General features: G+C 33.5%; 5 protein-coding genes and 1 pseudogene across 10 annotated transcripts; 4 read left to right on the forward strand and 2 right to left on the reverse strand.

Annotated features, from left to right (window-relative positions):
* Positions 1-11,505: 11,505 nt before the first annotated feature.
* On the reverse strand, positions 11,506-16,829 carry LOC124822853 (zinc finger BED domain-containing protein RICESLEEPER 2-like). Of its 5 annotated transcripts, none has more exons than XR_015785301.1 (3): positions 16,683-16,829; positions 12,931-14,991; positions 11,506-11,958 (listed from the first exon to the last, which is right to left on the reverse strand). XR_015785301.1 is itself a non-coding variant. In XM_088111044.1 (2 exons), exon 2 carries the CDS (start codon positions 14,980-14,982, stop codon positions 12,991-12,993), a length of 1,992 nt encoding a protein of 663 aa, XP_087967170.1. In that variant the 5' UTR covers positions 14,983-14,991; positions 16,683-16,829; the 3' UTR covers positions 12,864-12,990. The 5 variants fall into 5 exon arrangements, 1 of the variants encoding a protein (XP_087967170.1); XR_015785300.1 differs by having other exon boundaries at positions 11,506-11,963; XR_015785302.1 differs by having other exon boundaries at positions 11,507-11,894.
* Positions 16,830-34,129: 17,300 nt separating this feature from the next.
* LOC148202673 (large ribosomal subunit protein uL14mz-like) lies at positions 34,130-36,674 on the forward strand. Of its 2 annotated transcripts, none has more exons than XM_088108548.1 (4): positions 34,130-34,244; positions 34,366-34,454; positions 35,740-35,831; positions 36,053-36,674. In XM_088108548.1, the coding sequence occupies exons 2-4, from the start codon at positions 34,421-34,423 to the stop codon at positions 36,425-36,427; spliced, it is 501 nt and encodes a 166-aa protein (XP_087964674.1). In that variant the 5' UTR covers positions 34,130-34,244; positions 34,366-34,420; the 3' UTR covers positions 36,428-36,674. The 2 variants fall into 2 exon arrangements, with proteins under 2 accessions (XP_087964674.1, XP_087964673.1); XM_088108547.1 differs by having other exon boundaries at positions 34,201-34,283; positions 34,394-34,454.
* A 475-nt stretch (positions 36,675-37,149) lies between these two features.
* LOC148202674 (HVA22-like protein f) lies at positions 37,150-38,512 on the forward strand. Its single transcript, XM_088110596.1, has 5 exons — positions 37,150-37,262; positions 37,530-37,556; positions 37,725-37,847; positions 38,121-38,373; positions 38,471-38,512. Exons 1-5 carry the CDS (start codon positions 37,216-37,218, stop codon positions 38,495-38,497), a joined length of 477 nt encoding a protein of 158 aa, XP_087966722.1. The 5' UTR covers positions 37,150-37,215; the 3' UTR covers positions 38,498-38,512.
* Positions 38,513-50,300: 11,788 nt separating this feature from the next.
* LOC124849128 (GCN5-related N-acetyltransferase 1, chloroplastic pseudogene) lies at positions 50,301-51,026 on the forward strand (annotated as a pseudogene).
* LOC124822857 (ruBisCO large subunit-binding protein subunit beta, chloroplastic-like) lies at positions 50,885-58,867 on the reverse strand. Its single transcript, XM_088110603.1, has 14 exons — positions 58,566-58,867; positions 58,375-58,500; positions 57,443-57,580; positions 57,106-57,201; positions 56,713-56,955; positions 56,181-56,415; positions 55,229-55,398; positions 55,040-55,117; positions 54,875-54,946; positions 54,690-54,794; positions 54,442-54,534; positions 54,028-54,120; positions 51,253-51,454; positions 50,885-51,160 (listed from the first exon to the last, which is right to left on the reverse strand). Exons 1-14 carry the CDS (start codon positions 58,707-58,709, stop codon positions 51,138-51,140), a joined length of 1,818 nt encoding a protein of 605 aa, XP_087966729.1. The 5' UTR covers positions 58,710-58,867; the 3' UTR covers positions 50,885-51,137.
* Positions 58,868-69,018: 10,151 nt separating this feature from the next.
* Positions 69,019-70,121, forward strand: LOC148202675 (uncharacterized). The gene is made up of 2 exons (XM_088109670.1): positions 69,019-69,128; positions 69,479-70,121. Exons 1-2 carry the CDS (start codon positions 69,019-69,021, stop codon positions 70,119-70,121), a joined length of 753 nt encoding a protein of 250 aa, XP_087965796.1.
* The last annotated feature ends 1,968 nt before the right edge of the window (positions 70,122-72,089 follow it).

The following is a 72,089-nucleotide window of genomic DNA, read 5'->3' on the forward strand; positions in this document are numbered from 1 at the left end:
AGATTTAGATAATGATAAAATTATTTGGAAGATATTTTCTGTTGATATTCCCAAATTAAATTCAACAACTGAATTTTATCTTTTAGATTTTCTAACTTTCCAAAATTGCACAAATACCCTGAAATTTCTTCTATTTGCACTTTAGCCCCTTCAGAATTCTCCAAAATTGCACCAAAACCCTTGTTTGACCAACTTTTACCAGCTTTGACTAAGGAAGGGCGTGACCAATGAGAACTTGTCACGTGACAACCCTCTTTCTCACCTAATTAGGATTTCAAATAAAATCTTATTTTGCCCTTAATTTGCAATTTGGAGCAATAAAGTTTCAATTTCAGCTGCACAAATAAATATTAGAACATCCAAGAATAATTTATGCAACTAAAAATCACTTTTTAAGTCTCTTTTTATTTCCAAACCCAAAAATTTCAATCATCACAAATCCTCTTTAAATCAATCATTCAAGCACATGAATTTCATCAAAAATTTAATTTTAAAGCATAAATGTGGTCATAGATATGCACTCATCACACCCTCACACTTATCCTTTTGCACTCCTGGGCAAAATTGATTAATTCCAAGACTTTGTTCTGAGTCATTTTATTCTATATTTGCATTTGGATCAAAAGAATGAACAACACCGGACATAGATCAATCATTTAGGCCAGAACATGCAAATGAAATCACTCTATTTTTCACACATGAGTTAACCTTTTTGAATTCCCAAGAAAATCAAGTATGAAAGACAACACTCAAGTCAACATGTATTTATTTCTCTCCAATTCTCTCAAGTGTTTTTGGCTTGTGTTTACACTCAAAATACCCATGAAAGCCCTTGATATTTAGCAAGATTCTAACATTCACATACTTTAGAAAACATGCAATTATTAATCATGAGGACTTTTTAAGGTTTTATTGAGACCAAGGCAAAGGTAGGGAATTTTCTTGGAATTTCTGAGTTTTTGAAATTGATATAGAAAGAGTAATGATACTTGATTTCAAAAACAAATCTATTTCTTTCTCTTTTAAGGAATATTTTCTTTTTTTTTAAAAAACTCTAACTTTTCACCTTCCTTTTTGCTTTTTTTTTTCTTTTTAAAACTCCAACTTTTCATCTTCCTTTTTGCTTTTTTTTTTATTTTGTGCATACTTATTCCTCACTTTACTTCTAACAGAATCCATTACTCTTTTTTTTTTCTAAGGTGTTTTTTCTTCATTTCTCATTACCCTTAGCCCTACCCATTACAAACATTAATCAATTATGTTATACATGTAATCGATTAAAAAAATTATTTTTATATTTTTTTCTTTTAAATTTGATTTATTCATCGCCAACTAATTTTAATTAATTAAGATGTGATTAAATTGATTTTATAAACATCCTAACTTATCTTTACAATCAATCTAAACACAAATCATCATTTATTATATATGGATATCATAAGACCAACAAATTGATGTTTTGTAACAGTAACATCACATCAGATATTTTCTAGGATAAAAAAGAATTGTTTTTTCTTATATAGCGATAACTACCATAAAAGAATTTTATTTTGTTCATCTAAAGTAAAGATCACATTTTAAAGGATAAAGTGTTTATTGTATCTTAGATGAGCTAAATCCAAAACAAAATGCTACTAAAGAAACAAATCCCACAAAAGTTTTGTAAAATAGAAAGACAACTTTTATAAGAGGTCTTAAAACATGAACCAAATCAGTTACCATAAATTCCTATTTAATCTACATTTGTCATCTATCTATAGTATTAATATTAGTCTCTATTAAATATAACTAGAGTTAAAACTTCTATTATATAATCAAATAAAGTATATCAACAACCATTAAAAAATAATTATTGAACAACCATTAAAAAGCTACATATTTAAAAATAAGACATTAAAAACCCTAATAAGTAAAATTGATGTTAAATAATGAAATAATGATGTTATATTTGTGTGCAGTCAATTTTTAAGAATTGACTCTAAAATAGCATGGACTAAGTTAATATTATTATGAAACAAAGTATGATAAATATCTATTAAATTACAATATCTCAAAAACTTAATTGCAATTAAGGTAAATATAATATAATTAAATTTAAAAGTATAGATTAAAATAAATTAGTATATTAATTAATTTATAATCGGTTGTAAATTTTATGTATATTTTATAATTATGATAGCAATCTAGTTGTACCAAAGTAAATTTTATGTATATTTTATAATTATGACTAATGGTTTCTTTACTACACACATTCTAAAATTAATGTCGATTTAACCAATCTAATTCAAATAAATATAAAAAAATACTTATGTAATTGTAAATTAAATCAACCTTAAATAAAAATAAGATAAACAATATAAACATTAATTAAGTCAATAATAATTTAAATAAATAAAAATAAAATTAATAATGTGAATTGACTTAATACTAAATTTAATAAATATTAAAAATAATTTATATTAGTTTTATTATATCTATACTAATTTTAACAAATATTAAAATAAATTAAGTTAATATAAATGTAGAAAATGTTAATTTAAATAAATATTAAAAATCAACTAATATTAATTAAATCAATACTAAATTAAATAAATATAAATTTTAAAATTAAATAATATTTCATTGAAGAAGTTCATCTTAATTTTAATATATTCAATTTAGTATTGTCTTATCCTAACTTTGAATTAGAATTAACTTATTAAATTGTACCTGTGTCAATAATGTAACTGATCCTAATATATAACAGTTAATTATTCTTATTTTTTCAATGGACCATTTTTTCACAATCTTTTTTAAAAATGATGGGAAAAAACTAAAAGATTATTTTTATAAATTAAAACTAATTTATACACAAACTAAAAGTAGCAATTTCTCTCTAAATTTTTATTTTTTTAACTTATTTATAAACTAATTTTTAATTTATAAGAAAACTCATTTTATTTTTTTCATATTTTTTTATGAATGTTGATTTCATAAATCTTGTCCAAACATAAAATACCAAATAGGTTATATCTTTACTTCAAACTCAACTATGTGTTTATTATATCTTGTCAAAACTATGAATGTTTATTATATTGCTCTATCTATTCAAACTCAACTAAAATTGTAGCGAATTCATACAAATTTATAAATTATAAAAAATATAATATATTACACAAATTTATAATTAATTTCTATTTTTACCCGAAACTTACCACATTTAACTTTTTTTGAAATGCTTATAATTAAACTTTACAGAGTTTAAATAGTATGGTTTAAATTTAGGGTTCCTCATTGATGCTATTCAATCCTATATCTCTAGCAATTTTTCATTTTATCTAAGTGTTTATATAAAATTTGATTCAAAAGGAAGTAACAATCTTTATTTATTCCTACCTTGATAATTATGTATTATCTAACTTAAAGTTCATGAGAAACAAATTATATATATAAACATAATTTGTTAATAGGTAGGTTTAGTTGACCGAAGTCAACCCAATAAATTTTTTTTAACGAAGTTATAGTTATTTTACACTTTTTTTACCCTATAAAATTAGGGTTTGACCTTTTTGAAAAAATGAGATAAGATGAACATGTGAACTCGTGGAGTGACTTATTCCCTCTTATATATTTTGGAAATAAAATAATGATTCTCTCTCTCTTTCTTTGATGTCAATTCCCACCAAGTAAAGAGATTCATTCATGAAAAAAGCTTATTCCTTTTATAGTTTCATATAAACCGAAGATTAGGAATATCATGTATTCTCATTATTAATTTAAATCATATAAAAGCTATTTCATTTCCACAGTACTTTGCTATCACAATCTTAATTTTAATCTAATTAATTAGTCTGATATAGACTAAGAAATGAAAAGATAGTTTATATCACTAAAAAAATAATAAAAAATAATAAATAGTGACCAAAACTTTATTAGTAAATAATTAAAATTGTTCACTAATAAAAATGGTGAATAATTTACTGATCAAACAACATTTGATACTATTTTGTTCATTAATGATTTATAGTGATAGATTATTAACTAAAACTAATGGCCAATTCAATTATTAAATCAGTGACTGACTCGATGATGGAATTTATGACAGAACATGTGACTAAATTAGTTGTTTAACAAATATCTAATAGTATATATGTAATATATATTAACAAATCAAATATATATTTTTTTCAGAATTGAGTTGTATGATGTAATTATGGATTCAAAACAAATAATATTTCAAATATAATAAGCACAATTAATGTTCAGTGAATTTGTGATCAGAACATTAGTATGTCAATTGTTGTGATATAATATAGACCATTTTGAATAAAAATTCAACCCATTCATTGGGAATATGCATATATGGTGTCATGATTTTCTAAGTTTACAAGTTTACCTAAATTTCTAACTCCAAAATAGATTGAACCTCTAAAGATTAAATGCAAGTTCTATTGAACCTATTTTCATCTTCACCATACAATATCATCATGTATATATAGTAAGGATTCAAAAACTAATGAACGCTAGAACAGCACAGAAAAGGTTGATTCCTTCTCCATTTTGTATAATAATATGTTTTCCTATAATTTTTCATCATAATTACATCATTAGAAATATTTTTTCATCTTGTTCCCTTAACTTCAATTAAGGACTTGTTCCACTACATAAAATAATCTTCCATCATCCGAATATCGAGTTCAAAATAATAGTTTTGATGTCTCTTACTAACACACGCATACGTGCATGAAAAGAAATGAGATATAGAATAAACATGTCAAAATTCCACCCATAATGATCTTCAAAATCTTTCCAACATAGAAGGGTTTGGTATGTATCGTACGTAAAGGTTTGTTCATTTGGAAATTTACTGAGCATGGAAAGATAAGAATCAAAACACCGTCCATTCTTCAACCATTAGTGAGAGAACACGTACCAAAATTTAAAGCTAAAAGCGTATAATACCGTGTAAGGAAGAAAGAAAAGTAAGAATATGAAGATCACTACAAGAAAGGTGTATGATGTTAAATGAATACAGTTATAGTTTATTTCTATCTAGATATGACTTAAGAAGACGTGAGGATCTTAGAAACTTTTAACTAGTTTTTGTTTGACTTTAATTTTAGTGTATATTTCTCTTTTTTCTTTATTTGCTGTGTTTTATAACTATGTTTCTTTTCTTCGTAAAAGATGATGTTAAAAAGAAGTAATCGGGATGCTATAAAACACTTATATATTAGTTAGAAGTACACAACATAACAGGTCATCAAACGATCCTTCTATAAGTACAATCAAACACAACATCTTAAAAATAGTTCAATACACCAATATCTACAAACTCCACTTTGAAATCTCTTTCACTTGAAATTACTACCAACAACAATGCATGATTTTTTTTTCCTAATGTTCTTCACTTCAATCCTCTACTTGGTGTGAGAAACAATATTTGATGTGAATTTATTTTATCATTTCATGTTACACATGGTTCTTATCAAACCCTTTGATCCTATCCTTCTTTAGTCATCTTCAAAGTCAACAAAGTCAATGTTGGTTACAAAGTAGTTTTCTCAACAACCAAAGACACACCAATTTTGAATGTGAATGTAATGGATCATTTAGCATCCAAGTACACACTATAGTCACAATCAAAAAATCCTTCTAGAATATATATTATGAATGGAACTACCCAAAATTATTAGTCTTTTTTAATTTAATTTTTGTTTGATTAATATAAATATAATATATATTCAATCTTCTAAGAGGTGTATATATTTTTTTAACAAAGAAAAATATAAACATTATATTAATAGGAGGATATTTTGTATACATATATGTCAATCTCCCATACTCATATTTGAAGTCTCTTATTATTCTCATCTACCACATCCTCTACAATACCTGGTCCACTGATTTTGTATATAATTTGAACATATATACGATTATTACAGGTGACCGTTAAAACATTACAAAAGAAATGAAAGATAAGCTTATTTATATAATAAATGTTATAAAGATTTAAACAACTTTTTTAGTAACCATTCAAGATTATTGAGTTTCATCAATCAATGTACCACATCGTATTAGTCATGCAGTCATAATGATCTATTAAACCTTTAATATGATCTAGACTCAATTTCAGAAATACTCATGCATTGAGTTGGAACTATCATGAATTTTCTCCATATTAAATTTAACATCTACAATGACATTCTCCTTATACAAAGTTATCATTCTTATCCCAAATGTTAACTCTTGGGCAAGTAAACCAATTTGTTACAAGTAGTAAAATGGAAGTCCAAGTATATTTTTTCTAAGAAATTTGTGTTTGTTTGTATAATTATGATTATTCACTAATTACAGCTTTGATAAAAGTCATGATTTGATTCATAGCATGAAACACACATTTTAAACAACAAAGTTATAAGAGTTATAATGTGATTTAGTAAAAGCTTCATCAGGATTGGATTTTATGAACCAAAATAATGCAATAATCAATATATAATATATCTCTATCTCCTTCAAACATTCACATCAAAAGCATACTAGTTCTAACTCTTTGAGAACAAGTTCTAAATCTATATGTTAAATTACTAATTTCTTAGTCAAGTTAACATACAATTCGCATTAAGAATAGATGTTTAGAATGACCAAGTTATTGAGTTTATTCCTAGATCAAAACCACTTGGGTGTTCTATCTATGTCCAAGTTCCAATTCATTTCCCAATTATTAGATACTTTCAAATAGCATGATATACTATCATACACATAAATAATCTAGATAGAACATATGAACAAGCAAGAGATTATATTGCATCAGAAAATCTACATCAAGCATGAATTTACTACATCCAATCCTAATGAAATGGGAGTTTAAGTTATTCATCTAGAACAAACAAGTTGGATGAAATGGATGGATTGAACGGAGTCATGATGCCACAGACTCACCTCTGACCAAAAATTCGAGTTTCTTTGCGTTTTTGCATGCCATAATTGATTTTTTCTTTCATTAACGACATAATAACTACTTTCAAAAATTAACCTCTCGTTGAGCGAGCTTAGACATTTGCTGGGCAAGAAACAAATTTTGTTTCACTTTCAACTGTTATGTCTCATTGAGCGAGACAACATACTCGTTGAGCGAGACAACATACTCGTTGGGCGAGTATCAGGCTTAGACGTTAAGCGAGCAAATTGTGGTTGAGCGAGATGGTCCTAGCAGACAGTCCTCAAATCTTCTTCATATGTTCATTTTCCTACACAATAATCTAAAAAAAACACATTATAACTGAAATAGAAAATTTTACATCTTCCCATGAGAAAAACACATACAAATATAAGATTGAAAATAAGCATGAATAATAAGTATATCACACTTATCAACAAACCACCATGAAAAGGTTAATTTCTTTCCATCCTTTAAGTCACGATATTATTTAATACTAATTCCCCATACTAGGAACCTCTTTCGACTTCCACCACTTAAACCCCATTTTTTACATGAATATGAGAGTTTAGTAGAATAAAATGACTCACTCTCTGGATTCAAACTCAATGCAATATACCTTATTGAATATGACACTTTTTCTTAGGCATGATCATATTAATAAAATTCTCACAATCATAATATATTTATATCACATGATCTCATAGATTTTTGGTATTCAAGCCTAAATTTTATTCATTCTCATGCAAACCATCACTCAAAGAATTCTCATACCATCCATTCTCATTAAGTCATAAAAATTCATCATAAAAGGTCACATATTTCTTGTTTTGAGTTACTTAATAACCATTCAATTTTAGTTTTGTTAATGAGAAATATGACATTTTATGATGACTTTTTATGACTTAATGGGAATGGATGGTATGAGAATTATTAGAGTGAGGGTGTGCATGAGAAAGAATATAATTTATACTTAAATACCAAAAACCTATACGATCATGTGATACAAATATCTTATGATTGTGAGAATTTTATTAATATGATCATTCCTAAGGAGAGATGTATTATTCAATAAGGTGTGGTTGCATTTAGTGTGAACTAAAGAGTGAAATCATCCTGATTCTACTAAACTCTCATACTCATGTAGAGAATGAGGTTTAGGTGGTGAGAGTCAAAGGAGGTTCCTAGTTTATAGAATCAATATTAAATAATATTGTGACATAAAGGACGAAAAGGAATTAACATTGTCATGGTGGTTTCGGATAAGAATGGTGAGCTTTATATAAGAAGAATATTGTTGTTGATGTTAAATTTAATATTGAGAAAATTCATGACAGGTGCATGACTGACACGAATATTCAAGTCAATGCATGAGTATTCTTGAAATTAAGTCTAGATCATGTTAAGGTTTCAATAGATGATTATGATTGTATGGCTGATACGATGTGGTATATTGACTGATCAAACTCAATTATCCTGAATAGTTATCACAAAAATTATTTAAATCTTTATAAAACTTTATGATATAAATAAGCTTACCTTCATTTATTTTGTGGTGTTTTGATGCCCACCTACAATGATCGTATATATGTTCAAATTATATACGTGAGTAGAGGATCGGTAGATGTCTTTGTAGAGGATCTTGTAGATGATGGTGAAGAGAAAATGAGAGACTTCAAATATGAGTATGAGACATTAAGATATATGTATACCAAATATTCTCCTATTAGTATAACATTTACATTTCTTCTTGTTAAAAAAAATGCACTTCTCAGAGGATTGAACATACATTATATTTATATTAATCAAACAAGGATCAAATTAGAAATAAGAAGCCTAATATTTTTGGGTCGTTACAGTAATGGTATCAAAGCAGATAACTTATTTGGTAATGTAAGTAGGAACTTATATGGTTTATTTAAAATTGAAAATATGTTTTCTTGTGAAATGGTAAGTAAGTATGATAATACACAAAGTTACATATGCAACACATATGTCGATCGGGAAGGTAGGTGGAGGTGTTATCAAAAGAAAGCTTATTGCATGAAGGAGGAATAATACCATGAATATATTATACAACAAATTTGAAGATAATTGTAAGTTAAGGTAAGTAGGTTCATGTTTTAGTCACAAGTAGAGGTGGTTATGAGAGCTTACTAATGGTATACAAATTTACAAAATGGGTTTTCAAATAAAGAGTCAAAGTTACATCCCAAGATAGAAGTAAAGTTCTCTTTGGATTTTATGTTTGGAGGGGATTAGAATCAGTGACACCTATGGGTAGTTTCAGCTGAGAAGTATAAAAATATAAAAGAAAACAGATTTAATGGAAGGAACAATTTATGTTAGGTGTGACAAATTGAGAAACAATGGTATATTCTGTAAAAATTTCACCGATTATAATAGAGAACTATATTTCAATAATATTTTGTAAAAACTTCAGATTAATCCAATGGTTAATGAGAGACAACTCAAGAATAGAAAATAATTAACATCTCAAAATCATCCTTTAATTTTTACAAAATCTGTTTTTTCATAATTTATTAATTTACTTATAACAGTATTTTAAAAAAACTTAAATATAGTTAACATAAAAAAAAAATAAAAAAGGGACGTTAATGAATCATCCTTGAAAATAATTTCAATATCTCAAGACACAAGTTACAAAATGCATTAATTTGACCTACTAAAAATGGAACGAACAGGAGAGAGACAAATTGATCTATCATGATTAAACAAGTTAAAGTTCCTAGTTACTCTCACCAATTTTTTTATTATAATTTAATTATTTTATTTAAAATATATACTTTTATAAAACAACACTTAATTATATAAATATTTTCCAAAACTCTAATTGATTAATTAATATTTCTAATTTAATAAATTAAAAAAATTACCTTTATATGTTAATTATATAATCAATAATTAAACTTGATTGAAAAATATTAATAATTTAAGCTATAATTTTATTATATATTATAATTTTAGTAAGTAGATTTTGTAAAGAGAATATTGAAATTTTACAGCACACCAAGTGATCTACTACTAATATATTTTGCCGATAAAAAAAATGAACATTGAAATTTAATAACAAAAATAAGAGAGGTAATTTAAAACACGCCCCCAATGAAGGGTATTTCAGCATTAATATCATGGAATAAAATAAAATTCATTGAAATTATTTGTATTTTTCATCAAAACTAAAAGACAAATTATTTATACTCGAGACGTGAAGGAATTATATTTAGGCAAAGGGACAAAATATTTCTTGCTAAGTAGATAATATGAAGGTCTCATGTTATTGCAACAGAGACTACAGTAATTTTCTACCACGATCAATCTCGTTGAAGTTAAATAGAATCACGATAAAAAAAATTCTTTAAATATTTAATACAACCAAATATTTGGAACTTGGATTTAATATCATAATTAAGCTATAACCATCTTATGTTATAATAGTAATAATTATAGCTATTAACTATAACATATATAATAGCAAACATTTTATTTACTGAAACAATTTTATTTGATTAGAAAGAGATCGTTACTTCTACTTTTGACCAAAACAAAAATTGTCATTAATCAATATATTTAATCTTTACTTAAAACTTAACATACAAAAATCTTAAAATATTGGGATGTGAAAATAATAATTATAAATATATTTTATATGTGTTATATGAACTATATCTTAATAACGTGGTCAATTATAAAATTGTTTTCTTTATATATAGTAAAATTATTAGACAAATAATACTCTATTATGTATTTAGTATATAACTGGGTTTTAATGCGTTTATATGATTTGATACTGATAAATTAATTAAAGGACACCAAATAAAGCTCAATTCAATTATCTAAAATCCAAGAAAATAAAATAAAAAGTGGTTGGTGAAACTAAAATTGTGGAAAACACGTTAAGTAGTTAGTTGGTGAAAATGAGATAATGCAGTTCCCAGAAAAATGGAAACATTGAGAAATGGAGAGATAAAAAAGAAAAACGACATGCCCTTCATTGCAAACAACTTGTTATGTGTTCTCTCTCTTTTGGAAAAGAAACGGGACAAAAAGTTATGGTTGTAATAATTAATTATATTTAGTTTTATTCTTATTCAATAAAATAAATAAATTGAAGGTAAATTCAATTATTCTGTTATTCTACTTTTTTATCTTAATTTATTATTCCTTCTCATAGTTAAATGGTTAGTTAGTGAAACTAAATCTAGTGCCATAATTTTCTTATTTGTGGGTCCTCAATCAATAATATAATCACAATAATAATAATAATAATAATAATAATAATAATAATAATAATAATAATAATAATAATAATAATAATAAGGAATTTGGTGGATTCCATTAAACGGAAGTTTATCTGTTACCAATCCAAAACTGGACTAAAAACCAGTTACAATTTGAAAGTCAGAAGAAATAATAGATTTTAGTTAAGTTTATTTAAATTTAAAAAAACTAATATGCTTTTACATAATTCTCTAACACTTAACGAATAAACTCAAACTCAAATGTTTGAACTTATCAGAAGCTGTATATTTTAAAATTTCAGTGAAAAGTCCATTTTCCCAAAAGTACTTTTAATTTTTTTAATATTAAACTGTTTAACCCAATCAATTCAACTTAAAGATGTGCTTTTGCAATTCAATTTCAGTGCTTATTCTGTCATCACCATCTTCCTCACAACACAAAGGCAAAAAGTAAACAGAGGAAGGGGTGGCGTCGTGCGGCAGCATTGAGGGCAACCCATCTCTTATTGGGCGTGCTGAACAGTGACAGTATCTCCAGTGATGGCATCTTCAAGGCAGCAACGACGAACGGAACTTGTCGGAGGAGACCAGTGGTGGCTCTCGGGCCCACCATGGCTCACATTTTGGGGTGCGTCAGTGGAGGCTACAGATGCGACTTCGATTTGGATGGTGAACGCGAAGGTGGAACGTCCAAAAGGGTTGGTTTGTTCAATCTACCAAAAGATCGAAAATGTGTCCGTGTAAAGTTGGACTTGGAAAATGTTGATGAATTTGTATCTGTTCTGCATATGTGAGAATGATTTTATGATGGTGCTGTTTGAGAATTTGGAAGTGGGTGGATAAGAAAAAAAAAAACCAGATAAAGAAAAGTTTTCTTTTAAAGGTTAAAAAGTAGAGCTGGATTTTATAAAAAAAATAATTAATTTTAAAAATAAAATTTAACACGTGATAGTCACATGTCATTTGTCACATGAAAAAAATAAAAGAATCAGGATCAAAATGTTTTAAAGTTTCGCACAGAAATCATTTCCAATTTTGTTTGCGTAATAATATTGAAACTAAAATGATATTTAACTATATAAACTATCTTAACGTGCACAAGCCATTACTCAAACAAAATTGTACAAGTCTTGACTTCACACATTCTCCTTTTCAAGACATATTCATGTCTCACCCATATTTCTTCTAAGTGAGCTACAAATGAAAGTCGTAAAATCAATGATAATTATAAAGGCCACATGGTCAAATCAAACTCTAGATATAGTTCAGTTACTAGTGTTTCCAAAATCAGAGGTCCCACAACGGAGATTATGATAATGAAAGTGTTTTGTTTTAAAAAAACAAATTCATGCAATGTTCAATTATTCACTTTTAAATACTACGACTGATGAAAAATAATGATTTTTGTTTAGGAGGTCTAACTTAATTGGTTGAAAAGGGTATGTGTGAGTTGTTTTAAACTCCTGAGATGTTAAAAATTTTCTATTCATAGTTGGTCAGACTATAATATAAATACACCATAGATGAAGAATGGTTATTTTATGCAGACAAACGTTTAAAGTTGTATTGCTTTGCATGATAAGAAATTAAGTTTTCAAGATGCCACAGACTACCAGAACAGTTGCTAGTAAGGAATGCAAAAGAATCATAAAATAACTTGCTAAGTTGCATAATGCTATGGCTAAACAGAACCAGCGTATAAAAAGGTCAAGAAAATTGAAATGTAGAGTTAGAAGATATATAACTTACATGGGAATATTTCTATGGGGAGAATTGGCATGTACAATTAGAATGCAGGGAAAAAGCAATCTAATTTTCCAGTTCACTCCTTATCCAATCTTGTGAACACACCAAAGCTTGGACAGTAGCAGGATTAAGTGAGCTCCAATCACGATCAAGGACCCTTCCACTGTGATTAAAGGCCAGTTCAGGCGCAACCTTTGCCATTGGAATTCCTAAAACATTGCGTGCCATCATGGATAAGACAGGATATCTGGGGGTGTGAACTCTCCACCAGTTCAGTATGTTGAAATCAACATTGCGTGGAAAAAGGGGTTCTTCCAAATACTTGTCTAGATCTGATTTTGTACCTTCACCCTGTGAAGTTTCATGGAGAAATTTATCAAACCCCATCAATCGATCCCTTGAATCCTTTGCAGAACCTTGTAAGAGAAGTGGGCCATTGCCAACTTGCCAGGCCAGACCTTGATCGTGAGATGCTAATGGGGAGCCTATCGAATGTTCATTGTATAGAGCTTTCACACCATCAAAGACCTCTTCAATTCGACTTCCAGACATGCTGCCATAAATTTGTGGATAATAATAATCTACCAACTTCATCTTGAATCGAGGGTCTAACATCGCAGCAACTGCCAACCCTAAACTACATTTCTCCCAGTACTCATCAAACTTGCTTCTCAATCTTGACGCCAAAGAACTGATATACTCATCTGAATTCTTGCACCATTCAATCAAATGCAGCTTAACATCACAGAGCTCAGGGAAATATATGTTTGCAGTTGGATACTTATTCTTAGTGAAAACATTTATAACCTCAACAAAAAGCTTCAAGTAGCTGGTAACTGCTGTGATTCTCTCCCACTCTACATCAGATAAACAGACTTTGTAGGCAGTGTCATTTTCTTGCAAGAGAATTAAAACATCCTTGAATTCCAAGGCAACTTCAAGCATTGAGTATGTGGAATTCCATTGTGATGCATTATCTAGACATAAGCCCTTTTGACTCAAGATCCCAACTTCTTTAGCCATCTCATTGAACTTTGCCAGTATAATTTGTGAACTTTTAATGTAACCAATAGTTTCACGAATCTTAATGACTATTTCACTTACAGCTCCCAGAGCATGCTGAACCATAGCATTAATAACATTTGCAGCACATCGTATATCAAATAATTGCCCATTACAATAAAGAAACCTGTTTTGCAGAAGTCTATCACCAATTCTAACGGCAATGTTATCACAGGTAGAGCAACTATCCAGTATCATGGAAAATAGTTTACGGTCTATATCCCAATACATTAGGCAACTCATGATAGCTTCTGAAACCATGTCTTCCGTATGAGAAGGATCAATCCTTATAAAATTTAATATCCTCCTTCTTAACTGCCAGGATTCATCGATGTAATTTGATGTCAAACACAAATACTCTGCATCCCCCACAGCATTCCACACATCAGCACTAAGACTGATTTTCCCAGGCAACTTATCCAACATCTCATTAACTTTTTTTTTCTCTCTCTCATAAATCTCAATACAATCAGCCTCAACCCTATTCAATGACACAAGCTCAAACAATGGCTGCAGATTTTTTACAAAGGCTCTGAAACCAACATGCTCAACCATAGCCAATGGATATCCATGTAGAATAATCATCCGAGCAAGGTCAAATCGACTCCGTCTTTGATCAAAGTTACTAGTCCCAGGGTTGACAGAGTCATCTTTCAACTGTGTCTGCTCAAATTTAATATTGACAAGACTAAGGGTATTGTCATCTTTGTTTGCATCTTGATCTATATTGAAATTTGCAATTGCTAGAGTTCCTTCCTTTCTCTTTTCTCTTGTAGAAATGTACTGTGCTATGCCATGGCTAGACCTTCTCTGACACCGAATCAAATGGTTCCTTAAATGTGATGTTCCACTGGTACTTGAACCACTAAGTTTCTTTTTGCAATGCCTACAAACAGCCACACAGGTGTCGCCTTTTTTAATCCTATCAAAATCATTCCACACCACCGATTTTAACCTACTAGATTTGACAATGACAGCATCAGACATGTCCATTGCATGAACCTGAAAGAAAGCCCCTATCAAATTTAATTCAAACATTTCCATTTACATGGTTAAAATGTACTGTATGCTATGTGATGTGGTGCATGTGTGTTTATAATGATGAAACTGGAAGGAGATTCTAAATCTAAATTGTAAAAAAGTTGTTACTGTATGGAGGTTAGGAATACCTAGTCCAGTTTTCAGAACTAATATTCATATAGAGTTTAAAAAAATATGAATGGATATTATCAGAAGGATTCAGAAAGGGATGGGTTAAGATGAAATACAAGAGGATGGAACAGGGCACAATGTCGCTAAAAGCCTAAAGTTACAAATAAACTCAATATTACAATATTCACGAGTTTCCCAGCATACAATGCTACTAGTTTAAAAGTTTTAAAACCAAAGCTCCAGATACAGTCTAAGTAATCTTCCGTTCAATAAGTGACTAACAAAATAATAGATGCTTAAACTTTTAATCTTGCCTCTAGGCATCATAATGTATCTTAGATCATCAATGGAAGCCTACGTAGTGTAATATTATTTAGTACCAGACACTGTCCAAGTTTAAGAAGCAAGAACTGCATAATGGAAACAATCACATCAAAAAAGCTTATTTCTATTTTAAAAGTTGAAAATAGAAAGACAATGGGTTGTTTGTCACAATTCCACAGAGGTAACAGCTATCCTTTAATCAAATTTGATTATTCTAATGGCATCGAAGTCCACTATGTATACATCAATAACAAAATGCATCCAGGAAATTTCATTCAACTCAATTAATCCAACATCTATCTAATTAATCCTCAACTGCAGAAGTAACTCTCAGTGGAGAATGATCCCTTCTCACAATATGAATTCTTCATTCACTAAGGGTAACATACTTGTATAAAATCCAAAGATAAAAACTAGAAAGTGAAGAAGATCAGACAAAGTTACACGAGGTCCAAAATTTCATTACTCAGCCCAGATTGATAGAAAATAACATGCAGTAGAATTCAATCTCAAAAATTCAAAACAAATGTAGCAAAAAAATATAAAGCTGGTTGTAAGATCATAGTTTGCTTTGCATTTTGTTGAATATAGTGAATACTATCTAACAAATTTCCCATACCATTCATGATCCATACTAGAAAATACTAAAATTTAGTCAGAGAGACTTTTAGTCAGTGTACAGGACACTGTTAAAAATAAAATAAAATTAAGATATACAAAACCTAAGAATTTAAAAAGAACATTTGTTACAAATTTTAAAACTAAGAAACGAGAAATCTTGAGTAAATTTATCTTCAACACTTTGCATCGATTCATCACCGAAATTTCACCATTTTCCAGCAAGCAAACTTCCACCCCTGTCATGAGATCAATTGCGTCTAACACCATGCAACCATACAATTCAACCTATGGCAACAAACTAAACATAATAATAACAAAAAGGGAACACCCAAAAGAACACTTCGACTTTTTAAGTAGTAAGTAACCCATACAAATCGTAGATAAACAAAGGAATGATTTTGAGACAAGTTTGAAACACCCATTAAGAAATTCTGGCTAAATCAACAGAGAATTCCCTGTTACAACCGACAAAACATAAATCAATTCTTTTATTTACGAATAAAAGATCACGAAGATAAAAATAAATGTATATATGTAAAAGAAAAAAACATGAGAATGGAGTCCTAGAAAAAAAAACAAGGAAAGAGACAGCGTACCGCGTTGGATAATGGGTGGGATTCGGTGTAGTGCGTAAGAAGAATGAAGAAGGGTTTGGAAGAAAACCCTAATTGGAAGGTGAAAGAGGGAAGAAGAAGGAAAAGGAAGAAGAGAAAGCAACGTGGTCACACTGAGGCAGAAGCGTCCTATTCATCTGCTATTGTGGAAAGTTAAAAGGAACAAATTCATTTATGTAAATACAATTTTTTTTCATATCTTCTTATGTGTTAAGTTTATCTAAATATGGTTGTTTTTTATTTTTAGAACAATAAAATATGATATATATATATATATATATATATTATATAAATATATGGATAATGGGTACGGAAATTTCAAATGTTACATTTTGCAAAGATATAAACTTATAACTATCATGTTTCTATGAACTTAAAAACATATTGTATTTTGTATGAAAATAATGTTTTGTTTATGAATTAATATTATAAGTCGAAAGATCATCACGCTAAATGTTTTTTATTGCTATGGTCTTATTAATATAGTACACAAACTATGAAATTTAAAGTTATCTCGCGTGACACTGGAAGTGTTGTAAGTGTCAAGTGTTAGAATTTCAATATAATTTTAATATTTATTTTTGTATTTAATTTAGTTTAATTTTTATAAAAAATAATATAATATAATTTTTTTTCAAATTGTATAAAATTTATTTTTTGTATAATTTTATGTGGATGCTTTTATTAAAATTAATGTTTTTAATAAATAATTTTGAAAAAAATAATTAACTCTAAAACCTATATCAAATTGAAACTAAAAATTAACTTTGACTAAAAAAATTTAAAAATATTACAAATTAATATATAATACAATTTATACATTATTAATGGAAAGAATCAAATTAATTATTTTTAATAAAGTGATAAACAAATTAAGACAAAAAAATAAAAAACCAATTTGACATTTGATAAAAAAAGATAATTAAACCTAAAGCATAACTGCTATGTAAAAGTCTTTATTGTTTTTTTTTTATCTTTATAATCTTATAGGTAATTAGTTCTCCAACTCAACTATATCAAAAATTTAAATGGGATGAACTCGATTTACAACTTAGATACAAAAAGTAAGTTAACTTGTATTTATTTATTTCTTAATTTATAATAACATATAAAGAATGTTTTCTAGTTTTCTATAAATAAATTATTTCTATTTTATTTTTAATAATATTTTAAAATTAAAATAAAAAATCCACGTTTGATGAACGAGAAAAGAGTGGAAAGCTAACTATTTTATCTTCTACTTTTACAATTAATATCAAACAGGAATATCTTCCTATATATTGTTATAAATTAAAATAATATATTAAATAAGGTGTCTCGTTATATATAGAGATATAAAGATGAGAAACATCAATATAACAACTAGGAAATATATTCCTATATTAATGGAATTTAATTCACTTTATACACCCTATAACCACTTTATATATTAGGGAATTAGTGTAATATTTTTCTTAATTAAATAATTATTCATCAAATTTTATCTATATAAAATCTTTTAAATGAAATAATTTTTTTAAATTAACAATTAATAAACTATTTTATGTTTTAGAAAATCTTTTAAATAAAATAAACCTTAATAATTAATAAACCTTTTTTATCTTTTAGAAAATCCTTTAAACAAAATAATCTTTTAAATTAATAAATTATTTTATCTATTACCATAATATTTTTAATAAAATAATTAATAAATCACATTGAAAATATATTTTTTAATTGTTATAAATTTTAAGATCTTAACTTTTTTTTATAAAAATAATAAAAGTTACTGTCTTACATTTGTAGTATCATTTTATATTACCTTCAAAAAAATCACATTTTTTAACTCCTGGATACAAATAAATAAGATGACCAACAAGATAAATAACTTAAAAAAAAAATCTTAATTTGTATTTATTTTTTTAAAATTAAAATTGACTGTTTACCAAAAGTACCGTTAGTTATTCATCAATTTGAAGGATTGTCGAGATATTTATAAAAAAAATAGATTTGATTTTATCGAAATATTTTTAGTAGTTTCAAATTTTATTCCCATTAGTTTTAATTTTATATATTGGTTTTATTACTAGCCTATGAATTAAAAAATATGAGGAATTTTGTTTCTTAGAATGAATTCTGCTTGTTTCCTAATTTTAAGAACATTTAAAACAAATATTCAAAACTTTGTTTTCAGAAAATAAAAATTCAAGCTAAATCTTGTTGGAAAAATCGTACCGATTTTGCACAACGAAATAAAAGAGTAATCGGTTTTTACGATTGTTAAAGAGCGTAAAGTATGTTTGGTCAATTAAAATGGTTTCTTTAAATTTCTTAAAAAAAATATTATCGAACAGTTGACGTGCAGAAAATATAAAGAGTGTATGGAGTAAAAAAATCACACAAATGATTTTTATCCTGGTTCGAATCAAAAGACTCTACGTCCAGTCGTTAATCACTATAAATAGTGATTAACCTTTTCACTAAAATATTGTTCACAGATTACAATAAGATGAAATACAAATAAGAACAGAAAGAACCTTCCTTTGACAAACAAACCGAAAGTAAACTGCTCAGCCAACTTGAAGAGAACCGCTCCGACCTTAGATACACTAAGTGCAAGCTTCTCCTATTCACAAGACTTGACAAGAGCACATTATCACTTGAGAACTTCCTCAAACAAACTGTATTCTCAAAAGTGGCATAGATTCCTTTTCACTCACAGAAAGTTTCCCTTAGGCACACAGCTCTAATACTCTCAAAATGAAAAGCTACTTTCTAAGAGCTGTGGAAAATACTATTTATAAGCCCAGGTTTGTGCAGAGTCAGAAACTGAAAAGACATCTCCCAAATGCCAGTGATAATCGATTATTATAAGTGATAATCGATTATCTGCGAGACTTGGAACATTTAGGATATTAACTCTTCAACCGGTTTGTTCCAGTTCTTCACCTTCTTCCACCGGTCAGCTCGAGCCCCCACTGCCTTCTATTGTTCAGCTCGAGCCCTCACCGCCTTCTATCGTTCAGCTAGAGCCCTCACAGTCTGATACCGTTCGGTTACCTTCTTCTTCTCTCTCACAATTTTCCACTACTCGGCTCAATTATAATATACCATCCAACTCTTAGCATTTTATTCTATAGTGTTAGTTGAACACAATATCGTTCGGTCTTGTACATGTGTTGTGTTTATCTGTCTTATTCGGCTTTCAACTGCTATACGCCGTTCGGTCTTCAATTGCGTTCGGCCAGTGTTTGTCCTGTGTTAGGACTTCATTTGTTAGTGATCGTTCAATCTTCAACTGTTATACACCGTTCGGTTTGCATCTGAACTCTTGTTCCCTTTCCTCGCAAACCAACATACAGGAGTGCTTTTAAACTTAAGACAACAAGGGTCTTCATATTCACTAGTGCAAAAAGGGCTTTAGACGTCTATTATTTTGGGCTTTTAACGTCTGATCGCTGTCCGACATCTATATGGGTGACGTTAATGAGACGTCGGACCCTATAAGTCGAACGTCTATATAGACGTCTGATCCATACAATTCAGACGTCTATATAAACGTCTGACACTATAGATCAGACGTCTAAAATGTTGTCGTATTTGATTGGATCTTCTTTCGCTTGAGGCCTCTCGGGTTGCTCCTAGCTCATGGTGATTCGAGTTTACAACTTTATATTTTAGTTGAAGAGAATGTATTGTACGTTTTTTTTCTATTGGATGGTTTTAAAAACGGTTTAATCCTTTTCGACATCCCTATTTATGCAGGATTGTCTCAGATAGGTCCTCGTTTTCTAAAGTGTGTCAAAATGGTCCTTAATTTTGAAAATTGAAATCAATTGAGACCTTCCCGTTAAGTTGGCTGGACGGCGTTAAAGAAATTGATGCGTGGGTTGCTGAGATGATCAAATGGTACTGACGGGGCACAATACTGTTGTTGACCTAGCTTAATGGTGAGTTTTTATATTTAAAAAAGTTAAATTTTTAAATCAAAACGGAACGTTTTGATTTTTAACAGAATAAATGAACGTTTAAATCAAAACGCAACGTTTTGATTTTTAACCTTCTTCTTTGGTTGTTACTGGCCAAGGGTCTTACCTCGGAGGGTTCTATTGGGGTCACATTTTCTTCTAGGCTTGTTCACCACTTCTCTGAAGAGGCTAAGGTTCATCTGGCTTCAAGGGGCAACGGTTCTGCACTTCAATCTTGGCCTGAGAGAAACAGCTCTGAGTATTTGAGGTTGCTTCTTAGAAGTGACGTGACACGGTAGAGGATGAGGCTTGGCTCGCAGTATGAAACTCTTTACCCTTCTGAAGGTGGCCAGACCTTCTCCTTTGGCAATGTGCTTCATTGGTGAGTAAGTCTGGGAAAGTTATCAGGAAAATAAAGTTCGAGTTTTTTGTTCTGTACTTTCTGATTCTTGCGTGACCCTATGAAGGTCTGGAGTACTGTGAGTTAACAAGCTTCGTTTCATTATTATGGATGAACTATTCATTTGTTACATGAATTTGTCCTCATTCTAAGTTTTAGTCTTTACTTGAGAAAACGATAAATCTTTTAGTTTTAGTCATTTCTAACCCTAGAGAACAATTTCTGGAGGTGTAAAATCGTTACAGAAGAGTGTTTATGGACTAAACCTTAAAATAGAAGTTACTTTTGATTTAAACGTTCATTTATTCATTTAAAAATTAATACGTTGCATTTTGATTTAAAAATTTAACTTTTTTAAATATAAAAACTCACCATTAAGTCAGGTCAACAACAGTACTGTGCCACGTCAGTACCATTTGGTCATCTCAGCAACCCACGCACCAATTTCTTTAACGCCGTCCAGCCAACTTAACGGGAAGGTCTCAATTGATTTCAATTTTCAAAATTAAGGACCATTTTGACACACTTTAGAAAACGAGGACCTATCTGAGACAATCCTGCACAAATAGGGATGTCGAAAAGGATTAAACCTTTTAAAAACGTAGTGGAGGGAATTGGAGGAGTGCAAAACGCAAGAAATCGCCACCCAAGAACGTCGCCCAAGGACACGAGCAAAACTGCACCAAAAATCAACGAAAACACATTTTAATCGGTTCAAATGAAAGATAATGCATCAAAGAGTGATGTAATTGGAGTAAAATTAATTTTAAACGAGGCAAAAGTGAGAAAACGAACCTGAAAAACGTAGCCCGTGGAGAGAAAACGCGAGGAAGATGATGAAAAGTGAGTGCACGTAATTGCTGCCTCACGTTCGCGGTGTTTTAATGCAGCCATATAGAAGTCGGTTCCCCCCACATTAGACGTCTAAAGGGCTTTAGAAGTCGGATTGGCGGGATCGGACGTCTAAATGAAATTAAAAAGTGACTTTTTAGATTTCAAAATGAGTATATAGAAGTCGGTTCCCCCCACATCAGACGTCTAAAGGTCTTTAGAAGTCGGATTGGCGGGATCAGACATCTAAATGGAGTTAAAAAGTGACCTTTTAGATTTCAAAAAATGAGTATATAGAAGTCGGTTCCCCCACATCAGACGTCTAAAGGTCTTTAGAAGTCGGATTGGCGGGTCGGACGTCTAAATAGAGTCAAAAAGTGATTTTTTAGATTTCAAAAATGAGTATATATAAGTGTGTTCCTCCCACATCAGACGTCTATATGGCTTTAGATGTCAGATTGGTGGGATTGGACGTCTAAATGGAGTTAAAAAGTGACTTTTTAGATTTCAAAAATTAGTATATAAAGGTCGGTTCCCCCCACATCAGACGTCTAAAGGTCTTTAGAAGTCGGATTGGCGGGATTGGACGTCTAAATGAAGTTAAAAAGTGACTTTTTAGATTTCAAAATGAGTATATAGAAGTCGGTTCCCCCCACATCAAACGTCTAAAGGTCTTTAGAAGTCGGATTGAAGGGATCGGACGTCGAAATGGAGTTAAAAAGTGACTTATTAGATTTTAAAAATAAGTATATATAGAAGTCTGTTCCCCCACATCAAACGTCTATATGTCTTTAGACGTCTGTTCCCTCCAGAACAGACGTCTATATGGTTGTTTTATTTATGAAAAATGTCACCGGTCATTTTTTACGTTGGATAGAGGATCGGACGTCTAAAGGGTGACGTTAAAGGCCTTTTCTGCACTAGTGATTGTTCACTTTGTAACATCATCAAAATCATTTTCTTCAAGACACCAATGTTCCTCATTAGTAACAATCCCCCTTTTTTATGATGATAAAAAATCCCTTGTTTAAAAGCATCTCTGTGTATCTGCATAGTATACAAACTTACAAACATAGAAACAGGTTAGTAGTAACTACATTAGAACTTTGTCTCTTCTCCCCCTTTCTTGATCATAAGCAAAAAGCAAGTAGAAGTACTCACCTTAAATGTTGCTCACCTCAACAAAAAAATGCAATTCAAATATTATAAGGGGAAAAAATAATTTATCTAGAGTAGAGATAAATAACATGATATCAAACAAACTTATATATCTCCCCTTCAAATAGATACCAGTTATCACAAGATTATGACATAAGATGTCAATCAAAAATTTCTCCCCCTAAACATATTCCCCTATTAATCCCTTTTGGCATGCCTCTGTTACCGCTCGACTTCTCTTGTTGATACCTTTCGGTTGCCCCTGTTATCGTTCGGTTACTATCCTAAACCCCTATCTATCCTCCTATATCTTAACAAAATTAGTTTTGATTGCAAGCCAGGATAATCGATTATTCCACGTAATAATCGATTATTTGCGAACCTAAGACTTTATCTAAAAGCTCAGAATAATCGATTATATCCTTATGATAATCGATTAAAGACACTGGAAGTACGAAAAACTTGAAAAGGACAGAAATCTTAATTCTAAGACATATCTATAACTCCTAACTCTCTTCTAAGATCATAGAACCTATCTTTGGGTAATGCTTTTGTGAAAGTATCTGCAAATTAATGCAAAGTGTCAATATATTCTATTGTGCAATCCCCCTTTTGGATTGATCTCTTAAGAAGTGATGCCTTATCTTTATGTGCTTAGTTCAAATCATTTAGCATTGCATAAGCATTTCACAACTCATAGTGTGTTTAACCTTGCACAACAACATGTATTTAAACTAAATAGAAATTGATTCAATTCAGTTTTTATTTGAACAAAAAATGAATTAAACAAGATGCAAACAGATTTCTCATTAACTTATAAATGCTTCCAACAATTAAAATTCAACAGAAAACACATGAACAACATAGTGCTTATGGCTAATATATCACCAAGCCTTTGTTTGGTTGCTAATTGCACCAACAACTAACTGAACCACATAGTTACAAATTTAAAAAAATTCTCCTCAAACTAGTAAAAAATGCATCAATCATAGGTTTAACATATGACCAAACATAAATAAATACAACAGTTTAAACATCACTTAGCTCAATCACGTGGTGCTCGAACCAAGGTTTTGAATACCACTTGATGTATTCATTCCATGGCCTGAAGCATCAATTCCAAAAGCAGAATACCATGGAGTTTTTCTTTTTTTTTTTTTCTGAAAACTTATCATGTAAAAAAAGAATAGAGTTTTGGTCCCCACAATCTCATTTGGGTCCTTTGAAGTTAGAGACAAATTATTTTATAACAGGAATCCAAGTATATTTTCCTTTAGGAACATCAAAATGCTTTATTCTACATTTGTTAGGAGTGTTCCCCTTTTTCATACAGTAAGAACATGTGACAACATTTGGGTTCCTATAATAAGATGTTCTTTTTCACCCACACCCTACGAGTTCTTTTAATTTGGTTCTTACAAAGCACACTCTTATTTTTGAAAGACTTCTTCTTAACTTGATTATTTATACAAGATGCAGATTGTGTAGCCTTCTTAAGAAAATTTTCTAAAATATCAATATTAAGCATATGACTCTTACATGAAAGGCATTCAACAGGATGTTCAACAACAATAGACTCATTCATTTCTAAGTTGCATATTTTATTTCTTAAAATAACTTCTTCATCTAATGTCTTCTCATATTTAATTTTCAAATCCTTAAACTCATTTTTCAAATTTTTATGAGCAACATCTAATTTCTCATATTCATTTAACAATTCAAGAAAGGATTTTTGTAAATCAAATTCACTAGTGTCAAGGCTAGAGCACATTTCTTGGCTTGCACTGTCATCAACATTAGTTGTCAAACACAAGTTTGTTTCTTCAACATAATCACTTGAGCTACTTGAGTCATTATCATTCCAAGAAATGTAGACCTTCTTCTTTTTGACTTTTCTTTTCCTTTTTTCTTCATTTCTCTTATTATTTGAACAATCAAATTTTATATGGCCTCTTTCACCACATCTATAACATTTGAAGCTTGATGAGTAGCCTTGATTTTCCTTCTTTTTCTTCAAGAATTGGCTTTCAAATGATTCACCGTTGGCCATCAAGCATAAATTTTCTCGCTCATTAGAATCACTCGAGCTTGGGGAGTTTGATGTAGGGCTTAAATTTGAGCAAGTCAATTTATCCACATCTATGACTTCATTATAAGTGAGTTTTAAAAATTCCCACATTTCCTGTGCACTTTTATAAACAGAAACTTTGAAGAAATCATCAATGGTTAGTGCAGATAAAATTATATTTCTGCCCTTAATATCATATTGGGCTATCCTATTTTCCTCAACAGTTCAGTTAAAATAAGGTTTTTCCACTTCAACACCATCAACAGTACTTTTAGGAATATAAGGACCATTTTTTTACAGCTTCCCAGATGCCTCTATCAATAGACCCCATGAAAATTTCCATTATGACTTTCTAGAATGCATACTTATCAATGGTAAAAAGTGGTGGTCTATTGATGGAAGCACCTTCGACGTAAACTTGATTTCGATCGGCCATTTTCGAAAAATTTGAAAGAATATCAAAGCAAGCTTTGATACCAATTGTTGGAACAATCGGTACCAATTTTGCGCAGCGAAATAAACAAGTAATCGGTTTTGCGATTGTTAAAGAGCATACAGTGTGTTCGGTCAATTAAAATGGTTCCTTTAATTTTCTTACAAAAATATTATCGAATAGTTGATGTGCAGAAAATATAAAGAGTGTATGAAGTAGAAAAATCACACAAATGATTTTTATTCTAGTTCGAATCAAAAGATTCTACGTCCAGTCGTTAATCACTATAAATAGTGATTAACCTTTTCACTAAACTATTGTTCACAGATTACAATAAGATGAAATACAAATAAGAACAGAAAGAACCTTCTTTCGACATACGAACTGGAAGTAAACTGCTCAGCCAACTTGAAGAGAACCGCTTTGACCTTAAACACACTAAGTGCAAGCTTCTCCTATTTACAAGACTTGACAGAAGCACACTATCACATAAGAACTTCCTCAAACAAACTGTATTCTCAAAAGTGGCATAGATTCATTTTCACTCATAGAGAGCTTCCCTTAGGCACACAACTCTAATACTCTCAAAATGAAAAGTTACTTTCTAAGAGCTGTGGAAAATACTATTTATAAGCCCAGGTTCGTGCAGAGTCAGAAACAGAAAAGACATCTCCCAACTACCAATGATAATCGATTATTGTAAGTGATAATCGATTATCTGCGAGACTTGGAACATTTAGGATATTAACTCTTCAACTAGTCAGTTCCAATTCTTCACCTTCTTCAACCGTTTCGGCTCGAGCCCTCACTGCTTTCTGTTGTTCAGCTCGAGCCCTAACAGCCTTATACCGTTCGGTTACCTTCTTCTACTCTCTCACAGCTTTCCACCGGTCGGCTCAATTCTCATATTCCATCCAACTCTTAGCATTTTATTATACAATGTTAGTTGAACACAATATCGTTCGGTCTTGTACATGTGTTGTGTTTATCTGTCTTATTCGGCTTTCAACTGCTATACGCCGTTCGGTCTTCAATTGCGTTCGGCCAGTGTTTGTCCTGTGTTAGGACTTCATTTGTTAGTGATCGTTCAATCTTCAACTGTTATACACCGTTCGGTTTGCATCTGAACTCTTGTTCCCTTTCCTCGCAAACCAACATACAAGAGGTGTTTTTAAACTTTAGACAACAAGGGTCTTCATATTCTTCACTTTGTAACATCATCAAAATCATTGTCTTCAAAAGACCAATGCTCCTCATTGGTAACGAATCTAAGTACATCAAATGAGAAGATGACATGTGTTAAAAAGAATTCATGCATGGAATGTTTTTAAAATTAGAAATATGAAATAAAAAGTTTTATGTTGTAAGTGTAATTTTGAAAAGTTTGCTAAGAGCTTGAAGCTCTTAACCTCCTCTTTTCAAATTCCAAACATAAAACCTATCAAAATGTATAAAGACTACATCTCACATAGTATCATTAAACCAAACAAGATAGTTTATTTGCTTTTCTAGTTTTAATATGTTTGTTAAGTTTGTACAACTTAAATTCCCTAATAATTTTTTTTAATCGGTAATCATTACAAAGGAAAACCTCACATTAAATCTCACATTTGAAATAAATTAAATTTGATTCGTTTACTTTATGAATTAAATGATTTTCATCCGAGTTGAATTTAGATTAATTCATTAACATTATTTTTTTATTAATTTTATATATTTTTTATAAACTTTTATTATAATTATTTATTATTTTTAACTATAAAAATTGATAAATTAATTATTTAAAATAGTATAATATTATTTCATAATGTTTGAATATAATATTATCCACACAAGGCAAGAATAAGTGTTGTCATACATGATGAACGACTGTTGCAAGAACAATCATTCACATGAATAACGAAAATGTCATGACATTTAGAATTATATGCGATGCATGAGGTAAAAGCTAAATGTGTGGATAATTTTGACAAATGTTGTACTCACTACAATATATAAGGGTTTGCAAAGTATACTGAGCTGCATTGTACTATAAAGATTTGTAGTTAACTATAAAATGGTTCGCCTGAACTGAACTAAAAAATAGTTTAGGCGAACAGAACTGAACTAGTTTTTAGTTCACTTATAGCATAGTGCAGTTCAGTGAACTATTTCTTAGTTTACTTATAATGTAGTTCAGTAAACTAGTCTCACTTCCTTCTAAAACTAAAAAATATTGTTGCAGTCTATAAATGTTTGTCCTACGGATCGAGAAGCTTCTCACACAGCTTTTGAAAAAACAAAAAACTTGTAAGAACTAAATTGGAAAAGTAGAGTTATTGAATACGCAATTCAAAATGAAAATCGATAACTTTGAGATTTAAACATGTATGTCAAGGTTTTACTTTAGTTGTGTCATATGATACAACTCTATTTGCTATCAGATCACTCTTGTTTCCAACTAAAAGTTTGTTAATATTATCACTGGCATAACAATCAATTTCACTAAGCCACTACTTCACATTATTGAAGCTATCTTCATCTTTGTCACGTCATAAACAATCTGTGAAAGGAACCATTTATAGAAGAGTGCAACAAAATCCCCACAAAGATAGGGAACACTCTATTGTTATGAAAACATTCATTTGGAGAGGATAGATGCTTAGAATGCAAACAACATTCTGCAGGGAAACAAAGGTAAAGACGTGTACTAGCAATGACATAATATTTTATAATTAGAAAGCATGGACAAACTGGTTTGGTTTGCTACTGCATTATTCAAAACAAACTTAATTTTACACCTCCAAAACAATACAGGTAAAAAAATTGTAAATATAATTGGTTACTAGCTTCTGAAAATTCATAAAATGACATGTATATACATCACATAAAATATTTCACATATGGCTACAGCCAACATGAATATACAAAATATTTGAAAGGACAATTAACTAGAAACTCAATACAATCTGGTACACACGATTTACCTATTCATATATAAATATTTTGAACATAGGTTTAAGGAAAGCACATAGTAAAGTAGCAGCACAAAGGGGCAAAGGTAGAAAAAGGCAAACTCGAACACAATAATCGAATCATTGTTACCTCGACGGTCAGTACGGTAGCGAAACACACAGGGCCCCTCGATGATTGATGCAACAATAACTATGATTAGGTCCCTCGACGATTGGAGCAATAGAAAATGCGGCAGGGACCCTCGACGACAAGGTCACAGTGGGAAGTGGCTGCGTCACGGCATGGCCAGAGCAGGGCCACCGTGGGTTTTCATTGGAGCTCTCCTTGACGACAAGGTTAAGGTGGCAGCGGTCACGCGTCATAGTAGGGTCAGGGCAGGGTCACCTGGGTTTTCGTTGGAGCCTTCTTTCGATGATAGGGCCACGGTGGGCAATGACTGCATCACGTCAGGGACAAGGTCACCATGGATTTCTCTTGTGTGTTCTTATTCACTAGAAAATACAATTCTAAACAATTAACTGAACTGAAAATTTGAAAAGTTCAGCTTTTCAAAACTAAACTAAAAAATGTAGTATAATTAACTATAATTTAGTACAGATAATGCCCAGCCTTAACAACATAGTCGGACACAATGCAAGTCATGTTTTCAACTTCATAGGTTCTCTGATTGGTAAGGGTCGACCTTAGGGTGATCGAGGATCATATCGTTTTTTAGGGTGTGTGGCTAATTCTGACAAATTTTATACTCATTACAATAAAGGTGGACACGATGCAAGTTCGTGTTTTCAGCTTAATGGGTTCCCTTATTGGTGGGGGATCGACCTTGAGGTGATCGAGGATAAGACCATTCTGAAGAGCGTGGTAGGGGCACAAACAATGCATCTATATATGCTAGCAAGGCCATAATATGGAGCAATAACAATAGTGATAAAGGTGGGCAATCTCAAATCCTATTAAATCTAGGTAAGTTAATAAAGATATCTAGCATCACTCAAGCACAATGGCAACAACTTTTTTCCATTTTAAATGTTCCTGAAACCAAGGATTCTATTATCGATAAGCTTAACATTCCTTGGATTATTGATAACGGTGTCTCACATCATGTGATAGAAAATTTATCTTGTTTGATAAATGTGAAAAAAAAATTACAAACATGTTAGTGGGATTACCGAATAGGAAGGACGCCATTGTTATGAATGAGGGTAGTGTGATTTTGGATGAGGATTTACATCTTGATAATGTTATGTTGGTGCCTCAATTAACTTGTAACTTAATTTTTGTATCATAATTAATTGATTCTTCCAACTGTATTGTTCAATTTACTAATGCATTGTGTGTAATACAAGACCAACTAACAAGGACGTTGATTGGAGCAAGTGAACGGGTCGATGAACTTTATTTTGTTTTTTGGGGTATACCAAAGGTGCATACGTTAATGTTGGAAAGGGATTTGTTAACTGATATGTGGCATAAGCGTTTGGGACACCCATTAGAAAATGAAGGTGCATCTGTGAATTTGCAAGGATAAGAACAATCACATCTTTAAGGGGATTATGTGGAGACTATAATAAAAATGAAGGAGACAATATAAGTGTGTGGACGGGGAGGTAATCTCTCCATGGAGTTGATATGGTAGTGCAAGAAAAAAATATAGTAAGAGGGATTAGAAATAAAATTTCATCGACAAAATATAAGGATTTTGTTACTCATGTTATTAGAAAAGTAAAGTCCTTAGAAACTTTATCGACTCAACAACATGCCTCAACTAATTAGGAAAAACCTAATACTTTTACAAAGGTACAACTAGCATACATTTTTACTTGAGTGTATAAGCACTTTTTTCCTACATGCATTAAATGACATTAAATATCTTAAACGTTGATTATGAGTTTGATCTATTATATCATCCAAGTAAGGCGAATATGGTGGCAGATGCTCTGAGTAGGAAGACAGTACATGTCATATATGATGGTTAGGGAGTTAGAGTGGCTTAGGAATGTAGGGATATGAAGTTGCATGTTGTTGAGTTGGAGTTAAATTTCATTAGATGCAGTAATGTGGTTGTGTCTAGTAATCTTTTGGGTTTGATCAAAGAGAGGCAATTGTTGGATGCTGGTTTGAAGAAGAAATGAGTATGTTGGGTTCAAATTAGGCCAGAGAGTTTGTGCTGGGAGATGATGGTATTTTGAGGTTTAGAGGCATAGTTTGTGTTCCTAATGATTATGAGTGAAGAAGTTGATTCTTGAGAAATGACATCAAATTCGTTTTAGCATGCATCTTGGCATGACTAAAATGTATCAAGATCTTAAGGAATCTTTTTGGTTGTCTGGCATGAAGAGGGATGAGACACAGTTTGTAGCAGCTTATTTAACTTGTCAACGAGCTAAGGTGGAGCATTAGAGACTTAGTGGTTTGTTGCAGCAGTTGAATGTGCCCGAATTGAAATGTGATAGCATTGGCATGAACTTTGTTACTCATTTACCACAAATGGTCACAGGACATGATGCTATTTGGCATGGCACCTTATGAGGCGTTGTATGACACGGTATAAGACACCCTTGTGTTAGTATCAAGATGGAAAAGTTGTGTTGATAGGGCTTGATTTGCTATAGCAAACCACAAAGAAGGTGAGACTGATACAAGAGAGGATGAAGACATCTTAGAGTAGGCATAAGTCTTATGTTTATTAGAAATGGAGACCGCTATAGTTTGCAGTTGGAGACCATGTCTTTCTACGAGTGACTCCAACCACTGGTGTGGGAAGAGCTATTCGTTCTAGGAAGTTGTCTCCTAGGTTCCTTGGTCCGTACCAGATCCTACGATATGTGAGACCAATGGCTTATAAGATAGCTATGCCTCCTCAACTGTCCAACCTTCATCCGATATTTCATGTTTCAAAGCTTAGAAAGTATGTGTTATATCCCTCTCATGTGTTAGAAGTTGAAGATGCACAAGTCAGAGAAGATCTATCAGTGGAGGTTTAGTCTGTTGAGATTATGGAGAGCCAAACGAAGCAACTTAGAGAAAAAATCATCATTTTAGTCAAAGTTCTTTGGATAGATGACTCTACGCAGAGTTAGAGAGAGTCATGAAATAGTCTTATCCTCACCTATTCTCTAGTAAGTTTAATTTTTTAGGTCAAAAGTTTTTGTTGTTGGGAAGAATGTGAGAACCTAGAAAAGAGTATTGGAGTTGATATGTGTTTTAAAATAATGAGACCGAGTATTTTAATGTTAAAATAATTCAATAATATAAATAGAATTCTATAAACACATCTCATTATCTAAAACACTCAACATCTTTAAAACTCGTTCTTTGAGCTCCCTTTCTCTTCTCTCTAATATTTTTTACTCCTAACTCATCTATTTGTTTGGTATGATGAATGTTGTGGATGTGAAGTTTAATGGTAGAAAATTGGTAATGTTAAGATGTAGATAGTAGATTGAATTATAGGTCATTTTTTGGTTTAAAAGGGAGCTTTTAATAGGCGAGATTTAGAAGTAATGGTCAAAGGGGAGAAACTGCAGTTTTGGATATGTTGTATTGTATTTGAAACTTGTTGAGCTTTGAGTTAATATAAATATAATATAGAAATGGATGGAAGTTAATATGTTGGTTTTTAAAGGTTTTAAGTTCAATCTTAGTGGTTTCGACTTGTGAGATTCTAAAGTAGTATGTAGGTGTTGAAGTAGAGGATTTGGGGTCTGTTTTTGGACCATTTCTGACTGGTTTAGGTTGTTTTTTATGTAAGAAAGGGTGAAAGTGAGTTTATGTAATTTGAAGTAGTCAACTTGGTTTAATGTATCTAATTTAAGCTATAAACCTATTTTTAAATCATTCCAAATGTCTAAGATGCTAGGTTAATCATTTGGATTGGTATAGAAGGCAATTAGGCTGAAAATAGAGGTTTTCACTCTTTTGATGTGGCGCTCAGCAATAGTTAGGGAAGCCTAAGCACCAAAATGCTGAGAGCTTTGGCGCTCAGCTATAGCAGGGTGGCGCTCTGGTGCTAGGTTTACACAAGGAATGACGCTCAACGGTAAGGATGTGTCGCTTAATGCCATTGTCTTTTATGTTTTAACTCTTTGCTATTTCATTCTTTGGCTTTTGTGATTTCTCTTAAGGATTGGTTAGTACTTTATGACATGTTTAGTATGTTATTAATGATTAATGAATATATTTTAAGGTATGCATCAAAGTGTGATTGAATAAGAGTTTCTAAGGATAAATTCTAAGTAGTTGTTTCAAGTTATGTATGAATGTAGGAAGCTCAGTCATGGGGTTATCCTGACACTATAATGGTTATTCATTCTCAATTAGAGAGGAGTGATGCATGTGGTAAAACTAGCAGAAGGTCCTAGTCTATGTTCTCCATTATGGCCTAAGACGCGAAACAAACTAACCTTGTGAACGTGGTAGGGTGAAACCCATTTGCAATGACTTTGCAAAGCAATGAAGGCTACCACAAGTGCATGACCCCATTGCTTGACATTCATACTTTTAATTCAGATGGTCAGATCTAGGTCTATTTAACTTTGTATGAAATATGATGTATGATGAATTCTGATATCATTGACCAATAGAGAGTCTTATAGAAGACTCAAACATTACATGCACAATGAGTGAGCCCACAATGAAAGAAAGAAAGGACTAGAGAAAAGGGGTCGAAAACTTAACTTACTCAGATGAAGAAATTGATCGGTCTGAGAACTCGCCGCTGAAATCACTCATACGATCTCAATTCTTCAATCATATGAGTAGAGAAAAAAAACCTCTTAAAGAAAAGTCAGAGAACTTTAGAAGAGTGATTTATAGGGAAATGATGTGTTTTAAAATAATGAAACTCGTTTATAACAAATCCATTTATATTAAAAGTTTTTAATATTAAAATAATGAGTTTCATTATTTTTAAATCACTATCATTTCTGAAATACTATTTTTTAAATCTTTATAATAAATCTTATACCATATAACTTTTAGTATTATCTTAATAAATGTTATAGAAAATATATTAGTTAATAAGACCACGTTGCTGGTGGTGATGTGAAAGTCATAAAAATAATATTTTTATCTATTATGTTTTCAATATGAACAATAAAAATAACTTACTATTTTATATTAATTGCAATAATATTTTTACATTAATTATGTAATCTCATATATTTTTTTAACATTTATAGAAAAATAAAATGAAAATGACAAAAAAATAACATAACTATTAAAAAAATTAAACAACAAATATTTAATTATTAAAAAATATAAATTTCAACCACTCAATAAATAAAACCGATTTAATAAAAATTCAATTAAAGATTTATAAATTTAATATTAAAACCTTAAAACTTAATTAAATCTAAATAAAATTCAATCATGTCCCAAAACACATTATCGAATTGAATTTTTATTAAAAGATATAAAAAAAATTGATAGGGACTCAAATAAAAATATCCTATATCATTAATTACAATTTCATTTTCTTATTAATCATATAAGATTATATTTCTTAACCTATCTAGATAAATAAGTAATATATTGGACTGTCTAATAATCTGATTTAATATAAATTCAATTAAAAATTCATAAATTTTAATAAAATTCGATCATAGGCCAAACCACTGGTCATTTAGTACTGATACAGTATGGACTTCAAAATTCAAAAGAATACAGGCCCATTATATACTACTACTAAACTATGCCCGTTAAGCTTTGGGCAAGAGTAGAAGAATTGGAAGCTGCAGTGCTGCAGCCGCGTGTGAGTGACCATAATTGCTCTCTCTTCCTTTTAGAATCGGTGAAACATTTCAACCCATCATTTCTTGTTTGCATATTGATCAACTTTTCCCTTCGGGTATTCTTTTTTTTTCGTTTTACAGGGAAAAGTTCGTGTCTTTATTTTGATAGGGATTAAGAAGACTTCAAATTTCGAATATGGCTGCAACCTTTGCTTCGAGATGTTCTCGCGGTAACCTAATTTGTATATTTTTTATATTATTTCAGAGATTGATTTTTTGTTCCCAAACCTGATAATTTAGGAGACTTATGGTAATTGAGAAATGTTAGGAAGTAGATCTGTATCCATCAAAGTATCTAAAGCACTGTTATGAATTATGATATAGGTTTTATGATACATTTCTCCATTGGCCTTCTACGAGAGAAAAATAGGAAAAAAAATAATTAAACAAGCTTCTTCAAAATTGAAATTAGCTTAAACGATAAGCAGATTGGTAGAAGCTCCCCGGTATCACTCTAAATTTTTTATTTTTAATTTGTCCATAAACTAAATTTTTATAGAGAAATTCATTTTGTTTTTATTTCTTATTTTTTCATCGTAGAAATTGTTACAGAAAAGTTTGTCTAAACAAACTTATAGAATATTTGTTAGAAAACCTATCAAAAGGGTATTAACTACATACCACATGAACCAAATGAGTACTAGAATGGAATAGGGAGAACTTAATTTATTTATTTTTCTCATTTTTCTTTTCTGGAGAAACTCGTTCAAAACGACTCTAAATTTGATATAATTTTGTCATTTGGGTGACTTGAACTAATGACTAAAACTTAGGAACTGAAAAATAGAAAGTCAGTTTCACTTTATAAGCTTTCTAGTAAGAGCTCGACATGGGTAAAACAGTGTTTAGACCCAAGAAATGAAGCTAATTTCATAAGTAAACACTCAACTGCATATTCGCAAAATTTAGGAGTGAACATGGGAAAATTCAGTGGTCAGATTCTGCTTAAGAATAACAATTATTGGAGTTGTAACTCACTAGGCAGGATCAGCTTCTTCTTATTGCCTCTGTTGAAGCTGGGAAAATGAAACGAGTATATAGACTAGGAAAGAGAGTAGGAAGGTTAATAAGTTGCTTGGAATTTACCGTTTTAGTCAAGAGCGACCGTATGTGTACTTTAACTTCCTTTTTGTGTTTATGCAAGTCCTTTTTGAAAGGATGTTTTTTTATGCCCAACAGGTTAAGATTTAAAGCCTGAATCTCCTGTAATATACTTAAATTATTACAAAATGATTTTGTTGTTTGTAAATATGTAATAATCCTTTTGTTGAGCAACTGCATTCAGGACTAACCTGAAATTTCACGTGTTAAGCTCTTATATTGTTCGCTCTCAGCCCTCCTGTCATTTTCTTTTATAATTGAACCATGCAGTGAATGTCTTTTATGTTGACCAGATGATATTCTAACATCTAACTTGCTACTTTTTCTGTTTGATGTGTCAAAAAACTGAAACAGTGGGTCGTTCTCTGTTTGGTGGATTAAGCAACAGTTCCCCTGGTTTATTTACGACATCACATGAGATAACATGCAACAATATGTTTACTCAGGTCAGTGCATGAACTAAATGCAGATCATGATTGGACAGTTATTAGTTGTATATTTTCATCGACACTGTACTGATGCTTGCCCAACATGGTTTTGGTGAACCTATATTGTATGAGTAGCAAGCAATACCATTTTCCTTGTTAAGCATAGATATGTGTTTTTTTTAAAAAAAGGTACTTTCTTTCTCTTACCCCTAACAAAAATTCCTCTTCCATTTTTGCAGCAACAACGCACCTTCATACAGATGAGGACCGTTCTCAAGGTTGTGGATAACTCGGGGGCTAAAAAGGTGATGTGTATACAGGCATTGAAAGGGAGGAAAGGAGCAAGATTAGGTGACACAATAATAGCATCAGTGAAGGAAGCACATCCTAATGGAAAAGTGAAGAAAGGAAAGGTTGTATACGGGGTAGTTGTGCGTGCAGCAATGCCAAAGGGACGTTGTGATGGCAGTGAGGTCAAGTTTGATGATAATGCTGTGGTGCTTGTTGACAAGCAAGGCCAACCTATTGGAACCAGAGTTTTTGGACCAGTGCCTCATGAGCTGAGACAAAAGAAACATGTCAAGATTCTTACCTTGGCAGGGCACATTGCATAAATGAGAAAAAAGGGTCATCCTTAATTTTTTGAGTTCCAATATCACATCTACCATTTTGATGTTTTGGATTTTTTTTGGTGTGATGTGTAAGTGTAATAATTTTTCAATTTAGGAGAAGTAAAACAGGAGGTGCAGAAGACTTCTACTTAAATGACTACAACTTTATTTGGTTTCTGACCTGAAAATGAACTAGGGACACAAAATTTGATGTGTTCTTCATGTGTAATGTATCGACCATTTATGATTACGCTCCTTTTTATTTCTGTTTCGATCGATAACATCATTATGATCTATCGTTGTATTTGTCACGATTTTATCTTTAAAAAGTTTTTTTAAAGTAATATTAACTTTCAATTAAATGCTTTAATTGCTCATTAGCAATAAACACCTTTGAGTATAGGTAGAATGGAAGGGTTCAAATTTTGAGCACAGGCTTATAAACTAAATATGAAAAGGAAAGATAAAAGAAGAATGTAAGGAATATGACAGGAAACTAGAATATACTACTTTCAAGTTCAAAAGCACATGCAAACCTTAATCTTTTACGGTACGTATCCTTCCCTTTTCTTCCATATACTTGGCCTTTATTGTTATTTCTTCTCATAAGGGAAAAGAAGGCTTTTGGGTTTGCCCTCAAACATTCTTTGCTTGAGTTCTTCACCCTGCTAGCACTATATTATATATACCTTAGAAACTACTTGCAAATGTATCTAATTCTACACTCCAAAGATTTCATCTACACTTCAAATCTGTTCCCAACAAAAGATCTTAATAACAGCTTCTTCATCATGGGCATCCTTGGAACAATGGCAAGACATTTGGACACAATAGTGGGGTAAATGAATCTCTATCACTTTACCATGTATGTAGGTTATATTTTATCAAGACATATTATATCAAATTATGTTCTAACCATAATGTTTTCTAACCAAATAATGATATGTATTTTTTGAATCACATAGCATATTCTTAATGGAAGCTATACTTAACAAATTTCTCTTTCTATAGTTTCATGAAATTATGTGTATATATAATGCAGTCTCATTCTTTTATCAGCAATAATTAACATTTTACTTTTTCTGTTTTGGTTTCTGTATACCAGGCCTGGAGTGTTGCTCCTATATCCTTTGTAAGTACATGGACACAGTAATTTTTATCCTCCTAATTGATTCTTAATTGAAACAAGAAGAAAACATAAACATATGAATGCACAAACTGAACCATTCCCATAATCTGATGCATGAATTACTATTGGATACAATAACTAAATGCCTTGTGTTGTGAGTAAATGTAATAGATACGCATCAATGAGGGCAATTGAGAGTCCTTCAACCTTGGATGATCAACAGTGGCTAACATATTGGATTTTATACTCCTTCATCACCCTCTTTGAGCTTTCATGCTACAAGATCCTAGCATGGTATGTGCATAAAACTCAATTTATTCATGACCAAAAAAGACAAAAAAACAAGATTAAAACTATCGTTTTTAAATATATCATCTAACATCAATTTTGAAGGAATCTTGAGATTGTATAACACATTTTACTGGCAAGTATGTCTGTAATCTCTTAATCTTTCTAAAGTTCTTCCATGAAACATAACAGAAAAGTAGTTATTCTTTAAATGGTTGAAATGAACATGATATCAGAACAATTGGGATAGAAATTGACATTTTTTATATATATGTTTAGGTTTCCAATTTGGCCATACATGAAGCTAGTTTTTTGCCTCTGGCTGGTATTACCAATGTTCAATGGAGCTGCTTACATATATGAGAACTATGTGAGACAATATGTGAAGAACATAGGAAGCTTCTATGGAAATTCCAAGTATCATGAGGACCAAAAGAAAGTTCTTCAGATGATGAGTTTTGATGCAAGGAAAGCTGTTGAACGTTATATAGATACATATGGTTCTGAAGCCTTTGAGAGAGTAGTCAAAGCAGTATGCTAAACTTCTCTTTAACTCTTATCTTTCTTTTATCTGCATAAACAAACTTTACCTTATAAATAACATTGCATGCATTTTAATTTGACTGCAGGCTGATAGAGAAGCAAGGAGGCACTGAAGAATAATTGACCCAATTGATGCTTCAAAGAATTTACATATCTTTTAATCAATAATTATTGTGCATTGTTAACTATGTTTCAGAACCATTATTATCATTTAGTTAAATGCCAACAATCTTGAGCTTTCCACACTGTAAATTAAATTATGTATATACTTTTCCTTGGCATGAGAATTAAGGGGCTTCTATTCATTTGATAGTTTTAATTTTTCAATGCTATTACTGTGATGATTCTAACAGCAATTTATTCCATTGAAATTTAACTACACAAGTCAAGATCACATTGGGGTATTGCACAGAATGCTTATTCAAAAAGGGAAAATAGAAGAAGCAATGCAACACGTTGAGAACTATACAAAAGAAAAATAATCACTTTTAGCCAAAACATATCAATAAATAAGAATATAAAATTTAAACAAAAACATACTGTAAATTTAATGTGATTCGAGACATTAAGATTTATTTTGTTCACATGCAATTTGTATAATAAAAATTGTATCTTTTTATATTTTTGAACAAAATTATAAATTCTCTAACAAAAGTATCGAAATCTTTCAAGGAATCGGTTTATTTGTAGTTGCAATACTCAAATTATTTTTTTTACTTTTTTTTAATATTTTATCTTGCTCTCTTTTTCCTCATATTAGTTAATGTAAAACTTTGGTCAATACGAATACGTAGTTCAGTTTATATTTGTTCCATACTTCGAACATTTATTGGTATCTGAATCACGCAATTTTTAATGAATTAATAATAGTTTAAATTTAAGCAATGTAACAAAATTAATTCTTGATATTATAAGTTAATTTAGTATAGCATGTAGTACAAAAAGGTAAACCTGTTTGTTAACTTTCACAACTGTGTTGACACAATTTGATTGATGCACATTTTGCATACTAAAGTGAAGAATAAAGTTGATTAATAGTGATTAAAGTTAGGAATCAAAATTACTAAAAAGTGTTATATGAGAAGTGATAGTAGTTTAAAAATAAATAAGACTCAATTAATTTAATAATAAAAACTACCAAAAAAAGGATATTATCGACGGTCTCAGTCTGTCAGAAACAACCAAAAGTCGTCGGTAATGACCTATTAGCGACGATCAAAATACCGTCAATAAATCTTTTGTCACTAATAGTTACCAACGGCCTTTGTCCTTCGGTAATTACCGAAAGGCGGCGAAAGCCTTCGGTAATTACCGTAGGGCAAAGGCCTTTGGTAAGTCCTTCGGTAAGTTCCAGGCAGCATTAAGTTATATTTGTATTTGTTATTCAACTAAACAAACTTGCATAAAATGTTCACAGCATAGACATACCTGCATAACATTTTCAAACCACAGACACCTGCATAATATGCATCCCAAAATCATCCCTTCATTGATAGAGTAAACAACAATATAACATCATTTGTATTGTTCAAATTTAAGAACTTGTATTTGTAAAGGAAACATGAAACATAAAACATAAAACAATATGTTCATCTAGACCAACAATGTATATGTAGCAGAATCATAATGTTCTAACATCTAAATGTTCTACAATGTTCAATAACAAAATAAAACTAATAATCTACATAGTCATCATAAGAATGATCTTCATCATCTTGCTGCTCTGTAGATGCTGGACTGATGTGGGGTGGACTAGTGTGGGCTGGACTGATGTGGGCTGCTGAGGGATGGCGGGTGATGAGGAGGGTCGTGGCTGGGTCGGAGGGACGGTGGAATGAAGGTGTGAAGCTTCAGGCAGCGCTCTCATGACCAGGGACTTGAAGTTTGTAGACTCGTCTCTCAATGAGCTATATTCGTCTCTCAAATCACGATTTTCCTGGTGTGATTGTTGTAGCAGTTGTGTCAAGCGCTCGACGGCCTCGTCAATAGTGGTGGTGGTTGAAGAAGAAGATTGGTGCTTCAGAGTACCTCCTCTTGCTGTTGTGTAGTTTGTAGCAAATTGTCCTGCACTGTACACTCACCCCTTTTTCTTCCCACCAAAGACATATACCCAACACTGTGTCCTACGGATGTCGTTGTCTTCATTACTCACAACATCCGGTGTAGGAGCTGACCTATGTTCGGATCTAACCTGTGAAAGTCTTGTAGAAAATTTTTCCTATTCAAACATTAAAAATTAGGGAATGATACAGTAACATAAATAAATATTACTAGTAGTAGCAGTGTTATTTCTTACATGAGTCTTGCGAGACCTTTCATCAACAAATCTAATAGTTCCTTTCCGAACACGAGTCTATGCAAAGACCTCATCAACATGGACCACCCGTTCCAGAGCTTGTGCCTGTAACATGAGTTAGAAGTGTACATGAAACCATCAAAATACATACGTTATATATGAAAGAAACATAAGTAATGAAAGCTTACCCTACAAATGGCATGCTCATGAACCGTGATCGACCCACCGGTATGCAGAGTGTCACCCTTTTCAGAAGTTTTGTTCCTCTAGGCTGTAGCACACTTATTGCAAAACTCTGCTGAATTCAATGAGCGAGTAAAGAGTTCCAAATGTGCTCGCCCAGCTAGTAAGGTTGCTCCCTTGCATTACGGACATCCCTAAACATCTATAACAACGGATGAGATTTTTACTGTGGAAATTTCTTTTTATTTGCGTTTCATGTTCAGGTTTCCACTACACCTTCATCTGTTACAATAAACAAAAGAAACATTGATTAATGAACATACTAAAATAAGAATGATAATTAGTTTATAGTACTTTGTTCACCTTAAAACGTTGCTAGAATGACTTTATGTGCTTTGTAGGTATTGCTCCCCAAGTAGGCCATGAACACAAATATTGTTGCTTAATTGATCGTGTGATAGCTTAGGAAGCAACCTTGGATGGAACAAACCTGCATGTAAAGAAATAAAAGTCTATCGCATTAAGGCAAACTTAAAACATCAAAATAATTAAAAAAGGATTAAAGTCTTACCCTCAACCAAAAGGCTCAATCCATGGCCGATCATGGAGAGGCGGGTCAACACCATCACCAGCTGAATCTGGATCAGCAGATGTTGTGGCACTCTCAGAAGCTGGTATAGAAGATGAAGAAGGTCTAGAAGTAGGGTCAAGGGGAGGAGTGGAGGTAATAACCACAGGGGAGGAAGAGTGTCTGCTATAGGGGGAGGACGAGTTCTTCTTCTTCTCCTTGTTCTTCTTCTTCTTCTTCTTGTTCTTCTTCTTCTTGTCCTCCTTTTATTGGTGCTTGTAATTCATCTCCATCACCATCAAGGTCGTGCAATGGAGTTATACGTTCAACTTCAATAACTTCTTGTTCTTCTAACATTTGGTCTAGTTGGTAGGCGACATCTTTTTCAACCTCATTTAAGTCAATGCAACCTCTAGGCTTGGTTTGTATTGTAACAACCCAACCACGTTTGTCAATATTGCGGAATGGTGGATATGGCACATAATAAATCTATCTGACATTAGTTGTAGAATGAAAGGATCAAATGGTCGATATCTTAATCTCATTTGCAGTTCGACAATGTTAAACCTAGGATCCACTCTAGTACCAGCTCTAGAAGGATCAAACCATTCTACATACTCAAACTTTGAGTTTGAGGTAACTTTTTGCTTTTGACAAGTTTCCTAGGTTCATTTCACTACTTTAAACTTGTTAGGATGTTAACATTATTTAAAATTACTCTACTTTAGTTGAATTGGCAATTTGTCACTCTTTAAGTGAACTTTTTAGGTTGAAACTTCTCAAACTTTGAGGTTTAGGTACTTGTTTGCTTATGAGTAGTTTCCTACCTTCATTGACAAAGGAACTAAAAAGGGAGAAAAAGAGGTGACTTTCATTGTTTCAGTTTTAATTCTAGCTTTTCACAATGTTAAACATCTTTGAATTGTGTATTCCAGTTTGTTCATGCTAAGCATTTTAATTCTAGCTTAGTTCTGTGCAACGACACTTCCTTGAGTCAATTTGATCACTGTTCCAGTCCTTGATTCATGCAGACTTGATTTTGGTGGTGTTGTAAATGCAAATTCTGCATAATATGGGTTATTAGGTGTTAATTTCCGTGTTGATGTGATTATGTGCTATTGACAGTTTAAACAAGTACTAAATGTTGTTTTAAACTTGTTAGAACATTAAAATTGAAGCCAGAAATAACATATTCAAACCTCATTTTTTAGTGAAATTGGGAAGTAGAAGGGTGGATCTGCTATACAGCTTGGTTTTGAACCCAATTAGAGTTCAAACAATTTTCAATTGATGAATTAAAATTGCTTAATGTATTACTAGAGTGTTAGAATCACTTGTGCACAAATTCACTTTTAAAACCACCAATCTTGGGTCAATTCTTTTGGTGCAGAGCTGAAAAACAGAACCTGATTTGCTATTTTTTCATCCAAATGCAATTTAGATTGTAGCCAGACCTGGTTCAGTGCTTTGAAGTGAAAATAAAGTATCAAAAGAATTAATGCAAGGTGTTAAAAAGGTTTTAGAACCATGCAATCCAGTTTAGAGCAATCAAAAATAAAAAAACACCAAAACTGATTTTCATTGAGGCATTTCGTCAAACAGTTTCTAATTTTCATCAAACAGTTTTGAAACGACTTGGTTTTTGCATTTCAATTTTCTTGCTTTCCTAATCTATTCTAGAACCATTCATAGGATCTAATTGTGTGCCTCCTTCATTTCTACACCCTTTTTCATTGCTTTAAATATCTTTGGCTTCCAAAGTGTCAATTTTAAAACCAATTTCTGGCGCAAAATCTGGTGCAGTTAACTAATCTGTTTGGTGATTGTTTTGGCTGATTTCAATGGTGTTGTGAAGTCCAATTGGAGCAGTCAAGTTGCAGAACCCTTCCCCTACCAAGGTAGCATCTTAGGAAGTGGAGAGGAACCTGAATTTTAGAATTCAAGTGTGTTGTCCAACAAGCAAAAGTGTGAAAATTGGCAACTCATATAGCCAAATTTTGATATACAAGCCAAACAGTTGAGTGATGGTGAGATTGAGTGTATATCCAAAAGAAATTTGTTAGTGGAGTGAAAATGCCCTGAAACAGTTCAGAAAATGGATTTGAGTGGATGCACATGAAGTCAAAATAGCTTTGGCCGAGAGAATTCTACATTATATTTCAAGTGCTGAAAAATCCATTTTCCTAATCTAAGTGCATTAAACAACAGAGAGAACACTCATTTTTGTGAGCTTTGTGTAGCTAACTTGGCCTCATATCTTTGGCAATAAGAGAGAGTGTTATGTGGAGAGTTTTTAAACAAATAACAGACCTTTCTGATTTGAAAAGCCAAAACTGTTTACACTGATTTTGAGTGTTGAATTAACTTTGATAAGGTGGTCCAAAACCATGCTGCTAGGATCACATGTATCTTGCTCTACACAAGGAATTTGGACCAAAAACAAAATTGTAGCAGCAATGGGCAGTATCATAGCTTTTGTTTTCTTTGAATTTGTTTTTGTGTAATCTGATTTGTGATAGGGTAGATTTCTTTTAGTTTCACATTAAGTTGTAAAAGACCTTTTATAAAGTCCAAGTATTTGGAAGAGTCCTTGGTGGTCTTTCAACTCTTAGTAACTTTCTTGCTTTAAATTTAGCATAGCTAGACAGGTGAGTGTGTCTTGTTAGCCAAAGCTACAAGCCAAAGGGTCATCTAAACCTAAAGCTTCTTTTGTGTTGTTTTCAAACAACCAATTTGGAAACACTGTATAAGTAGTGAAATCTATGCTAGTCAAGTTTCTTTGATGTAGAAGAAACTTGGGAAGTGAAACATAATTCATCTCAGTTGTTGAAGGCAAATTGCTTTGATGCTAGTCAAGTTACTTTGATGTAGAATGCATTACTGAAAAGGGTAGTCTAAACCTACACATTCTATGATCTTACAAACATGGTAAGCCGTCTCATGGCTAATTCTGACTGATTAGAACCAATGGAAGAGGTCATTGTACATGCTTTATTTTTTCAAATTCATCATTCACAAATTAAAGTACCAAAACAAACCTCTTACATATTTGACAATCAGTTTCAAACCATTCACAACAAAGTTTGACAAACCTCAATGTTTACAATATCATAAAACTCCAATCAACATAACTTAACATTCAAACTCAACATTCACAACATTTTAGGACAAGATAAAATTCATGAAACAAGAATGAAAATAATAGGACATAACACATACAATCATGCAATTTCAGTTTAGGTCCTCATACCTTTGCCTTTACTTTCCTTTCCTGCTCAAGTCTTCTCTGTAGACTCTCTTCCTCCATTTTTGTCCACAATTCAAACTCCTTTAAAAGCTCACCCCAACACATCAAATGGAAGTGTATAATTAAGCAACTAAAACCATATATACCACATCATATCACACACTACTTTCAAAATCAACAAGGACTTAGACATTCATAGTATCCATTATCTATCCACATAAAGAAGCATAGTAAACTATTAATCATGCATTTTGGTTCAGACTTAATCCATTTCTTTCCAGAAAAAACTAATACACCAAAACAAAATTTAAACCATTTAAGCACTGAATGGAAAGGTCAATTAACATTGCACTTTGAATTTCTACCAGGCACAATCTTTTATTCATGAATTAGATATGATATAGTGTTCCTACCATCAAACAAAATTTAATGAACTATAATCCCATCCAGTCATCAAAGTTCACATTCAGACATACATAGGTATAAAGCTAACATGTTCGGTCAAAGCATAACAGAACTGAAGTGCTAACATGTTCTTTTCCTATTTATACTAGAACTATCATAATTCCAATAGATACATACAAAGTCTGATACCCAATTACTAACTCTAACTCATTAGTGATGACAATACATATATATACCTTAAAATACATCTATATTACTTCTACTATACCAATCCATTATTTCAATTCATTCAATCACGAAAAATCATGGTTTATCAATCATCAAACATACCGAAAGTTCATCCAATTGTGATCTAAGTTCTACTAAACATAACCTCTATTATTGTAAGACTATTCAATCAATATACACCCTTTATTAATCTGTTCCAATGTTCAAAACCAGAATAACACAATTATCATATGAAAAGGGAAACTTCTATACTTACAAGCATGCAGCTTCTCATAAAAAAAACAATTATACAATTCAACCCACTTATCTTACCTAAAACTGCACATGTTGAATCAAACAATAATACACTAATTCCATGCAACAAGAACTCCTAATCTCTATTTCTCTATATCAAATTTATTAACTGAACAGAGCATCCAACACATATATCCTTTCCAAAACTCCACAACCCCTCTCATATCAACACAAAACATCAACAACTTAATTTCATTTCCACCGAACATAACACTATCTTCTTGAGTTTACTTTCCAACCCATTTTGTTTAGTTAACACCTAAACACTACCACTTCTTTTCATTATTTAAGACTATTCAATCAATATTACTATACCCACTCGTTTCGAACTCATACAACAATTCCAGTTCAGAAATATTAAAACACCACAAAGCATACATAAATTTTCCAGCCATCCTTAATTCCACCATGGATACCAAATTCTTAATTTATTACTTGAAAACATAACTCATGATATATCCATTTAATATTCCCATATTGCAATAAGCACAGAAGAAAGTACAAAACAAGAGGAACATATGCATCATCACATTTTACTATTGGACACAAAGGAAAACCGGGAGGAAACCTCATTTTCCCTAACCCCAATACAACCCAAACATCAATTTAAAATATTTCTCATACTTAATTCATCAATTCATAACAGAGCAACATACAAAGACTACCTATGTAGACCATATGATCATAGAACCTTAGCTATATGACACAAACAGCCCCAACACATGATCTAAAATCAATTGCAATCATTTACCTGGATATTTAGTGTTAAATTTAATCTCCAATCTGTATCTCATGCGAACCAAGAGCAATAGACATATACATGTTCATTCACACATGCATCACAAATCAGGGATAAAGGTGAGACTTACATATCCTTACCCATCCATCACAAAACCATTGAAGTCAACATGTTCACATAACTAAAATCATGAAACATAAGAACATCACAATTATCCAACCAAGCTAGACAGCTTTAAAGAAACAAGGTATAATATACTCATACAAATTAGAACTGAAATGATTCTCATATCAATATACAGTGTCCGTCCCTATGTGTAGAAAAATAAAATATGGGATCCAAAGAAAGAATACAAACAAAATTGAAAATTCAAAGGGAAAACAATTAATACTAACAAAGACGCAGCCACCAAAAGGTACATAATTTGAAGCAATAACTTACCTCTACAACAGCGACAACCCTAGGTGTATTAGCACCTCCAATAGCCTCTCTCTTGAAGCCCTTCTCACGCACAAAATCCAGTTCGTCACGCACCCCTAGATCAACCTCCCTCATGAACTCGAAGCTCTGCTCACGCTGCGACACCATCCACTGACCGGTGACGCACCTCCTTACGCCGCCAAAGGACTGTCGTGAACAAACCCTAAGAGAAGCACCGTCCACAATGGAAGGCGTCACCTCAATGCCTCCATCCTTCAACCACACACGCTTTTGGAGAATGGAGAGGAGCTCGAGAACGGTCAATGGCGATGGCGGAACCGTAATGGACGAGTGGGAAACAATGGCAATTGTGCTTTCGAACTCTGAATGAGAGAGGGAGACAAATTACGGTGAGGGGAGAGGGGAGAGGGAGAACAGTGAAATCAGAAATGGGGGGAAGCTTGCTTTCGCGAATAGTGATTTTGGGAGAGTGGAAGAGGGAAATCCCAATTCCTGATTTCATTAAGTCCACGCCTATGCCGACGGCTAAAAGTCTTCGGTAAATTCGCTGCCCATTACCGACGGGCATAAGACGTCCGTAAAACCATATAAATTAACCGCCGGTAAATTCTTCGGTATATCAACTTTACCGACGACAAAAAGGTCGTCGTATTAATCCTTTGGTAATTAACGCATTTCTTGTAGTGAATATTTTAATATAAATATTTTTGTAAGCAATGAGTTTCATTAATTTAAAACATACAATCTTTCAAGAAACCACTTTTCTATAGTTATCTAACTTCTATCTAAGGGCTTTCATCCCCTGTTCATCTGTTTGAAGATCAAAATTTGCTTAAGTAATCCTCATGACGAGATTTTCAAGTCTAACTAATTGGTTTCTGTTAGGATACAAACAGAATCTCACATTAAATAAAATAAGAGAGACATAGGTTTATATACACATAAGATACCTCTCTTGGTAATAGGTCTTTTGGAGTAGTACCAAAAGAAAATCCGTGAGGGCTTGGCCTAGAGCAGACAATATCTTACCATTATGGAGATTTATGTGTGTGTCGTCCCTCCCTACAATTGGTATCAAAACCAATGGTTCAGGTCCGAGCTCAAACGAGTACGTCCCTCCACAGTCAAGTGAAGCCTTGGCAGGCAACCGGTGGCAAACAACCAAATGAATTCATGGGAGGTGGAGTGCAAGAGATGCTTAGTAATGTGACCATGGGTCTGTAGACCATGGTGTACTCTACTCCTTTCTTTGGTAAATTTCTTTTTTCTTGCATGCTAGCCCTTTTTGTGTTGCATGTGAAGTTTCATGTGCGTTTGGAGGCTGCTTTAGGCTTTCTTGAGCAGTTTAGTCATTTTTTAGGTAATGGAAGTTAAATACCCAAACTCTGTCATTCTAGTATTTTGATAAATATGATTTGGTGTACTTTAGTTTGATTAAATTAACTAAATTATTGCATTAAGTAAATGAGTATGCTAAAATTCTGATGTTTTGTACATGATTTAGTGAATTTAGTTTGAATGTGTGTTTTCTGATATTAAACGAACTTTGTAGTGATTGATTGTTGAATGTACCTTTTTTAGTTGCTTAAACTGGTGGAAGTGATGTTGTATTAAGTTGGGAATTTCTGTTAAATCATAGTGTGGTAAAAGGATAGAGTTACAATTGATTTTGGTTTAAGATTGGGGGCTTTAATAGGTGAAATTCTATAGGAGTTGTTTTATGAGGGAACCTGATGTTTGAAGTCTTTTTTTGTGTCAATTAGGATTAGTTAGCCACTTAGTTCGCTAAAAATCTAGTTTATAATGTGTGAAATATGTTTTATTAGTTTTTCGGTAGTGATTTGATTTTAATGTACTGAATTGTTGGTCATTTGAACAAATGAGTATTCAATCTTAGGTGAATTGAGTCATTGATTCATGTTTTATCTGATGAATGATTGTTTTGGTATATAGAGTTAGTGGAAGATTGGTCTTACAGGTCTAGTATGACATAAATATGGTGCTCTACCTAAAACCTTAAAGGATTAATGTATCTTTAACCTTAAGACAATGGATTAATGTATCTTCAACCTTATATGGTGTTCTACTTTCTTATTTTTGCCCAATGTGCGACTTAGACTCACATTTGAAATTTTAACACAGTGTGGTATATCTTCTTGTAGTGTAGAATGATGTATATATAAATTTTGCTATATTATATATTATTTTTTGAATAAGTATGATGGCAGTTTATATGTTTTCCTCAAATTAATTATTTTTGTAATATTAAAAATGTGATAATGAAAATTAAAATGTTACGTATAGGTCTAAAATATAAAATATAGATAATTATAAATTTTTAAAAGCAAATACCTTATTTTATAATTTTGAAACTACAATGTAATTATAATTTGAAGAGTTGAATTGACGGTTAACTCATTTAATTTTTTAAAACCATTTTAATGGAATTAATTCGCTATGGATATAATAATTTATATTAGTTATAACAAAATATTCTCATTTTGGTGTTTTATTTTTTTTTTTCAATTATTATTAATATTACAAATATTAGAATTGGTGTTTTATTTTACACTATTGTCACATTCACAAAATTATAATACATTCAACTTTTATTTAATTTTCTACAAATTGTCAACACACTATATTATTTATTTTCCTCTTCAAACTTAATCAAGCAAGTTAACAAATAAATTTTAAACTAATCAAAGATATCAACAACCGATATATTGAATGACAATAGTGTCCTAATATTGATACCTCAAAAATTAACAACATTTCTAATATAGGCAATATAATTAAAAGAGATTATCAAATTATAATTAAAGGGCATATATTAAAGTTATATTGGACTAAAAATATATTCACTATATGAAGTTACTGCAAATAAATAAAAACAGATGAAAATTAAATGAAGTCCAAACAATGAGAAGAAGTTCTTGATTGGTGGTTTATTGATATTTTTGTAATGTCTAAATCTTAATAAATAATTATTAAAGTCACCTAAATTTTTTGATTGAAAACCATTAAAACAACTCAATATTTTCTTTAATACTTTATTTGTAACATTCCAATTTATTTTCTTTTTCATTTCCCTCTTTAACAAATAAAACAAAAACTCTAATCTAACCCACCTTATCCATGAAGGCTTTCTCTCAGCCACAAACCTGCAAAAACAGCCACACCATCAGAATAAAATTAAATTATTATTATTATTATTATTACCCTATTAATTGTTTCAATAGATACTAGTTTCTCCATCATCATTATTTTTAATGTTTTTTATTTTATTGTTATTCTTACTTATTAATTTACGCATACGATTTTAAAATCAAAATCAGGATAGAAGTAGAAAATCTAAGAGCATACATATTATTTTAGCAAGTAAGATAATTCTAAAATATTATTTAAGCTTGAGTTTTTTTTTTATTTAGTTTAAAAATATTATTTAAGATAAAGTGGGAAAATGATCATAAAGTGTGAAATTTGCATTATAAATTAAATTCAAAACACTTTTTTGTTCTATCTATAAAATGTTGTTACGTGGCGCTGTCTCCGCTCCTCTTACACCCTGTCTCCGTTTCGGCCAAACCAGGGTGCGAACCCTCCCCCGAAGCGTCTCCGTCGCATCGTCCTCCCCCTACGGTGGAGACTATCCGCTCTCAGTCTCCGACGAGGCGCTGGAGTCGCGCGGGTTCTTGTTGCGGCGCGACGCGGAGGGGCTGGACCTGGAGGAGCTGAACACTGTGTTCGTGGCGGTGGGGTTCCCACGGCGGGACCCGGAGAAGATCCGCCTGGCACTGGAGCACACGCAGGCGGTTCTATGGGTGGAGCATCGGAGGACGCGGCGGCCGGTGGCTTTCGCGAGGGCAACCGGCGACGGCGTCTTCAACGCCATCATATGGGACGTGGTGGTGGACCCGTCGTTCCAGGGGATCGGGCTCGGCAAGGCCGTCATCGAGAGGCTGCTGAAGGAGCTTCTGGGAAGAGGAATTTCCAATATTGCCCTTTATTCGGAGCCCCGAGTTCTCGGGTTCTATCGCCCGTTGGGCTTCGTCGCCGATCCCGATGGCATCCGGGGAATGGTTTACTCCAAACGACAAAAGAAAAAATAGGATTTTTATTTTCACTTCTTTTTATTACCATGTATCCAACAAGTCTTTCACATTGTCCTTATAAAATTGCTTGAATATTCAAAATTTATTACAAAATTGAGTTGTTGGTAACTTCGTTTGTTGTTCCTAGGATTGGTGAATGCCACTATCTGTACAATGTATCTGTGGATTAATCTGCACTGTTTCTTCATTGCTCACACTGAAGCCAGGCATGGGTCTGAAAGTTCACAATTTTCCATTTCAGAAACCCTTTGGTACGAAACCTGAGTAACCAAATTTCAACACAATCGTTACTACTAACAGGGGAAAATATTGTGGCAGAGGAAATTAAAGACGATGAAGTGAGTGAAATGACCTTTTGACATAGCAAGATCTTTTGACATTGGAAGACCTTTCGAAAAGGCAAGATCTTTTGGTATAGCGAGATTTGGGGTAGCCATGGCCTTTCTTGGGGGCAATGTTATGGGCTGCAACTCCTTGCGCTCAATCACAACAGCATTAGATGTTAGAAATGACTTGGCCACTGAAGCTGAATGTTCTATACAGCATCTAACTACCTGCACCAATTTTCAACATCACAGACTTGGTCATTCTGTGCTAATCTATCTCACTGCATCTCCACTGCCAAATTAACATGGTTTTCGTCATGCTTTTCACTGATTCACATTCCTGTTTTTGTCCCCTTTTTGTTATTCATTGGTTATTAGATACTTTCTTTAGTTTGCATACTTGTTTCTGGCTTAAATTTTAGTTCTTAGGCTTTAAAACTGCTAGCTTTAGTTCCTGCAGATACTGGATAAAACTTCATGGTGCTGGAACACTGTTACAATTCCTGGTGCTAATCTGTTAGGTGCAGTGTGATATATTAATGGTGGCAAACTTTAGAATCTTTTTCATTAAAATAATAACATTATTATAATGTGTAATTAAAATAAATAAATAAATAGGAAAACTGTAACTATTTTATAAAGACGAGTCATATATCAAAAGAAAGAGAGAGGTGTATGCTTATTTTAAAACTATTGTAATATAAGAAGCGGGAAATTTTATTAAAAATATAAAGGATATAAGTAGAAGGAGGGCAATGTCATGGATAATAATACTTTGAAAACAATTTTTTTATAATATTGTAATCCTATTTATGTGTTATTTTGTGATTGGTTCATGTTGGTGTTTGTGATTATTATTATTAATTGCGAAGTAATTTTGGACCAATCACTTAATGACACATAAATGATTGTTAAAACGCTGTCAAAGTATCATTATCTTTATTATTATCTTAATGGATATATGTGCAATTTTATAATTTCAAAATTTTCAAATTCTTTCATATATATATATATATATATATATATATATATATAATTTTTTCTCTCCTCTACTATTTAGCTCCATTAGCATGTTTTTTACTTCAATTTCACAGAGAGTCATCAAATTAAACGGTTCTAACATTGTGAACTTGGTCAAGATTTAAAAAACATCGACTCAACAATAAAATTTTTACTACTGACAAGTGAGATTTTCTTTTTCAAGGTCAATAGTTTTTATTTTTGGATTGAAATCGTTAAAATTATTTTTTCTTTGCAAATTAAGACTAAGTTATTTATGAGTTGTTGTTAAATAATATTTTCTTGGTTAATATTAATGATGTTTTTTTAGTAGATATCAAATATAACTTTTTTGTTAGAGCTATCAAAACGGGTCACAATCCACGGATCAACCCGGCTCGCCACGGGTTTGAGTCGGATTGGGTTTGAAAAATTGTATCTTTTTTATATGGGTCAAATTTTAACCCGGCTCATTTAAACCCGGCTCATTTAAACCCGGCTCATGCGGGTTGAACCCGTGGTGAGCCGGGTTGGTCCACCAACCCATCTACCTAATTTTATTTTATTAAAATTTAATTTTAATTTTATAAAAAAATATTTATTATTTTGTTTTTGCTTGAAAAAATTATTTAAGTTCTTTATTTTCAAAATTAATTAAAGACACATATTGTCAGTGAAATTTGTTTCAGTGAAATTTGTTTAGATTTAAATTTGTAATTTTTTTTTATTTTAAAAAAATTTGTAATTAAGTGAGCCAACCCGTTTATCTACCAACCCGTGATAGGTTGGGTCGGGTTCGAATTTTTCTGGCTGGCTAATAAATGAGTCAGGTTAGGTTGGTTCACTAAGTGATCAATCCGTGGTAGGCCGGGTCGGATGACCTATTTTGACAGCTTTATTTTTTGTATTAAACTTAAGTATGACTTGTTTTCAGTTGAATTTTATTTTAAATTTAATTTTTTTCTAACTAGTTAATAACAAATTTCTTGTCTAATGTAGAATTACTTCTCAATTGGTATCATCCAAATTTTTTATTTAATATTAGTGGACTATTTATCGATCAATGTAAGTTGAAATTATTGTAGGATAAAACCTTTTTCCATTAATGTCTAAAAACTACTTCTTTAATTAATGTCAATCATAGTTTTTTTTATTGACATTTTTTTAATGTTTGTTGGGATCTTTTCAACAATATCACCATTGTTGACCTTTTCTAAAGTTGATTAAGGTTATTTTTTTTTCTAATGTTGATTAAGCAAACTTTTAAATAATCCTAACTTAAGATTATTTTCATGGTTTTTTTTTTATCAATTTGAAATAAAAAATTAAAATTAAAAATACCTATTTTAGTCAATGTTAATAGAACATTAAAAAAAGACTCGAATAAAGATGTTTAAAAAGTAACCATTAGCTAAAATAATTATAATCTTAATTCTAGTTGAAGTTGAAGACAACTAATATATTTTGGTGAACTTTGTAAAAAATAACTTTCATCATTATAGGCTCTAAAATACTACTAATTGATATTTTAAAATTATTATATATTGTTTATTATTAAAATAATTGTTTATATTTTATAGTAATTGAAATAAAATTCTGTAAACTTAGAATCTTTTTAAAATTTTAGTGTAAATTCAAACACAAGATTAACAAACATTATATTGGTTAGTTACACAATGGAAAAGGGCCAAACTTACATGAAGTTCTTTAATTGTTTTTTTCTTATATACTTTTCTATAACTAGAATTGAAATTTTGTTTTGATAATTTAATTTGACCTTTACACAAACTAAATGAGCATACCTTTGTTGGATCCATAATCCTAGCCTTCATCAGATCCTCATAACAGTCCTTAGCAGCATTGTAACCAAAATTCATGTTATCTTCCAATAAAACCTGCATACCATAAACGCCTCAAGCTTGCATTTTATTCAATATATACCTTTCTTCTTTAGTTTAATAAACTAAAATCTGAAAAAAAAAATCTTAATAATTGAGATTTTTTAATTGATAAATCAACAATAGTTGAACACAGGACAAATGTTAGAAAAATCTCTGTATATAGTTTTGAAAATTTTTCCTGAAAAATTACAAAGCATGCAAAATCTAAGTGCAAAAATTGATATATTTTGCTTTCTTTCAATCTTATTTTTTGTTTTTTTCTATGTTATTGTTAAGAATCCAACATTATAAAACACAGTTTCTCAGGCTCAATACCTTATTTACAACAACATTGCCATTTACACCAGCATTTTTCGCTATCAATCTTGCAGGATAGCTTAAAGCTCTTCTGAAGATTTCAGCTCCAATCTGCAGATAATACACAAATAAATATTCAATGTCTTGAACAGACAACAAAAAGATACAAATCAAAACAAAGACTTTAAGGGATATTTACAACAAGAGCTTGGCTAAATCATAAACTTCAAACATGATATGAAAAACTTAGTGCAATGGAATGAAACCTTTTGTTCTTCATTGTCTAGAAGTACTTTTATACCATCCACCTTTTTGGATAGTCTTAAAAGGCTACAACCACCTCCAACTACTACACCTTCATCTATTGCAGCCTGCCATGTTCCAAGTAAGAAGGTTAACCATAAAAATGGTGGCAAATTAACTTGTTTGAGCCATGAAAAGGAAATAATACCTTGGTTGCATTTAGAGCATCTTCTATTCTTAATTGTTTATCCTTCAGCTCCACTTGTGTTTGTGCTCCTACCTATGATTTGTATTCAAGTTGCTAATAGAACATTAAAAATAGAATTCTTAAAATCCAAAATGTCCAAACAAAATGAAATGAAATTTACAAAACCTGGAGAATGGCAATGCTCCCTGATAATCTTGCTATTCTTTCATTCAATATCTTTTTGGGAAATTTATCCACTGTATTCTGTGTGAAATATGTCAATCAATCATATTTGTGAACAATATACAATTTAACTTTGAAAATTTAACACTAGTCAAGTGTGAGATGTGATGGTTTTGAAAATTGTGTATGCACCTCAACAAGCTTCTTCAGTTGATGAACCCTCTTCTCTACAAGTGATCTTGTACTCCCATCGGTAACTATTAAGGTAGAATTCTTTGTTATGACTACCTTTGTAGCAGAACCCAGAACATCCTTGGTAGCCTTTTCTAGGGTGAATCCCATGTCTTCTCTAATCACAGTACCTGAAAAACAGCATATCAATTACAAAAAAACAAAGGTTGTAAAGAACTAATGTTTTATTGCAGAATAAACTACAAAGTGAAGACTATGCATGTAAAAATGGAACTTCCAATTAGCATTTTAACAACTGATGCTTTCTTCCATTCAAGTACATAATTGGTTTCTAATAGAAGTTTAACGAAGATGGCAATCGGACAGAACAACAGAAGTGAAAACATCAAGCCCAGCTTGGAACAGAGTTCTTGAAACAAAGCCGGAGATAGAGATTTTGTGAACACATCTGCAAGCTGAAAATTGACTACCATATTAACAAATAAACTTCAAATGTAACCTAATCCTACAAAACCGGTTTTTAATACGAGGTTTACACTCATTTATATAATCATTTATAACATACATTTGTTTTACCTTTAATCGATATTAAATTTCTAACACACCTCCTCAACGTATATATTTCGAATACGTGACTAGATATTTGTGAATGGTGACTATGACATAATAAATTTCACTAAGATAAACTTCTAAATGAATTTGATACAATAACAAAATTGGAAAAGAAAAGAAACAGTAAGAATGATCAATAAAGGCTCTGAACTCTTACTATGAGAAGGGGTATATGTACATATACAATGCAGAATAACATAATTGCAAACAGAAAAGATGAACAGATAAAAAGAGCATAACAGAAAGCTATAGCTGAGAAAGTTTTTGTTTCTTGTTTGTCTAAACATATGAACAAACAAAACATAATGAAGATTATAAGTGGAAGTGTTGGATGTTGTACCTCCAGTCAAGATTGCAATGTCTTCCAAGCAGTGAGTCTTGCGTTCACCAAAGGCAGGAGCCTTAATGGCAGCTACCTTAAGTGCCCCTCGAAGTTTATTTTTAATGACAGGAGCTAGAGCTTCTTGCTCAATGTCCTCTGCAACTATCACAATTGGGTACTTTTCTTTTGCAGAATTGTTCAGTATGTTGATCAACTCCTTTGGGTTTGTGATTTTCTTGTCCACCAAAAGCAACTGCAACCAAATAACTATGCATCATGTAGTTATTTAACTTAATTACATATTTTGTTACTCATTATCATCATTTAATTACATCTTATTTTTATTTGAACTTGCTTATAGCTTTTATGTGAAAGATGCTTTTGCCAAACCAACCAATTAAGTATTTATCTATTAAGTTTATCACTTTAGAGAAGATATCATAAGCTCAACCATGAAGCTTGCTTAGTCAAGCTTAAAAATACTTGCAGAAATATCATCATCATAAGCACTTTTAACACTGTACAAGTTCTTTCAGACTCTAAATGATACCTTGCAGTTGTGGAGTTCCACTGTCATCTTTCTTCTATTGTTGACAAAGTATGGGGACAAATATCCACGATCAAATTGCATTCCCTCCACAATCTCTAAACTGTTCTCAGTACTTTTTCCGGTTTCAATTGTTACTACTCCTCTTTTTCCTACCTTATGCAGTGCCTCAGAAATCATGTTTCCAACTGCATAATCATTCCCTGCACTTACTGCTGCAACATCTGCAAGTTCATCATCCTCAACCTGCAAGTTCAATCAATGTTGTTAGACTTTGCAAACTATAAGCAACAATTGACACCAAGCAAAATTTATAATTAAAGAATCCAAGTATGAGTTTAAGTTTTACATCAAGTAAAAAATTGAAACATCATTTAATAAATGAAGTGATCCTACCTCTCTTGACATGAAACTGAGTTCAGAAACAAGTGCAGTTGCTGTCTTCTCAATCCCACGAGCAATTTGAACAGGATTCATTCCAGCAGCAATAACCTAGAGAAAGAAAAAAGGAGCTTTAGAACTCAAAGTTAAGAACACCCCTTTAAAGTTATTAACATGGTGATTAAAGCATGAACTAAAAACTAATGTTTCTTCAACTTTTATTTGCAAATTTGACATAGGATGGGACCTTTTTTATATAGCAATACATGTCAACTTTTCATATGTGCTAACATGTAATAATTTTGTTGTGATTGATGTAATAGGACACTCATGTTTAGGTGGTTTTGTTTACCTTTGTCCCCTCTCTGATTAAGCCATGAGCAAGAACAACAGATGTAGTTGAGCCATCACCAGCTAGGTCATTGGTTTTTGCACCAGCTTGTCTCACCAATTTCACACCAACATTTTCCAACGGATCTTCCAATTCAATCTTATGTAACACAGGAAAGAGAAGTTTACAAAACCATATTACTAGAAGACCTGATGATATACAAGTTTATTAAGCACATAAGCAATAAGACAACATGGAAAACACCCACCAAATTGTGGGGAAAAAAAAGGACATGCTTGATTTTCTTCTTACTTTTTTGTTTCAAACACTACTTTCTGAAACAATTTTTCATTGCTCAACAGTCAATTTCTCATCCAACAACCAAAGTACAGAAAAAACTCACTGGAAACTGTTTTCTCATTCTGTTCTTGTGTTTTCTTCAAATGCTCTTGTTCAAATGCCTAGTGGATGGCTTACCAATACTATGATCTTCTTATAGCCACCTCTTATTATATACTTTAGAGAATAAATAACTGTATTTCAAAATAGTAATCTAACAATGCATAAATATGTAACTTTTTCACTAATGAATCTTAAAAAAAAAATTATTGAAAAAAGAGGACGTCAATAAAACATGAGTCTAATCATATAAAAAATTAATACAATAAGACATAAATCCAACTAAACACACCGATAAAACATAAGTTGAATCATAGAAGAAATTAACACAGTTAATTAAGAAGAGACAACATCAAAAGTCCACCTCCAGTCTAAAACCTTAAAATAATATATTTATAGTTCTTGTTCCATATACTCAATGTTTTCATTTCTAAGATTTAGACTCTATTTGATTCTCAACATTCACAACCTTAAACCGACCATGGTACAAAAAGAAGAACATTAAAGAGAAGAAGCAAATGGTTAATGATGAATGACCAAAAAGAAAAAAGCACCTCTTTGAGAACAGTTTCTCCATCATTTACTATTTTGGGAGGTCCATACTTATTGGGCAGCACAACATTCCTCCCCTTTGGACCCAATGTAACACCAAGCAACTCAGCCACCATGTCCACCCCTGCCTGCACCATCACACACCAATTCACTCACAGCTTGTGAAGAACCAAAACAAACTATTAGTCCTTACCAGCAACTTCTTCGTTGCTGAACCATCATGGTTGAAGTAAAGCTCTTTTGCCATGGCTCTGGGGATTAGAGAAGAACAAAGTGAGTTTCTGGGCCTGGGAAGTGATGTTGGACTGGCAAATGTGAATGAAGAAGAACATGCCATGGCTTTGACTATCTTTCAATGGCTGTGTTGGTTTGATGTAAGTAATTAACAACTATTAGCTGTCTTGAGTGCAATAAGTTGAACTTCAACAGCGATAAATTGAAGAAATGTTCAGTTTGGACAATGTCAGTGGATAAGAGTAATGGTGTAAAGAACAGAAATATCTCACTCTTGTATTCTGTGAACAAAATGAAAGGGAAAATATCTTATTACTAATTTTGTCACCATGCAAACTATTTCTACTTATTAGTTTTTTTTTGTTAGTAACTTTAATAGATAAATATGACTGATAATTCCGTCAATATCATGATTGAATATATTTCTTTTCTTTTATGTCATAGTTTCACTCATCAAGTTTTTTCTAATTGCGTTGTCTTATTTTCGTGTACACCCAAAACAAGTGAATCGATATATTGTTCAAAATAAATAATTGCTACATGTAGAGCAAATATATATTTAGATAAAACCACAACATATAAGTTATAATTAACAGTGCATGTTTGTATATGAAGTGCTTGGAATAACTACAATTGGATAAGATTCTGCATAAACATTTTTATAAAAAATAAATACTTTTCATAAATTAAATTTAGTTTATATATAAGTTAATGGATATAAGTTCCATTGTGTAATTTCATAATTTTTTTTTTTAACTAGTGCTTAAGTTAATTTTAATTTATAACTTTTTTCCTTATTTCTATCTAATATTTATCAAAAAAGTATTTAAACAAATTCATATATATATATAATATATATATAATTTGTTAACTTATGTAACATCTTAAAGTACCAAATTTTAGTTGAAAAAAATATCTTCATATATTATGGATTATAAGTTTTGAATAATTTCTGATTTTTTTTATTTTTTTTTATTTTAAATTAAAAATAAAATTATTAAAATATCCTATGGAGTATGCACCTGCAAAAATAGCTGTCACGTGTTCAACGTCTAACCACTCAATAGCCAACTTTAAAAATAATCGTGACAATTTTGTAAATAAATGCAATTATTAAACATCGTTTAAATTAAATTATAATTCGACTTAAAAGGATATAAAACGTCGAATGCCACAGCGTTAGACGTCAAAAGGTTAGTGAATTCAATAAAAATTTGAGCGAGATTGAAAATTCATTCACTTTATCTTAGCGTGCGAGACCCTCTTCTCTGCTCAAACTTTTATCGAACGAAGTTTGACGACCATCATATGTAAACTTTCTTTCATTTGATACAAATGCATGTTAATTAACTACTTTAGGTATGATTTTCGTTTTTGTTTTCACGGATTATTTTCATGTTCTTGTCCTTCATAGGCGCATTCTGGTTTCTTTCTCACTGGTGGCAACACTTTATTCCGATGAACGCACCTTTTGAAGGTTAGTTTTCGTTTTCAAGAACTTATTTGTTGAACTTGTTTGTTTTTCTTGTTGAACTTGTTTGTTGTTTTTTTTGTTGAACTTGTTTGTTGTTATTGTTGTTTGGTTGAACTTGTTTGTTGTTGTTGTTTGATTGAACTTATTTGTTGTTTGATTGAACTTGTTTGTTGTTTGATTGAACTTGTTTGTTGTTTGTTATTGTTATTTGTTGTTGATCTTATATCACCGTTCATAATTATACTTTTCACGTCTCGTAGAGTTGTAAAAAAGGATTACAATTAATTAGAAAAAATAAAAATAAAATTGATTAACGTCGTATATTGAAGAAATTCGATGTTAAATTAACGTCGAATTTTTTTAAATTCGAAGTCAATTTAACGTCTCCCGATATGACGTTGTTCACGAATTCAACGTGAAAGGCCAAAAATATTCGACGGTGTACACTGTTTTTGTACTAGTGATGCCTCTCTTTACGAATAGGAATTTTTTTGTCAACTAAAATTTAGTAGACTTTAAGAGGTTACATAAGTTAGCAAACCCATATATATATATATATATATATATATATATATATATATATATCAATTTGAATAATGGTTCATTTTTCAAAAAGTATACAACTCATTTGTACTAAGTAGATATTGAAACCGTTAAAATCAGTTAGATTACTGTTTAAATGTAATAATCAATTTATTTTGTTGGTTAGGGTTAGTTAGGGTTTTTAGTTTTCAGTTTTCTCCTTTTCCCCCTTTTTCATGAGAACCTATATATAAGGTTTCTATTTTGTTCCCCAAAGTAGCACACAGAAACAATACACAATACATTAAAATATTTTAGAGTTCTTTTTCTTCTTACCTGGTTGTCGCAACTTGTTCTCAGTGCTTGACTTCTCCATGACCGAACTTCTCTCTCCCGTGACATAGGGCTTCTCAAGCCTTCCTCTTTTCTCTTCATACCATTTCTAATATGGTATCAGAGCAGGTTTAATGCCTGCTCTGCTTCCGTTGTGCCAAAGTTCCTTCAATCATAATTCTTGGTTCTTTCTTGGTGTGATGGATCACATGGATTAATCAACCAATCATGCCAGTCCCTTTTATCTACATCCCGGGGAGAATCCAATCCTCACTCTTATCTCTCAAGTCTTAAATGAGACTGTAATACCCAATTTCGTCCGGGTAGTTAAAAATGTATATAGAGTTAAGAAGGGGTAATAAGATAAAGTAGACGAGCAAAGATAAATTTAATACGAAGTCTCAAAAAATGATTTTGTTCCGTTTTCCTTTCTTATATTTTTGTCCTTTTGTGTTTATTTTGTTTCGTCTATTCATTTTTTCTTCTATTATATTTTATTTTTCTTTATTTCATTTGGTTTTATTTTATTTTGTTTTATTTTATTTTATTTTATTATATTTTATTTTTTTTTTTTATGTATTCCATTTTTGCTTTATTTTATGTTTTTTTATTTCCGTTTTTTTTAGGGTTTATTTTTGAATTCTACTTTCTTATTTTATTTTTATTATTATTATTTTTGTTGTTTCCCTTTTAATCTCGTTTTTTATTTTTATTTTTTTTAAAAAAAAAAAATTCAAGAAAATGTTATCTTTTATGTAAAAATTTGCACTGCAACAAAAAAAAAGAAGCGAAAGAAAAGGCAAAGGGAAAAGTAAAATCCCAAGGTCAACTCTTTCCCTCCTCTGAAGTCAGTTGCAGTGAATGCTTAGAAAGTGTTTGCGTGGTGGCAGCGTGAAAAAGTGCTTTGTTTTTCTTGCTGAAATTCTTAAGCGGCAACGGCAGACATGCATGGAAGAGGAAAACGTTTTGAACGGGCATCAAGCCAACGGCAAAATGAAACATGAAAATATGAAAAAAGAGGAAAAGGAAATCGGGCGCCAGAGAAGATCCCAGGGGTACAGCAGGAGGAGGGAGGTTTGTTTTTGAAAAGGGGGATAATCACATTGGGGAGGGACACGGACCACCATCACTTAGAGAGGGAGAGACCTTAGACGAAGAAAAAGGAGAGTAAGCAACGAGTGTTAGGGGAACCTAGCTGTCTACTTCACTTTCCGGTACCTGCGAGATCATTTGGGGGTTTTGGTTACTGAAAAAGAAGTTCGTCCGAGGAGGGCAAAGGGGATTAAAATCCAAGAGGAAAGACATCTTGAAGCTGCGAAGGTAAGTCTTCATGTACCTAAGCTCTTTGGTCATGCTCCACGTATGTATGCTTTCCTTAGATACACTATCCTCATGCGTGCTGAGTGTGAATGATTGATGCTGGATCAATGTATATATTTGCGTTTGTTCCCATTCCTCTGTTAACCAAAACTGCACCCAAAATGCAGTTTCAGTGCTTTCATCTATTTAACTAACGATAGAAGATTGGCATACACTTCCCTAACGTCAACACTGCATATCCCTTTAGCACCCATTAACACACAGGAAACACGTAAGTAAAGAGTAAACAGCAGCAGCAAATATAGTTCTCGTGCCATCTCATACCTCTATCAAACGAAATGGATAAACCAAATCTCAAATCTAGTATAAACTCAAAGCTTGTCTCTGGAATATAATGGTTATATCTTGCGTCTTCAATCTGAGATAGCAGGTTAACCTTTCGAGCTCCATGCCTAATTCCCCCAGGACCCATGATCCCAGTATCATGCCTCAGATGTTCGTTATCTTCGACCTGTAACACAAAACACCCACCCGAAACGCACCACCTCTCCTTCCTGTGTCGGCGATGCAAAGCCTCTCAAGTTAGTCACCATTTTCGTTTCATCCAACCACAAAGAATGAAGGTTTCCCTTTCGTATACGCCGAATACACTACCAGTCAATTAATCATTCTCACGACTTCCATTTCACCATTTACTCAACCAAACCTCATTCCCTCATCCAATCATCAACCATCATCCACATTCACCGGCCACCACTACCAACACCTCACGGCCACCACTACTCATATTCGCACTCATACTCAGTCGAGCACAACACAATTCACGCAACCAAGTCACACCCACCATCGTCATTATCATATTTCAGCCCCTGAGGCACCCAAGGTCACGAACAGAGAACACCAAAACAGACTCACCACCCCAGCCTCATCCTACCCTTAACCATCTTCATCCATTTCCCTACTCCAACCTTTGTCTCCCTCCCTCGCAAGCTTCCATCAACCCCTCTGATTCTCCACTCCTCTCCGTCATCTCCAGCACCCGTGAACACCTCCATTGAGGAACATAACCCATCATCCACTACACCTATCATCGCACAAAAACACCCTTAAGGCCTCCATTCCACTCTGCAGATACGTCCGTCATCCATTCCCAATAACCCAAACACGCCTCACGACCTTCAACAAGAGACCAATGCTCTCTTTGCAGAATCCAAACCTGTAAACTGATATCCTTCATACACAACCCCATACCAATGCCATTTTCCTGTGTGAAAAAATAATTAATCCAAGCACCCACCAAGGCTGTCGCCGTTATCACTGGCGCCAAATCTGGAGCTCCCCCGGCAACCGCGTGTGTTGGCGGTGAGTCTGGGTCTTGCGTGAAGAAGAAAGGGAGAGGAGGCAGAAACCCGTCTTCGAGCCGCGCGAGAAGAGAAAGAGCTTGCGGACTCGGCTTGGGCTAACGAGGGCTCCGGTGGCACAAGCGGTGGCCGGCGCTGGCATAGATGGCGGTGAGCCTGCGGAGAGATTAAGAGACCTTGGGTCTCTGGAGAGAGTGTGAGTTGGGGGAGTGAGCTTACGGGAGAGTGTTGGATCTGCGTGGGTGAGGAATGGAAGAGAAGGTGCCAAACCCCTAGGGGATTCTAGGTCAGAAGCCACCCGGGTGGGCCAAGCCCACAACGAACGCACGTTTTGGCCTTTTTCGAACGTTCGACATCTAATTGCCTAACGAACGCTCGTCCCAACTAACGCTCGTCCATAACGAGCGTTAGTCATCCGCCCATCTCCCCAACGAACGCTCGTCCTAACGAACGCTCGTCCCAACTAACGCTCGTCCATAACGAGCGTTAGTCATCCGCCCATCTCCCAAACGAACGCTCGTCCTAACGAACGCTCGTCCCAACTGACGCTCGTCCATAACGAGCGTTAGTCATCCGCCCATCTCCCCAACGAACGCTCGTCCTAACGAACGCTCGTCCTTACGAACGCTCGTCCCAACCAACGCTCGTCCATAACGAGCGTTCGTCCTCCGGTCCCATTGTCCCAACGAACGCTCGTCTATAATGAGCGTTCGTCATTCAGCCTCATTTTCACAACGAGCGCTCGTCATTCAGCCCCTACCCCAACGAACGCTCGTCCTAACGAATGCTCGTCCCTACTAACGCTCCTCCATAACGAGCGTTCGTCCTCCGGTCCCATCTTCCCAACGAACGCTCGTCCATAATGAGCGTTCGTCATTCAGCCTCATTTTCACAACGAGCGCTCGTCATTCAGCCCCTACCCAACGAACGCTCGTCCCAAACGAATGCTCGTCTCAACAAACGCTCGTCCCCAACGACGCTCGTCATTCATTTCCCAGCGTCCGTTCTTCAATTCCACAACGAACGCTTGTCATCCAGATTCCCCCCAACGCTCGTTCGTCCTCCTCATTCACAACGAACGTTCGCTAATCCACCAAGAGAACGCTCGACCTTTCTCCTCATTCTCAACGAACGTTCGTTGGTCCCCGCAACGAACGCTCGTTATTTCACTTCATTCCCAACGTCCGTGCATGATTCCCCCCAACGCTCGTTATTTTTATTTGTTTGTTTTTTTTTTTCTTATTTTATTTTATTCTATTTTCATTTATTTTTGTCTATCTTATTTCATTTGTTTTATTTATTTCTTTTATTTTTATTTTTATTGTATTATTTTATTTTGTTCTATCTACTTATTCTAGATATTTACTTATCCTAAAATAATATTTAATAATGCAATATTTACAATTTAAATAAAGGAATTTATGAAAATATGTTTTAAAGGTTTAGGCACATGTGTGATCGCACGCATCGTCCTTGTGCTAAACACCTTTTCCCTTTCTTAATTAAAATTACAAAAAATATGTTTTAAAGGTTTTGGCACATGTGTGATCGCACGCATCGTCCTTGTGCTGAAAACCTTTTCTTCTTTCTTAATTAAAATTACAAAAAAATATGTTTTAAAGGTTTTGGCACATGTGTGATCGCACGCATCGTCCTTGTGCTGAAAACCTTTTCTTCTTTCTTAATTAAAATTACAAAAATATGTTTTAAAGGTTTAGGCACATGTGTGATCGCGCGCATCGTCCTTGTGCTAAAAACCTTTTCTTTTCCTTAAGTAAAATACAAAAAAGAATAAAATCTTCAAAAAACCCAAAAACACCAGCAATTTTAAACAACAAAAAATCTTCCTAGTCAGAACTACGTTATCCTTGATTCTCCATCAAAAGTGGAGATACGTAGGAGCAAGGCTAGTCCTTGTCAGGTTCACTTCCCAAAAATCCAAAATCATTTCAGAACAAATTTTCAAACAAACTTCTCAAACAGTTTCAAAAGAACTACGTAACCCTGATTTTCATTTTGAATGAGAATACGTAGGAGCAAGGTCAATCCTTGTCGGGCCCAAAAAACTAAAAAAATATATTTTGTTTATTTATAAATTTTATTTTAGAGGATAGTTAAACATTTTGGAAACCACATCATATTCGTGCATTTAGTTAAAGGTACTGCCTTAAGGCAGGCGTTGTAGGGTGTTATACCTTCCCTACACGTAACCGACTCCCGAACCTAGAATCTGGTTCTTAGACCACGCTTTATCATTTTATGGTTTTTCCGTAGTTTTCCATAATAAACTATGGTGGCGACTCCAAATCTCTTTTCGAAAACCCGTTTCTTTTTGGATCGTCGTCCCGTCGCGATTCCGGTTGCGACAGATGGCGACTCCACTGGGGATTGCTAGAGAGTCAAGCCATTTAATTAGATGCTCGATTCTGATGTGGTTTTGCTTTATGTTTTCCTTCCCATTTTCTTTATCTATGTTTGATATTTTGAATAATTGCATGAGTTGCTTGGATTGTCCTATATTGAACCCTAGGGTAGAAAAATGTTCATATCTGCCTGGGAATTTTCTGGTTGTTTTGCAGGTGAGGGTTTGGGTATGCATTGCATTCTCCCTTCACACACACACTTTGTGCATATCATGAGTGGGGCCCTATACCCGGGTCTGAGCGTAACTTAGAATTAGAGGAGTTGTGTAGCGGTGTCATTCTGGGATGTACTTCCTGTCTGGCTATCGTGAGAACTCCAGCTAGAGTTTGTTCTCTTCACTTGTGTCTCCTCATCTAGTTGATTACTCGACTGTTGTGGAGATGCTATGAAGGGGGCCATAGCTCTAGTGACCATTGACCTCTAGGTTCAGGAGACCATCCTTGTGAATTGCATATACTTGACCTCGAATCCAAGCCATTGAACCTTTATTAGGGCACAAAGGGAGAAACGTGTATTCTTGTAATCCTCACGCTGTTCGTTCTCTTTCGAAAATTATGTTATTGCATTTTCATGCCATGCATGCATTTGATTCATCGTGTTGTTTTATTATCATGCATCATATTCATGCATCATTTAGTAACATGTTGGTTTTAGGGGAAATCACAGGTATACACTTGACTTCACACGAGATGGATGTTGACACCAGATCTGATGCTACACTGCATACCAACTCCGCCATTTTAAGAAAGAAGTCTAGCCTAAGGACACATGTTGGAAATTTGACCGGGTTGATAAATTTAGGCCGAAGACTCAAGACCATACAGAGAGAAGCCTTCGGGAGGAAATATGGGAATTTGTTGAGTTTAATGGAGGTGAAAGTACAGTTGCCCGCTATTACAGCTCTAGCTCAGTATTATGATTCTCCCCTGAGATGTTTTACCTTCCAGGACTTCCAGCTGGCGCCAACTGTAGAAGAATTTGAGCATATTCTGGGCTTGCCATTAGAGGGTACCAAGCCATATCAGCACTTGGAGCATCATGCCTCTGTTTCTACCCTTGCTGTTATAATGAAATTACAGCCCAATGAATTGGAGAACCGGTTGATAACGAGACATCAAATTCGGGGGCTGACACAAGGTTACCTTGAACAATATTTGCACGACCTGGGCGATAGGGAAGAATGGGAGACCTTCATGGATGTACTAGCCCTCACTGTGTTTGGCATTGTCCTGTTTCCCAAGCTGGAAGACTTTGTAGATTACACTGCTATTGATGTCTTCGTGGCAAAAAAGACGAGATCAGAAAACCCCGTAACAGCAGTCCTCGCAGATGTGTATGGGACTATGAGTTTTTGCCAGGAGAGAAAAGGGAAGAGGATTCTTTGTTGTTTGCCGGCGTTATATGCGTGGATGACGGCACGAGTATTTAAGGGGGTAGTCGATGTTAGAAGTTCACCTGAGAATCTGTCGCATCAAGGAGGTAATGGGTGGGCTCTTTTCTTTGCCGGTTTGAGAGAGGGAAACGTAAAATGGCGCCTTCCTTGGCTTGAGACTAAACCATCTATCCAACATTGTGGCAACTTCCCTAACATACCTCTCATAGGCGCTAGGTATTGTATTAACTACAACCCTGTTTTGGTCCAAAGACAGTTCGGATATCCTATGAAGGGAGCGCCTTCACCAGATTATCTCACAGCCTTCTTCATCTACTATGAGGACGGACATTGTACTGAAATGTTGAGGAGAGTCAGAAGTGCCTGGGAAAATGTGGTGCGAGCAGAGAAGGACCTGAGGAGTGGAGTGATGGATAGCAGGGTTAGTTATCATACCTGGATTCTGGAGAGGGTAAGAGAAGTCAAGTTGCCTTTCAAGCCCATCAATGATCAATCGGCGAGTGAAGGAACATCCCAAGCCCCAGAAAGTGAAGAGGTGAAACAGCTGAAGGCTGAGGTGGAGAAATTGAGGGTGAGGAATGCTAGGTTGGAAAATGAATTACAGAAGGCTCGCAATGATTTTGTGGATATGAGGAATGATAACGAAGAAAAGTCACGGGCTTATGAAAACATTGTCAAAAGCCAGAAGGCAGAGAGAGATTATACATTCCGAGTAAAACAGGATCTTGCGGCCGCAAGTAAGGAGTTATCCATGAGGGTGAATGAGAAGAATGTGGCTCTAGAAGAGGGCAGACAGTGGAAACAACTCTATGAAGAAGCCAAGAGGGATAAAAGGGAAGCCCTAAAAAGACTAAGGGAAGCGCAAGTCCAAGTACAAGAATCGGGGCATCAAATGAAGGAAATGGCTACATCATTTGAAGCGGAGTTGAATCAGGAGCGCTGGAAGCTGGCAGAGGCTGAAGGGGAATATCGAGCCATGTTAAAGCAGATGGAGGATTACATCGAGGAGCAGGAGGAGCGATGGAGGTCGATGGAATTTGAAGAAAGGCATCAGGCCTTGATAAAGCGAATGAAAGAGCACATCGCAGAGCAAGAAACGGCCGTAAAGCATTGGAAGGAAAGCTTCTCTCAGTTGGCTGCTTTGGCAAATGGGGCAATTGAAGACATCCCCAGAATGGTGTCGGAAGCTGAAGCGAGTACCCACTTTTATAGCCCACCAGTAGAAATAGAGCTTTTTATTAATCACTGTAAACGGTTGATAGACGAGATGAAATCCCTCATCACTCGGGCTAGGAATTGATGTATTTAGATCTTTATGATTTGTTTCCTTTAAGAAATGTAATGAACTTGTTTCCCTTTAAATGAAAGGTGTGGGATGTTGTTTAGCATCTGCTTGTGTTAATTTCCATCAGTGATGTCATTACAATCTTGTGATTTCCCCCTATTACTAGCATGCATCATCTTTCTTTTGTTCAGCATGTTTCATTTCCATCTAATTAATTAAAATAATAAAACAGTACAAGTGAGGGAAACAACGGCCAATTTTCCACGACATCCCTACAGAACTCGAGCCAATTCAAGAATTATGGAAAGCTGGGAGGAGTCGCAAGAATCCATCAAAGCCGAGGTTAGCCAGTTGAAAGACCAGGTCGGCCAGATCTTGGCTGCCCTTGAATCCTTGAAGACTACTACAGAGTCTTCATCTGCACAGATCGGGGGAATGCCCATTTTTATCCCCCATTGTTGAACACTGCCAGTCAATCGATACCTTTCCCGCCCTATGGGTTACCCCCAGGTTACACTCCTCCTGTAGGAGAGTACTCAGAAGCTGAGCACGCTTCATTCTCATTCCCCGCGACTGTCAATATACCACCGATCGGCACTCAGGGACCTGTCTTAGTGTCGGCTCCCATGGGGAGCACGAGGATGAATGAGACCAACACCACTGATGGAACTCGGGTGACTCCAGTACCGCCTGTGGTTGCTAGGGAGGATTTTTCAGCCGAAGCTGCACCACACGCCACGGTGGTTGGGGGATTCGGTAGCCTCGTCGGAGCTAAAGGCAGGTTGGAGATTCTTGAGGAAAGATTAAGGGCCATTGAAGGGGTGGAAAGCTACGGTTTTGGAGATATTGCAAGGCTAAGTTTGGCTCCTGGTGTGAAAATACCGCATAAGTTCAAGGCGCCGGAGTTTGAGAAGTACAAGGGTAGCACATGCCCTAAAAGCCATCTGACCATGTATTGTAGAAAGATGGCCGCGTATGCTTACGATGACCAGCTACTCATCCACGTTTTCCAAGAGAGTTTGGCTGGGGTTGCGTCAAACTGGTATACCCATTTAGAGCCCTCTAGAATCCGTTGTTGGGCGGATCTAGCTGACGCCTTTGTGAAACAGTACGTGTACAACACGCATGTTGCACCGGACCGTCTGCAGTTGCAAAATATGGGGAAGAAAGATAATGAAACTTTCAAGGAATATGCTCAACGATGGAGAGAGCTAGCTGCGCAGGTTGAGCCGCCTCTGTACGACAAGGAAATGGTGGCGATGTTTGTGAACACGCTCCAACCACCGTTTTATGAACACATGGTCGGGAACGTGTCCTCCAATTTCGCTGATATCGTCATAATAGGCGAAAGAATAGAGATTGGGTTGAAGAATGGGAAGATTGCGGTGGCCCGTCTGCGGTAGCAAACTCTAAAAAGCCCAGCTTCAATCCAGGAAAGAAGAAAGAAGGAGATGTGCATGCGACATCGATGATGCCTGCATGGAGAGGTCAAGCCCTATTCACAATTATAGACCACACCTGGGCCAACCTCCATATGCAGCCAATGCAGCTTTTGCTCATCCAATTAGACCTCAACAACAACAAGGATTTTATCAACCAACCTATCACAAACAACGCCTGGAGGACTGGGACAGGCGCGAATCCAAATCCTAATGCGGGTCAAGGCACTTACCCGAGAAAAACCCAAGAAAGAAACTTTGTTCACTTCACCCCCATCCCTACGACTTACACTGAATTATTACCCCACCTCGTCAAAAGGGGTCTGGTTGCTATATGTCCGATGATGCCTATGCAACCTCCGTACCCCAAGGGTTATGATGCCGATGCCAAGTGTAGTTATCATGGGGGAGGAGTGGGTCACTCAACTGAGAGATGTATGGCCTTCAAACATAAAGTACAGGCCCTAATCGACGTTGGGTGGCTGAAATTTCAAGAAGATAAACCTAGCATTGATGATAATCCGTTATCCGGACATGGGAGTGCCTCCACAAATGCCATTGAGGTTAAGAAGCATGAACTGATAAGGGATGCAAGTAAAATCCGAAGTTCCAGAAGGTTTATTTTCAAGGAATTATTGAAGTTGGGATTTTTAAACGGTGATTATGATTTGGGAAAGCATGTGGACTCCATCCATGCGCTGAACACTCTATCGATGAATGTGTTGAATTCGAAGAGTTTCTGCAAGATCTGCTTGATAGAATTTGATGCAAGTGTGCTACGAGGATAAGGATGAAGAGGTGTTTGCACAAACCGGTGTGGGTCTGATGTAACCCTGCCAGAGCCGTTGGTAATTCGTTTCACTCGGACCCCCTGCACCAGTTATTCAAGGAAGATCGTCCGTCGTCATCCATACACCAGTTCCTTTTCCTTACAAGAGCGAGAAAGCTGTTCCTTGGAGGTATGGAACACGCGGTCGATGAAGGACAATGTGTTGAAAGTCAATTCCTCGGCCAGGATCCAGTTATTGAAAATATATCAGGCATCGGCGGAATGACAAGGAGTGGTCGAATCTTCACGCCACCAAACCTGATGAGAGAAGGAACTAGCAATAATGAAGCACCGGTGGCCGCGAAAGCTAAGGAGCTCTTAAAGGGGAAAGGGTGCAGGCAGAAGAGACCCCCGACAAGGAGGACAGAAAGAAATATCCGACGAAGAGGCTTGGAGTTTTTGAAATTCATACAACAAAGTGAATATAAAGTGGTGGAACAATTGAATCGTATGCCAGCCCGGATCTCTCTGTTAGAATTGCTCATGCACTCAACCTCCCATAGAAAACTGCTGATGAAGATACTGAGCGAGGCCCATGTAGAACAAGGTATTTCCCTGAACAAATTCGAGGGCATTGTTAGCAACATCACTGCTAATAATTACCTCACCTTCACCGATGAGGAAATGCCTGCTGAGGGGAGAGGGCATAACAAGGCTCTCCATGTCTCCGTGAAATGCTTGGACCACGTCATAGCACGCGTGTTGGTGGACAACGGCTCCTTCCTGAATGTCATGCCCAAAACGACATTAGAGAGGCTACCTTGTGACGGAATGCATATGAAGCCAAGTTGTATGATTGTGAGAGCGTTTGACGGTAGCAAGAGGGAATTCATGGGCGAAATATAGTTGCCGGTCCAAGTTGGACCATGTGTTTTTCAAATAACCTTCCAGGTCATGGATATCCTCCCAGCCTATAGTTGTCTATTGGGTCACCCATGGATCCATTCTGCGGGAGTTGTGCCTTCCACACTGCACCAAAAACTGAAATATGTCACAGGAGATAAGCTTGTGATAGTTTCTGGAGAGGAGGATCTCCTTGTGAGTGGGTCATCCTTCGCCCGCTATATAGAGGCAGCCAAGGAAGCTCTCGAGACAGCTTTCCA

Source organism: Vigna umbellata, chromosome 3 (assembly GCF_029865625.1).
Source record: "Vigna umbellata cultivar VRB3 chromosome 3, Vumbellata_1.0, whole genome shotgun sequence".
Classification (NCBI taxonomy): domain Eukaryota; kingdom Viridiplantae; phylum Streptophyta; class Magnoliopsida; order Fabales; family Fabaceae; genus Vigna; species Vigna umbellata.

What these genes read in the sequence shown, in the direction of transcription:
- LOC124822853 (XM_088111044.1), bottom strand. Translation starts at nt 14,982, where the DNA reads ATGGACATGTCTGATGCTGTCATTGTCAAATCTAGTAGGTTAAAATCG.
- LOC148202673 (XM_088108548.1), top strand. Translation starts at nt 34,421, where the DNA reads ATGGCTGCAACCTTTGCTTCGAGATGTTCTCGCG. An exon ending in TGCTTCGAGATGTTCTCGCG is followed by an intron (nt 34,455 to 35,739) that starts GTAACCTAATTT and finishes AAACTGAAACAG; the next exon opens with TGGGTCGTTCTCTGTTTGGT. An exon ending in GCAACAATATGTTTACTCAG is followed by an intron (nt 35,832 to 36,052) that starts GTCAGTGCATGA and finishes CCATTTTTGCAG; the next exon opens with CAACAACGCACCTTCATACA.
- LOC148202674 (XM_088110596.1), top strand. Translation starts at nt 37,216, where the DNA reads ATGGGCATCCTTGGAACAATGGCAAGACATTTGGACACAATAGTGGG. An exon ending in CATTTGGACACAATAGTGGG is followed by an intron (nt 37,263 to 37,529) that starts GTAAATGAATCT and finishes TCTGTATACCAG; the next exon opens with GCCTGGAGTGTTGCTCCTAT. An exon ending in GTGTTGCTCCTATATCCTTT is followed by an intron (nt 37,557 to 37,724) that starts GTAAGTACATGG and finishes TAAATGTAATAG; the next exon opens with ATACGCATCAATGAGGGCAA.
- LOC124822857 (XM_088110603.1), bottom strand. Translation starts at nt 58,709, where the DNA reads ATGGCATGTTCTTCTTCATTCACATTTGCCAGTCCAACATCACTTCCC. An exon ending in GAGAAACTGTTCTCAAAGAG is followed by an intron (nt 57,581 to 58,374) that starts GTGCTTTTTTCT and finishes GTGTTACATAAG; the next exon opens with ATTGAATTGGAAGATCCGTT. An exon ending in AACTGAAGAAGCTTGTTGAG is followed by an intron (nt 55,118 to 55,228) that starts GTGCATACACAA and finishes TATTTCACACAG; the next exon opens with AATACAGTGGATAAATTTCC.
- LOC148202675 (XM_088109670.1), top strand. Translation starts at nt 69,019, where the DNA reads ATGGAAAGCTGGGAGGAGTCGCAAGAATCCATCAAAGCCGAGGTTAGC. An exon ending in TCCTTGAAGACTACTACAGA is followed by an intron (nt 69,129 to 69,478) that starts GTCTTCATCTGC and finishes GGGATTCGGTAG; the next exon opens with CCTCGTCGGAGCTAAAGGCA.